The 69,437-nt window shown below is 40.6% G+C and overlaps 3 protein-coding genes and 1 long non-coding RNA gene across 6 annotated transcripts; 3 read left to right on the forward strand and 1 right to left on the reverse strand.

Annotated features, from left to right (window-relative positions):
- The first annotated feature begins 7,823 nt into the window (after positions 1-7,823).
- BTF3 (basic transcription factor 3) lies at positions 7,824-15,389 on the forward strand. Its single transcript, XM_030968807.1, has 6 exons — positions 7,824-7,941; positions 8,228-8,296; positions 11,499-11,612; positions 11,854-12,055; positions 14,493-14,549; positions 15,036-15,389. Exons 2-6 carry the CDS (start codon positions 8,228-8,230, stop codon positions 15,080-15,082), a joined length of 489 nt encoding a protein of 162 aa, XP_030824667.1. The 5' UTR covers positions 7,824-7,941; the 3' UTR covers positions 15,083-15,389.
- A 16,172-nt stretch (positions 15,390-31,561) lies between these two features.
- ANKRA2 (ankyrin repeat family A member 2) lies at positions 31,562-40,445 on the reverse strand. Of its 2 annotated transcripts, none has more exons than XM_030969198.1 (9): positions 40,274-40,445; positions 39,382-39,770; positions 37,263-37,421; positions 35,750-35,815; positions 34,311-34,408; positions 34,025-34,150; positions 33,566-33,632; positions 33,399-33,479; positions 31,562-31,889 (listed from the first exon to the last, which is right to left on the reverse strand). In XM_030969198.1, the coding sequence occupies exons 2-9, from the start codon at positions 39,668-39,670 to the stop codon at positions 31,834-31,836; spliced, it is 942 nt and encodes a 313-aa protein (XP_030825058.1). In that variant the 5' UTR covers positions 39,671-39,770; positions 40,274-40,445; the 3' UTR covers positions 31,562-31,833. The 2 variants fall into 2 exon arrangements, with proteins under 2 accessions (XP_030825058.1, XP_030825057.1); XM_030969197.1 differs by having other exon boundaries at positions 40,254-40,445.
- A 69-nt stretch (positions 40,446-40,514) lies between these two features.
- UTP15 (UTP15 small subunit processome component) lies at positions 40,515-52,696 on the forward strand. Of its 2 annotated transcripts, XM_030969100.1 has the most exons (12): positions 40,517-40,770; positions 41,107-41,199; positions 41,284-41,468; positions 42,593-42,771; positions 43,549-43,674; positions 44,319-44,454; positions 45,585-45,669; positions 47,667-47,816; positions 47,995-48,096; positions 48,294-48,427; positions 48,924-48,982; positions 49,491-52,696. In XM_030969100.1, exons 1-12 carry the CDS (start codon positions 40,681-40,683, stop codon positions 49,712-49,714), a joined length of 1,563 nt encoding a protein of 520 aa, XP_030824960.1. In that variant the 5' UTR covers positions 40,517-40,680; the 3' UTR covers positions 49,715-52,696. The 2 variants fall into 2 exon arrangements, with proteins under 2 accessions (XP_030824959.1, XP_030824960.1); XM_030969099.1 differs by having other exon boundaries at positions 40,515-40,770; positions 41,107-41,468.
- A 58-nt stretch (positions 52,697-52,754) lies between these two features.
- On the forward strand, positions 52,755-57,697 carry LOC115915216. The gene is made up of 3 exons (XR_004061493.1): positions 52,755-53,650; positions 54,999-55,282; positions 56,168-57,697. It is a non-coding gene; the product is annotated as an uncharacterized LOC115915216 (long non-coding RNA).
- The last annotated feature ends 11,740 nt before the right edge of the window (positions 57,698-69,437 follow it).

Here is a 69,437-nt window from a genome sequence, read left to right on the forward strand (position 1 = left end):
AGCCGGGGTCTGCCTTCGATCCTCCTCTAGCAGAACGCACGGGTGTTTCACTGAGCGTGTGACACCGGCGGCTCTTCGACAGCACCGAGCTCCCGCCAGCCTCGGCTGGGGTGCGGCTCTTTCTGGACGCGGCCGATCGGGGTGGCATCGCGGGGGTGGCATTTCCCTTGGTAAAATCCGGCCAGCGGCGGGGCCGCGGGCTTTGCCCTGTCCCCCACCTCGCGGTCAGTGCCGCTCCGCGCCGCTCCGCTCCGGGCATTGCTGTGCGCGGACGGGGGATGCCATCTACCGGCAAGGAGCGCCGGCGGTGGGACCGTGCGCGGGAAAGGGGGCCCGGCGTGACCTCCCTGTCCAAAGCAGCCCCCGAGAAAGGCAGGGTCGGGCAGGAATCCCCCGCTCAGCGATCGAGCGGGACCCCGAGACCCTAAAGAAGAATTTTGGAGCCACACCGCAAAAGGGCTGGAACTTCCTGGACCACCTTACCACCTCCGTGAAGGGGCTCTCCGCCCACACACCCAACCACCAAATGACCACCACTGACCCAGGATCTTGGGGGCTGTCTTCTACGGTTTCCTGCTAATTGTGAATGGTCTGATATATCGTGCATTTAAAACCACGGTTGCACAGAAGTCGGATGAGAAACACAGTTACTCAGCTAGGATTTATACTTTTTTTTTTGGTCATATTAAAATTATTCATAAATTTTAAATTATTATGAATTGCAATTTTTGTTATATATTATACACACAACTCCTGCATGTATATACAGAACATCCACATTTTACCAGTGCAACCCAGGCTTTTATTAAAAATCGAAGATTATGCTGGGCACTATGCAGGGCATTTTCAAGTGGCCACACAGTGGCCACACTGGCTGAGGTGCTTTGAGTTTTCTGGAGCTGCAGAACTGGACTTTTTCTTAATGTACAGAATTATATTTTGAATATTTCATATTTTCTGTGAATGTTGTGTCTTGGGTCAAAGATTGGATGGAATTCTGAGCTGCTTGTATCATAGAACAAATAAACACTCCAGCAACGACCTTGCAAAAGGATGGTGGTGTCCATGACAGAGACAATAACAGTGACAGTGACAGCTGTGGTCTTCTTTGCCCAGTATAACAGTGACCGCCATTTTATCTCCGCTTTTTTGGGTGCTTATTTTCCCCTACTCTTGCCACACAGTTTTGGGGAAGGTAACACTACTTTTAAACCTTCTGCGGAGGCCAGGATTACAATGTCTGTGTGATCACAATGCATTGGAGAGGGTTGGCAGTAGTCACCTGAAAAACTAAAGAAAATCTGGGATTCCAGCCATGTCTACTGCTGAAAAAGGGTTTATCACCCTTGGAGGTGATCTCCCCTCTACTCCCGTCAAACATTTTTTTCTTCTTGACCAAGTTGGTTTGGTTTATTTGTTTGGCTGGGTTGGATTTTGTCGGGGTTTTGTTTTGCTTGTTGGTTTGGGGTTTTTTTCTCCTTGTTCTATAACTCTTGTGGGCCATGTGCATTTGTTCTGACAAGTGAAAGTGACTACCTTTAAGGCCCTTTGGACTTTTAATTTCTGTAAAATGTGATTTAATGTCCTCATGATGTTCTGATCTTAAGAAGCATTTTTACTGGGTTAGACCAAGACCCATCTAGCAGCATAAACTGACTTCAACATCAGCTAAGACCAGATGTTCAGGGAAGAATATAGGAACAAGACAAGTGTGTAACATTAATTCCTAGCTGCCAGAAATCTAGGTTTCAAGCTGTTCGTTTGTTTGTTTAAAGCAGAGATAATATCTGAATTTAACAGCCTGCGAGAGAATTTATTCCATTAATTTGTCCAGTCGTTTTTTGAAATCATGTACATTTACACCACTAAACATATTCTGTGGCGAAATGCTCCTACGCTTTAACCATGAGTGGTAAGAAGTGTCTCTTTTAATTTGCTTTATGCAAGTCACCTTCTCATTTAAATGTGACGTGCCCTCATTTTTGTCATGGAAGAGACTCTGTAGATCCTATGACAAATGTTTTCATTGGTCACCTTTTTTACATGCTGAGGAGTTCTCCTTCAGAATCACTGGAGTAGCACAGAAGTAATTATGTATTCCTGACAATCTCTGTAATTCTCTCCACCTTTTTTCTTGTTCATCTCACCCCTATTATTTTCTTAATAGTCCTTCAAAACAGCATGAGATGCTTAAATTTGCTTTGCCAATTTTTAATTTCAACTTATTATTTCTACCCCTTAAAACCAGTAACTATTTCCAGTGCTGGTGGAAGGATATCAGATTTACAAAATTAAGCACTGGCTGCTGGAGCTGATATAGCAGAGTACTTTTCACATGAACAAATTATGCTTGTTTAGGTTACCTTTAATTCCATAACTTCACCAACTACTGAAAACCTTTCTACCATTTTCCACATAAGCCCTTTTTTTGTTGTTGTTGTAAACAAGCTTTAGCAAACTAGGAGGGAGATCCCATAATTAGTGTCTCAAATATTTGAGATATTTTCTATTTCATTCTGTACAGCTGGAAGTAAGCCCCAAAGGAATACAAACTCATTCATAAATTCAGTGAATATTGGCAGGTATATTCTTTGTCCACTTAGAAATCCTTGGGAATAAGCTGTATTGTGATCAAACACAAAGATCAGTTTTTCCATCTAGAACTTAGTGAGTAATGGGTTCCTGCCAGGACTTGAGCAGAAATAGCAGCTAGTTGTTACAGCAAGAGGAAGGCCCTTGCCTTGTTCAGCCTTTCCACCTCTTGCCATGCATGCTCACCACTCCTGCCGAGCACCAGCTGGACCAGGACGTCTAGAAAATCAAGTAAAATCCAGAATGAATAAAAATTTTGCAGCTGCCAAGGCATTAATCAAAGGTTGCATGATGGCACCTATACTTCTAAAGTGGGCCAAACTTAGTCCTGATTCATCCTGGGCTAAATGAGACACATTACACATTTACATGTGTGTGTTGGGTCATGTTGTCTCAACAATGTTTTGACTTGTGTTAATGTTTAAAGACAATACAAAGAGCACTATCTTAGCAGAGGTCAAAATATTTCTGTGATCATGGCGTGAAGGATTCAAGTCCTCTTGAAATCTGTGTATAGGATGTCTTTAGGAATAAACAGTTTGTCTAAGTCTCTAACATCCATGCATAAATTTAAGGTATCACCTTTTTCATGCATAGCCAATAAAGGATATAGTGACTTCTACATCTTATTTTCTAGCAAGGTATTTGCTGTTGACTAAGACTAACAGGCAAGCCTTTCTTGGTGAGCTTTTAGTAGTCTTATTAACTCAAATTCCCAAATATCCTGCAAAGCCTGTTTGAACCATGTGCAGTGAAGGCAGGGGATTCTTGATGTAGCCCTTCTCCAACTACCCCCCAGTAGGACTCTGCAGGGTGTTACAGAGAGAGGCATCCTGGAAGTTGTAAAAAGCCTGTGATATGGTTTGACGTCCAGGTATTTTGGGTTGCTGAGTTTAAAAACTACAGTCATGGTGAGAAAAGGACACTGTTTACTGGGCAGCAGCCTCTCTTCCTTGACACTAAGTCTATCACAGATCAACTCTGTGGCACATGATACAACATGGTAATACATGAGATGGAAACAGCACCAGACTTAGGTTGAATCTTTCTGGGCTCCTATCAAAGTTTATATATTTTACATCCCTTAAAAAGTTTCTAATTCTTCAGTGAGTCTAATGGTTAGATATCTGGAGATGGTTTCTTTTCCATTCATCTCTCTCTCTCAACATTTTTGGTTCTCGACTACATAATGCTGCTATTTTCCTCCATAAAATTGCTAACACACATGGGTATTTTCAAAATTACTTAGTACTTTTCCCCTTATGTGCTGCAGTTAAATAGAGCATTCTTCTCAACAAATGTTTCCAAATGAAATTTTAAATATCAGATTTCCTTCACTGCCTAAAGCCATGTTTTTTGTCTTGTTCCTGGTAATCAAGACAAATATTGCTTCACTATAGCCTGATCACTTTTGCTTAGGATCTGTGATTAGTTCCCTCAATATGATACTAGCACCTCTCCTCAACATGCCCTGTTATTACTTATGCAGCACTAGCCATGACTTTTAGGAGAGCTTTTCCACTGCCATTTTGAGAACAAATGTCATTCTTCTGCCTTTAAACTTCCATATAATTTAGGAAACAATTTTTCTAAGTAACCATTTTAATGATCTTTCTCCATTCCTATGCTGTTTTGGTGTAGCTAATGAACTTTCCTTTAGCCATGTATGTGCTTTGATGTTTTTGAGGTCATGACTTTCACCCTTTTTCAGAACTGAAAAGGTGTTTACTGAGCTCAGGATCCCTCTCAGTGGTACAACCCTTGGACCTGCCTCATTTCTCACAGAAGTTCTTCAGCTACTACTAAATCCAGGTTTAGGTTTATGTTTCCCACTATGGAATTACAAAAGAACAACTGAAGAAAAAAAGCCAATACTATTTTAGCATGCTGAAATACGTTTTCTCAGATGTAAGGTTTGTTTTTTGAAGGTCTCCTGTTTGATTCATGAAATGTAACCAAATCTTAGAGCCCCTTGAACTACAACTTTTGAATCACTTTAGCTGTGTCCTGATACAACTTAGTGATGTGGTTTTCATCATAGTTCATCTTCAAAAATCTCACATGAGGGTATATGAGATCATTTCTCTAGACCAGTTGATCCTAAAATGCCAGCCGTAACAGCATTTTCTACAGTTTCTATGTTAGAATAATCTTTCTGTGATTCAGTTTCACTTCAGTATTTTAGTTTAATAAAATATTTTGCTTGTTTGTAATCATCATTTGGCTTAGCAATTCTAGACTATTACACATATATGGATGGCAGAGTGTAAAAAATCTGCAGCAGATTTGTTACAAACTCAGGTTTGTTCTGTGTTTTTTCATCTTGGCTCTCTTCACTTTTTCTGCAGGTACATTGGCAGTTTCATCCTGCAATAAATTTATAAGCTTTCTTTTTAGTTCCTAAGAAACTCTGTCTTCCCAAACACCCTCTTCTCCTAAATCTGCTTTTGCCTCATCCTTCTGAATGACACACTGGGGTTGCTAGTTCAGGTAAATAATATGAGCTTCCCCCGCCATCTTTTCTTAGATACGGTGAACCAAATTTTTGGAGGTTCCTCCACCATCTTTTAGGGGATCTTGTTTGATCACCCCCTAATTTTCATCTATGATTCACCTGGTGGGAGGCACAGAGGCTGCTGCTCTTCAGCAGCACCTTTTGAATCATCATCCCCTTGAGAATTTCTACCCCCACCAGATGGAGTAATTTTGGGATTATCATTAATTTTCACTAATTACAAAGGCCTCGATTTTAACAAGATCAATATCTTTTGTACAAATTATCACTCAGTTCTGGTGTAGTGAAAAGATAATGTAAGAGCAAACTAAATTTACAGACACATAAAAAGTAGTGCCTTGGCAAAATCTTGGCTCTGGGGATTAGTAAAAAGGGAGACAATGTTAATCAATGAAGAAGGATAGATTAATTATTAACATAGTCTTACAGAAAAAAGACCAAAGAGAATAGTTAATTGAGGATATTCCAGAGAAGAATCACTATAAAAGGCATAAAAATACAGGGTGAGAAGGCAAGGTCAGCAGTATTTCTACTGGTCCCAGTAGGCTCATCAAGCTCAGTTGAGGTGGTGACTGGGACCATGGAGCAACAAGACTCCTCCTCTCTTGCACCACGCTGTGCAGCACTGATGAGAATGCCAGGCTTCTTCGCCCATAAATCTGCTCCTGCCCTCTGCTGTGCAGCCCAGCTCCTGCAAGGACTGCTTTGTCTTCCGCTGGAGCCAGACATGCGCGTTCCCCACGGCTGTGAGATTAGTCACACTCATCAGAGTAAACTCAAACACAGTGGCAAAGTTGTGGGAGACTGAAATTGTAGACTGTGAATGATCTCTGCCTCAGAAATTCAAACTGAGGAACAAGGTTTACATATTCTCAAAGGCAGCAGCAGCTGCGTGAGTTAGGGCCTGGGAGGTGTATGTGTTTGGCTCTCAGAATAGGAGCCCGAAAACACAAAGACTGGCAATACATAAAAAGGGTAGATTAAGGCCTCAGTGAGGAAAAACAGCTACAGGGGAACATCTCTGAGGGATCCAGTAAAGGCACACAGACGGTGTGTGCCCTTTGTGACCAGGAGCAAGCAGCCGCATGTGGATAGTTTATAAATTACAATAACATAACAGAAGAGGAAAAGCCACAGGGAAAAACACACGAAATAAAAATAACAAGGGCTGTTACACAGGCAGTGGTGACAGAAGAATCTCAGTAGTTTGGCTGGGCAGGGGCAGCTGGGGGCATCAGGGGTTGGTTCACTTAAGGGGCCCCACCACAGAGCTCTGCACTGGCCAGCTGGGAGGAAGGAGGCGAGTTCTTGGGGACAGCAGGGAGAAGCACAGCCATGGGCTTTGAGAGGGGGCCTGCACTAAAAAAAGGAGAAAGAAACATAATGCTCACATGTTTTCTAGCATGAAAAATAATAAACACATAATTAGTGAGGCCACATCTGGAGCACCACGTCCACTTCTGGACTCCTCATTACAAGAAAGACAAGGAACTACTGGAGAGGGTCCAGCCACACAAGCACAACTGCTGGGACACCTCTCTTATGATAGACTGTGGGAGCTGGGCCTGTTTAGTCTAGAGAGGACTAAGAAGGGATCTTGTCAATACATATAAATATCTCAAAGGCAGGTGTCAAGAGGATGGTGCCAGACTCTTCTCAGTTGTGCGCAGTGACAGGACAAGGAGCAATGGCCATAAGTAAAAACACAAGAAATTCTACCCCAACATGAGAGATATTGAGGGTGGCCAAGCACTGGAACAGGCTGCCCAGGGAATATGTGGAGTGTCTCTTTCTGGAACTGTTCAAAACTCACCTGGATATGTTCCTGTGTTACCTGCTCTGGGTGTTCCTGACTTAGCAGGGGCATTGCACTGGATGATCTCCAGAGGTCCCTTCCAATCCCAATGGTTCCATGACTCTGTGATGCCAGACCATGGATGTCAAGCCTGTGGAGGGGAACTTCCCTGGCAAGGCTGCAGGTAGCAGGGTGGGTAAGAGGGCAGGAAAGTGAGTAAGGCATGGTAATCTGAGGCATGGTCAGGGCAGGCATGGTGAGTGCTGGGTCCTGCCCTTTGCTGCAACAACCCCAGGCAGCACCAGAGGCTGGGGCAGAGTGGCTGAAAAGCTGCCCACAGGAAAAGCACCTGGGCGTGCTGATCCAAACATGAGCCAGCATGTGTCCAGGTGGCCAAGAAGGCCAATGGCATCCTGGTCTGGATCAGCAATAGTGTGGCCAGCAGGACCAGGACAGCGATTGTCCCTTTGTACTGGTGAGGCCGCGTGTCCAGTGCTGCGTCCAGTCCTTGGCCCTTCACCAGGAGGACATTGAGGTGCTGGCAGAAGACCAGAGGTGGCCAACAAAGCTGGTGAAGGGTCTGGACCACAAGTCTTACGGGGAACAGCTGAGGGAGCTGGGGATGTTTAGCCTAGAGGAGACTGAAGGGTGACTTTATCACTCTCTGCAACGACCTGAAAGGAGGTGCAGCAAGGGGAGGGTCGACATCAAGAGGAATTTCTTCACAGAAAAGGTGACAAGGTATTGGACCGAGTTCCCCAGGGAGATGCTAGAGTCACTATTCCTGAAGTTGTCTAAGGAAAGACTGGCCGTGGCCGTGCGCGCCAACTACGCCCCAGGTCTTTCCCAAGCCAACAGACCCCGGGATTCCACGGCTCCCCCCGAGGGGCGCCCCCTGCCGGGCCCAGCGCGGCGCACGCGCGGCCCGGCGCGCTGGTCCTTCCTTCCGGCCGCCATCTCGCTGTGCCCGCGTGCAGATCCCGGCCCCGCGTCCTGCCCGCCGCCTGCAGCCGCGCTCCGCGCCCCTCCGCTCGCCGAGGTACCGCGGGGGCGGCGGGGGGCGGCCGGGAGGGGAGCGTGACTCAGCCGGGGGCAGTGGGCGCCCGTGGTGGTTGGAGAAAGGGACGGCGGTTACGGGCCGGGCCCGGCGGGGAGGCTCGGCTGGGCTCGGCGGCTCTGCCCGCGATCGGAGAGCGCTCCGGCCCGCTGGCGGGGCGGGGCTGCCCCCGTGCCGCGTGTGGGTGTGTGTGAGGGGCGCCTGCAGAGCCCCCTGTGCCCATGTGCCCCCACTTGTGTTACCACACCCACTCTTGTTGTTCCCGCAGATGAAGGAGACCATCATGAACCAGGAGAAGCTGGCCAAGCTTCAGGCCCAAGTGCGCATTGGTGGCAAGGTAGGAGCCGCCTCCCCGCGCTGCCGTCGGGATTGCGTGTCCCTGCCCGTATGTCGGGCCTGGCACAAGGGGTCTCGGAAACGGGTGTGTGGAGCAGCCCTGAGTGCTCTCAGCTTCGCTGGACGACCTCAAGGGAATCTGTGCTCCTCTAGGGCCCTCTGAAGTCACTTTTGTAGGTGCAGTATGCAGTAGCTGAATCTCCAGGCGTTTCTCTCTGTGTATGTTTTGTTACAGCAGTTTTAATATTCTGTGTTAGGGTGAATGGGAATCTAATAATCAGCAAGGTCAAGTGCAGGGTACTGCATCTGGGTCAGAGCACCCCTGGTACCAGCACAGGCTGGGGATGAACAGATCCCAGCAGCCCTGCCCAGAAGGGCTTGGGGGTGCTGGTGGCTGAGAGGCTGCACATGAGCCAGCCATGGGCACTCCCAGCCCAGAGAGCCACACGTGTCCTGGGCTGCATCCAGAGCAGTGTGGGCAGCAGGGCCAGGGAGGGGTTTCTGCCCCTCTGCCCTGCTCTGCTGAGACCCCACCTGCAGGGCTGCATCAGCTCTGGGCTCCCAGCACAGGAAGGACATGGAGATGTTGGAGCAAGTCCAGAGAAGGGACAGCAAGTTGATCAGAGGGCTGGAGCTCCTCTCATGTTAGAACAGTCTGAGAGAATTTGGACTGGTTAGCCTGCAAAAGAGGAGGCATTGAGCCTAATTGTGGCCTCCTAGTACCTGAAGGGAGCCTACAGAAAAGATGCATCAAGACTATTTACAAGAGTATGTAGTAGCGTGTCAAGGGGAAATGGGTTTAACTTGAAAGTAGGTTTAGTCTGGATATTATGAAAAAATTCTTTACTATGAGGCTGTTCGGCACTGGAACAAGTTGCCTAGAGAGGCTGTGGATGCCACATCCCTGGGGCTGTTAAGGGCTATGTTGGATGGGACTTTTGAGTACCTTGGTCCAGTTAGAGTTGTCCCTGCCCATGGCAGAAAGGTTGGAAGTAGATGGTCGTTGTAGTCCTCTTGCAGCCATCTCATGCTAATTCTATGGGTTGTTTTAGAAAACATGTTGGATTTGAAGTGAGTATACCTTGCAGCAGGTGAGGTTGGGTGTAGTTTTCATAACAGACCTTGGAGATCTTATGTTACTGATTTGTCAGAAATACTTAGGGTGCTTGAGGCAGTTTTTTGCCTTTCTGCACAAAGTTGAAAATTCTATATATTGTCATACTTTTTTAATTGCAGACTAATATAATACGAAAAACTTTATCTTGTTATATCTGAATATAGGTGTTTGTGTTGTGTGTTTACTTATAATGTGAGAAAAGTATGTTTAATATGACAGTAAACAAGTATGTTAAAAAAAGTATGTTTAATATGACAGTAAACATTTTAATTTCAGTGTCAGTCTTAATTCAGGAATTTTTCAAGAATCTTTCATACCTGAGTGAGTATACACAATGTTCTAGATTACAAATTATTCAACAGAACTCTTGCTGACAGAATTTCCAGGAGCTTTCATTCCTGTGTTTGGGGTTTTTTTCCCTTTTCTTTTTGCCAATTGCTGGAGATTTGGGCAGCCTAAAACAGGGTTTATGTAGTAATTAACAACCTTGGTAATTTTTGCATATTCTTGGTATATGTTAATGGTTAATTAGAGAACTCCTGTATTATTTAGCTGGTTGTATGCATGTTAACCAGTGTGTGTTTATTGACTATAGAGGCTTTTGATGTCTGTCATGTGAGAGCATGCGTTCAGATTGCAGTTCTTGCAGCTTGCTGATCAATGTAGGGCTTTTATAGACATTAGGCAAAGCTTAGAATGGTAATTTAATTTTAAAATTGGCCTGTGAAATAGTTGGAATGCCTGAACCTGCCATATTATTATTTTTTATAATGGGAAATTATTCCTGATATCTTTATTGCATTGTTGCCATGTAAGTTGAGATGAGTGTGAAGGAGGTACATATTCCTCCATATTCCTTGATTCAAGATGTCATGTTCTGAAATTTACTGAGATTTTTGTTGTCGAAAGGGACTTAGCATATGCCTTATCTACCTCAATTCTTGGGTAGACAAGTCACTAAAATAAAGCAATTCTATTACTTTTAGCAGTTTCCAAACTGCTGTGTGTGCTAACCCAACAGTAGCAGGATGTGAATATCAAGTTTTATAGACAAAAACTTAAATGTTTGAGTGGTCATCTTCCAAGCGTTGGTTTCATATGAATTTGTCACTAATGTTCCTCATTGTTGGTAACAGAATTATGTTGGATTTGTTACTGTCCAGCCAACTTTTAAACTTCTGACAGTAAACTGAAAAGGAATTGCAGCTGTTTACACAGCTAGGCAGCAACACATTCTCTTCTTATTAGCATGTGGTAGATGAGCAGCCGGAGTGGGAGGACTTAGATTAGTAGTTACATTATGCCAAAAACAAGCTTAGTTTCACTTTTTTACAGACATTTTATGTCAGATTTTCCTGAACCCTTCTTCAAGTAATTGGAGAATGACATTTTCTGCTTTTTCATATAAATAGATGTATTCTAATGTGGAACTTCTACTTCCCTGGAGAAATCTAGAGCTTTGGATCTGTAGGACAACTTAACCTTTACTTGTTTGGTTTCTAAACAGGGTTGGTCTAGAACACCAGAAGTATTATTTAAAATGTATTTTTGAGATATTTTGGAGAAGTAGGCATTCTTCAAATATGTAAATCCATCAGATGGCTATTTAGAATAAAAATTGAGTATTTTGGCTTTTCTCTTATTCATTTGTTAATGATGTGTTCATAGCCTTATGACCTCTGATTTTTGCCAAAATTTGGCTATAATCTAAGGAAAAACTAATAGCTTTTGGAAATTGCTTGAAACTGTTCATTCTTCAGTTTTATGCCTTATGATGACTTGGGTTAACAAGGGTAGATTTGCAACTCCCCTTTTCCAAGATGTTGCAGTAAACTATGATGTTTGTGGAATAAATACTTTCTGATGGCATTGCTTCCTAAAACTTTATGCTTCTCCTACATGTGCAAATCTTGCCTTACTGCAAAGAGAAAAACTGCTGCAGTGCAGTTGAGCAGCAGGGTTTCATGCAGTGAAACACAGGTGCAGTATGTTGATTTGTAGAGATTGTAAAGTAGTTATACAGCCTTTAGGATTAGAGTTCGTGAGAACTACTTAAGCTTTATCTTGTAATTTTTTTTTTGCAAAGGGTACTGCCCGCAGAAAGAAGAAGGTTGTTCACAGAACAGCTACAGCAGATGATAAAAAACTTCAGTTTTCATTGAAGAAACTGGGAGTCAACAATATTTCTGGAATTGAAGAGGTAATTGCTTCAAAGGAAAAAAATATATATTTAAATAGAAAATAGAAATAGTATTATAGAAAATAGAAAATGTATTAAATAGAATATGCATTAAAATCAATTTTCTGGTAAGTAACATAGCTCCTAAACTTGCCTGTAAATGATCAATAGGTCTTCCTGAAGCTTTAAGAATTTTTATTTCCTGTTAAATTGAAAAATCCTGTTCAACTGCTTCAAATACTGGATTTTTTTTTTCTTGCAGGTAAACATGTTTACCAATCAAGGAACAGTCATTCACTTCAATAACCCAAAAGTTCAGGCATCTCTGGCTGCTAACACTTTCACTATCACCGGCCATGCTGAGACAAAGCAGCTGACAGAAATGCTGCCTAGCATCCTAAACCAGCTCGGAGCTGACAGTCTGACCAGCCTCAGGAGATTGGCAGAAGCCCTACCCAAGCAATGTAGGTTGAAACTTCAGTGTGTTTCATGCTGGCAGCTGACATGAAGCTTGTTTCTGTAGCAGCAGTGACATTCCCTGCGCTCTTGTTGTCTGCAGGCATGTTATAAAATCCTTGTAAAGAAACCACTTTCAAATCAATTTTATTTATAGCTCAAACCCCATGGCAAGCATGACTCAGTAAAGCGAAGTCACCTGTCTGTGTGTCTTGTAGCTGGGTTAGCACTGGAAAATTGTAGCCAGACTTGATTTTCTGGTACTTTCCTTCTCGATATGGCTGCCATATTTTGACATATCTTGTTCATTATAGCTGGGTGAATTAATTACTCTGTAAGTGTTAGGTTTTAGAGAAGGATAAACTTGAGTATATCTCTTGACACTTGGAATGGAAGTGTAAGTAATGGGGAGAGGGACATAACAGATATCTCGTGATTGCATTTCTCCCTCACAGGTGTGGTAAAAGTATTTCTCCATGGGCTTTTTGGTAACTAGGAAGAAATTACAGGGTATTTATAAGGAAGTACATTATAATTTCAGTATGTGTAAAACAGTATAGAGAACAGGACTGATACAAGCATTAAGCTAGATATACCAACTTTCTATTCCATACTTTAGATAGTGAAAAAGTATGAGCATTTGTTCCTTCTAAAACTGGGAAAAGTATAGTAAGGACTTAAATATGTAGTGTTTGATAAAGGTGCTGCTGCGACAGGATGAAAATCAGGAGTGAAAGACTTGTTGACACTGGGAACATTCCTCGTGTCCTGTGTGTACAGTCTTCCTACTTCCTGAAATATCTTAAGCCCATTTCTTTAAATATATGGAACAGCCTGAACATGATAAAAATGAGATAAAATCATTGTGTCTGATCTTTGGCAGTTGTAATTTGATTAATTTATTATTCTTCCTCTGCTTTGTTGCCAAAGCAGCCTCTATTTACATTCCTAAAATTGATGGTGCCCTCCTGGCAACTTACCAATGAAAAAAATTTTGCTAGAAGTGGTCCTCAAGATATGGAGTAAAATGTTCTTTATCATGATCCTCAGATCCTTTCTTCTAATATCACCTGTGTGATAGTAATTGAACTTGAAAAGAGTACTTGGAAGGATTTAGGATGATTGCTGAAGTTCTGTTTTCTGATAACAGTGAGAAGTCAGTTATAAGAGGCTATATACTAAGCTAAATTGTGGAGTTTTAGAAGGAGGGAAGCTTGTTTGAAGTGATTACTCTTTATGTTCTAATAGATGGCTATTTCTTTCCACTAAGAGTGGATGCCAGAACTAGTTGCACAAAACTTTCTATTCAGCATTGTCAGCTAGGTTTGGAAGCCTAACATCAATGAATGAAGCATCTGTGATGATTGCAGATGCTAAGGTAAACTTGGACTGGTCTTGGGGATGAGAGAAAATGCAGGTAATTTAGGACAAAATAACATGGTTTGCTTTTCAAATGTTTTTAATGTTAAGATGCACTTAAGATTTAACAACTTTCTGCTTCTTAAAAAAAACAAATGAAGGTCAGTGATGTCCTTGTCCCTAGAACAAAGTTTATTTATCAGTTCTGGTTCTCTAGAAATTAATGTACAGATCTAGTAAGAAACCATATTTTTCCTCACGCTTTTCTTAAAAACTGAGAAGGATTAATTAGAATAATGCTAAGGTAGTAGAGAGTAAGAGACATTGTGACAGTACAGCTAAGAATAGTTGTAGAGTAGTGGCACAGGCACCTGAGATACCTGTTAGTAGCATTATACTTCTACCCACTTCAGCAGATGCTCACTGGTCTGCTACAATGGAGCTGGTTAAATCTCACTACCTCTGTCAAATGCAATAGGAGTGGTTAAAGAAATTGCTGAGTCAGCAAACATGTGGACTAGAACACTAGGTCACCTAAAGAGTGTAAAATTGTGCATCCAGTTCCATATTCCTCTGACTTTGCCAGGGAACAGTAATACCTTTTAAGTACTTCTACTTGTGTCTGCCTGCAACTTGACAATTAACACCTCAGCTTTCTTTGGATGTGTGGGATAATAAGATCCTTTCTAGTCCTTAAAACTTGGTGATGTAAAATACATAGATTTAAGAGCCATGTGGTAGTCCATAAACTATCCTACTTCTAGGAAAAACTGGTAAAATCCATCTCCACTTGTATTTGGAAGTTATTGTTGTGGAGGTACTCAATATATACGTACAAGATGGTGACTAGTATGCTGTTTAGCATGCATCTTCTAATTTTACTACTGGGCTGTTTGAGCATTATCAGTAAAAAAGGGAATGCAAACTTCAGACATTAGATGAAGAGTTTTATTTACAAAACTGGATAAAGCATTGCCGCTTAGCCCAGAATCTTTGATAATGGTTTCAATAAACACAAAGCTAAACAATAACTCAAAATGCCTATGATGAGCTTGAATGAAGCTTTTGAACTACTTGCTCTTGCAGCTGTGGATGGAAAAGCACCACTTGCCACTGGTGAAGATGATGACGATGAAGTTCCAGGTGAGAACAAACATGAAGGGGAGGAGAAGGAAGTTAATTTTGCTGGGAGATCTTACACATAGCATAAGATCAGACCAGGGATAGTAAGAATGATGTCTAGTGACTTGTTGTCACAGAATTTCTGTGGGCAGATTATTTCATTAATTTCAGATACTATGAGAGACTTCGCAGTTTAAGCTAGCATTTTGGTCCTGTGTTGAAGTGGTAGCTGCTACTAAGATAATTATTTAATATTTCATGAGAAACTACCTTGTCAGAATCACTGCCTTGTTGTTACAGTGAAGTTAAATGCTTTTAGAATTGTGCTTTTTAATGAACTGTCCAAAATTTCTTTGGTTGAGCAATATTTGCTCTGTATTTTACAAGCTGAAAGTTTTTATGGTAAAAACTTGACATGAAGTAGGACTTCGGAAAAAAATTCAAACCCAAAATGTTCGGAAAAAGGGGAAGTGGGTCAAACTTTTAATTCCAACAATCTTTTTCTAGATCTTGTTGAAAACTTCGATGAAGCTTCGAAGAATGAGGCAAACTGAACTGTCACCTCCTGAATAAAATTAAAACTTGAAAAAGCTATATGGAGCTGCTATTTTATATTGTGACTGCCTTGATTTATTTCCTGATGAGATCTCAAGATCTGTGATATTTGGAAACTCCTTGAATCTACAGCTCCTTAGTTACTGCTTGTACACTATTATTTTTGTGGCCCAATTGAACAAAACTATGCTTTGAAATAAGTCAGATTGCTAACAAATTTCTGCCTAGACACATTTTTTGAGTAACTTCTACAAGCAAACACTTACCTTTAATGAACTTTGGCATACAATAAAATTATAAAGCAAAGTTTCTGGTGTGACTTTTTGTCAGACAATCAGGGACAAAAATATTAAACAACAGGTCCTAAATATTAAACAATCTTAAAATGTTTTGCTTTTCTGCAGAGCATCCTCCTTTTGCAGTGTTAAAAAGCTGGCTCCTGAAAAAAACTTTCCATGCATAATGAAACCTTTTGGACTTAATTGGTGAATTTCTGGCATTGCAGGTTAGAGCTACGTAGGCTATAAGTCAGTTTGTAACCTACTGGATTTAAGAAATAGAATTGTATTTTAGCAACAGTTAATGGTGGCTTAATCTAAAACAAAACTTGGAAGTCGAGGAAGAATTTTTACTTGCCAGCTGCTTGCTGCTGTTCTTCATGGCCTTGGGGAGCTACGTGTGAGTGTTAAATTTTTATCTTCAGTGAGTGTTTAATAGATATTTGCATGGTACAACTGTTTAATGGGTTAAACAATACCATTTTAATTTTACTTACCTGAAACCATCAGTTATATGGGGGAATGAAGTACGGAAAGGAGGAAAAGCATTAATAAAATTGATAATGGCTCTTAAGTGTATTTACCAGCTTCAGATCTATTAACTAATAATTTGAATGTTTCAGGAATGTGTTGTTTTTATTGCTTTTTGGGTTTTTTGTTGTGTTTCAGAGAAAAATATAACTTTTTAGGGCACAAGAAAGACATTTTTTATTCCAGTCTGACCTCTGTATAGCTGGAGTTTCCAAGGGTGAGAGCTAAATTTCATGTTTGTGAGTCATTGATATTAATGATAGATCAGAATCGTGCATGATTGAAGAGCACCCAGCTACTGGCCTCCTAAGGTTGTTTCTAGAGCAGATACTTCAAGAAGTGTAGATTCACCGTGACTTGCTGAGAATGAAATTCAAGGTAGGAGTTGCTGTACCCATAGCAAAGCTCTTCGTGTGCCTGGAAAAGGGTGGGTCTGTGTCTGACTTGCCAAGCATGTTTGTCATAGTGTACATTGGGAAACAGTGGATGAACTTGTTCAAGCCCTAGAACTCCTGTGGTTTGAGGTAAGACAGCAGACTAATGTGAGCATGGCATGGCTGAAGTTGGATGCAAGTGCTTTAGGTAACAATTTTAGAGCACTTGTCTTGGTTTAAAAGTACTTCAGCAGTGAACTGTGCTTGTACCATTGAATTAGCTTAAAAAGTGGATTCATTGAATTGCAGCAGTAAGGTAGAAAAACTAGGCCTGTGTGAGTTTGACTTTGAAATAAGGGTGGCAAATGTAATTGCTGTGAATAAGGGAAAAAACCAAATTCTGCAGAGCAACTTGCCAGACTTCCTGTGACTTGTTGAGTAAATAATTGACATGCTGGGTTTTTATGAGTGTGTTACCTGTTCTGTGATTCAGATATGCTAGTCCACATAAATTGTTCTAAGCCTTCGTAGCCCTTATGAAATACTTTCTACTGGTTTCTGTCTTATGAAGTAACTTTGGGCCTTGCTTAGATGTTACAGACAGTGTTAGCCTTTTTCCCTCTAACACATACATTTAGTACTTAAAAAATAAGATCCTCGCTAAAGCAGTGTCTTTGAAGTGCAATGTAAGTCTGTCTAATCTAGTGATCAACACCCATGTGACGTGCCTGTGGAAGTCTTTGTCTTTGTGCAAGGTGTGCTCCCAGTACTCTCCCAGTCAGGAAATACTGGCATAATCTGCATCTTCAGACTCAAACTGAGGATAAAGATATGAACAAACTATGTTCTTGACTATAGCAGAGTCTAAATGGAAGTAAAGTACCTATCTGGTAAGGTTATAATATTCTTCATGTGTAACTTAGTGTTCAGTCCTGGACTCAGTGGTGTGATTATTTTTCTCTCAGTAAGGAGTTTAGTTATGGTTTTCCTAATCTGTTTCTAATTACTAGAAACTGAGGATAGTTGTGCTGATGTTTCTCGTCAGATTGAACTTCTGGGTAACCATACTGTAATTATGCTATTACGGATTCATATCTAGTTTTACTCAAGGAAAATGGCTCTCCATTCCAAATACTTTGGACAATGGAGAAATGAAAACAAATGCCTGTGTTTCTACTGAGTTTTTTATTTTTAAAAGGCTAAAGGAATGTTCAAGTTCTGTCACATTAAGCTCTGAAATAGCTTAACTCAGTGCAGTGGTGGGTTCTAGTGAGGTTTTTCATAATGTTTGGAACAGATTTTTGGAAATATTTTCACATTAATCTTATGCTTTAAGGGCTTTGCAATGTTTTAAAATTAGTATATTCTAATATCAAAACCCAAACAACAGAAACCTTTTGGGAGATGGTGAAGCTGTGTGTTTTATTAGTGGTGTACATATGAAAAGCTTCTAACTATGGTTTTAAAGTAATACAGATTTTAAAGTTCTCAAAGTCACCTTGCATTATTATTACATGTTTGTTCTTATTATCAAAGGCTTATGAGTCTGTGGTTGTGTCTGTTAGAAAAGTAATAATTGAGAATTTAATGTAATTTGTAATGCATATTTAACATACATGACAAAGGAAGAACATGTTTAAAATGTTCACAGCTCAATACTTGAAATTTGAAATCAGTGCTTGTGTATCTTCTTATATTGGTTTGCCTGGAGTGTGGGGGAAGTTAAATGTAGTTGCCACCTCTGAAATTTTGTGCTGATACTGTGTTTTGTGGGTGAAACATCATACAGATAATTTACTTTTCCTCAAGTTGTCTACTGTATCTGCTGAAAACCTAACAGGCTATTCTCGCCTTTAAATGTGGGAATAGGTTTGAACAAGTTAGTAAACTGGAGAGTTAATATTCAACAGAGATATAGGGAAGTCCATGCTGATGATGACCAGATTACAGCCCCAAGTGACTGGCAAGTGACTGGCAAGATGATGGTATATGTAAAAAGGAGAGGTTTCTAAGCTGCGTATTTTAAAATATTAATAAGTACTCAGCTTGTCTTGCATTTAACTAATACATGCAATGTGGCTTCTAATTTTTCTGAGCTATTCTTTCTTAGTTTTCTATCATTTCATCCACATCTGTGAGAGTTGCTGAAAATGTTTTCTACTGGATATGATAGTTGTAAGATCCTGACCAGTAACAGAGATTGGACTCTGAGAGGAAGTCTTATTTTACAGAAAAAGGAGCTTATGGTGCAGCTGAGCCAAGCTTACTTAGCTTGGGTGTACTGTCTGTAGCATGAGGAAGTAACACAATTAGTTTGACTACGAGGTGAACTCACTGACTTTAAAGATGGATGAAGAGTGGATGTATATAGAAGCTCTGAGAATCAGGAGTATAACTATTTCTGTGTATTCTAATTGACTTTAAGCTGTGGTTTCTTCTAGGTAAGATGGTACCTACAGTTTCATCATGAAAGTTTTAACTGCTCTGCTAATACTCTGTCTTCATGTGTGGATTATCATTATAAAATAACGTTACTGAATAGAAGGAAGACATTTTATGTAATACTATTACTGTATTGTCTTACTGTAATCTGCTTTTTTTTAATAAGAGATTTAACGGATGTAATTTACATTGCATTTACATTGCACCTAAGGTATCCTGGTAGTAAAAAAAAGCCATTTGAACAATGTTTGTGTAATGCAGGGATTAGTAATACTTTAACAGATGAGTTACAGCCCTGTGTTTTGCATTGGTAGTGAATCCAAACAAATCAGAACAATTGTTGACCAATTAGTGTTGTAATGGTATAGGCTATAATCATTAGTGCCTATGTCTGTAACCTCTTGCATGGGTGGAAGGCAGAATTCTAGGATATCTTGCTGCTAATCAGATTGGTTGAAGCTCAGTTTGATAATGCAAAAGCTTTTGGTTGTGATACCCGTTAACCGAGATTTGAAACACGTCCTCACACAAGGATTTGATGTGTGCTGCAGGTTACTGGCAGATAAATGTGGAAGTATCTGCTGCACTTGAGATCCTTATTCTGCAATTCCATTGAACAATGCCTTTTTTTTTTCTTCTTTTCTGGAAAAATGTAGTAATGGGCTGTATCCTACTCCAAATTTTTAGGGCACACATGAAGTTAACATTCTCTATGTAAGTTGTACCTGAGTTAATAATGTCTGTAAGAATTATGCTGGAGTCTCAAAAATTTCAGCTCTGCATACCTGATAAGTATCCTGCTTCACAACTGACATGTAACTTGTGGCAAGTGTTTGCACCTGTGTGTTATCATTGGTTTAAAATGATGCAGTAAGATTAGCCAAGGTTTGAAGTTGTGGAAAGTATCAACTGAAACAGAGGGAGCTCGGGGTTTAAGCTGCCTCTTCGGGGACTGTGACTAGTCCTGCTATTCTTTCCTGTTACTTCCAGTAACTACATCAGGCAAATGCAGATGTAACTGAGTATAGTCAGAACTCTCAACAGTAGCATCTCTACAGTGAGCTGCTGTTTTGTGATGGATTTCTAGTAACTGTGTGTAAGCAAGACTACTGCCACCTTTGAGAATGCAACTGAGGTGTTCTGAGAGGGCTTCTTGCCCTATTGTGCCTGTAAAAAGAAAGATGGTTGGACGTGCCAAAATTTATGCTTGTGTGACATTGGTGTTTGACATAACGTCTGGGGTATAATACAGAGATTGTCACTAGTAGTCACAGTAGAGTAGAATGGTGTTAAAATGAATGGGGTGATGAATATGCTCCTTGTATCTTCAGTATAGTTGCCTCTGCAGAACTAGGAGGAATTAAAATTAATTTTCTTTAGATTATTATTCATTAGAGCCATGTAGGTGAGTAACATAGCCAGGATGTGCGGTGAGCAGACTTAAGCGGTTAGGAGCCATTTTTATAATACCTTTGCGTCTTAGACTCCTGCATTTGTGCTCGTTTCTAACATTGTTTGGCTTCACCTGTCCAGGTCAGTCATCTCATTTTGTTGCGTTAAATTTGTGGCATTCATCTGTCCCCAACAAGCATAAGCCTTATGTAAATATACGGTGAGGGTTATGTGAACATGTGTTTGAAGGATTCAAACCCAAACTAAGAATGAGGTGAAATGAAAAAATTGAACAATTGTGTCAGCAGAATGGCAGGTTTATTGGTCTGAGATGTCCATTACAAGTTTTTTTTCCAGGGAGAGTTGGTATTCAAAGCACCAGGGAGGAGTTAATTTGACAATTCCTTTTTTTCCCCTCCCAGCTGCTTTGCATCAGTTAGTGTTAGGAATCAGTAGTTACTACAGTTCTTTCTGGTTTAGGAAAGCTCCTAAACAGCGTGAAACCAGCATAGCCAGCTCATGTAGCTGGGGTTTGCCTTTAGCATATGTTGGGGGCAACATTTGGATAAACAATTCCCATGTACATCTGCAGCATTTCATGCTCCAGTAATTACTACCCGGGGGTGATGATCTTTAAGATTTTTTGGGGGGGGTGTGCTTGGGGGTGGGTATGTTTTTACTGTGTAGAAGCTAGCCTAGCTTACAGATCTCAGGATTCACTGAGTCATCATCTTCCACCAGCATACAAAATTCAGATTTGCTCAGATGTGACCTTGTGCACGTATACACTGGTGTCTGGGCTGACCTCTGTCAGGATCTGTATTCTAGATGGATTGTCATTCTGCTTAAGTGCATCAGCCCTTTACAACAGACCCTTTACTCACGTTATATTTGTTCCTCATATTTTAGCATTCTCCTATTTTAATAATTTGTACCTTGGAAATAGGTGATTATTTATTTCAAAACCTGTTTTTACTCCTGATTATGTCCCACCTTGGGAACTCTCTGTTTTCATCAGGATATACAGTATACAAGGCTTCAAGGATGCACAGAAACATTTTTCTGGGTTGCTGTGGACCTTCTGGAAACAGTTTTGTGTGAACAGAAAATCATAATGCTTCTAAACAAAAGCCTTTTTGGAGACAATGGTGGTGTTGTTATGCCTGTGATTTTACCATATATTTGGGATAGATTATACCACGGTTGCTGAGTAGATAAGCAAGCTATTTTTGTGATACATTTTCAGAAACAATTGTGTTGAATCCCTTGGATTGTAACATTTAAGACAGTCTAGATGCAGTCTGGTGGCTACAAAAGTGGGATGGAACCATCTATGTGGTTTAGCTAAAGCTTGTCTGTTTTTCCATGGTGCTAGAAGCCTGAATAAGTACTGGCACATCAAATATGCCTGCAGACTACACATCATTCAGTGTCCTTTAACTGACAACAATACACAAGGTTGAGTACAGGCATTGGATAGTATGATAGGTCCTTCTAAAATGCTTGGCAATGGTATATACTAGAATTGGTGTGACAGTGATGCTGTTCTGTGAGCTTCACTGTTTATGACATAGAAATGCTGATGTGCTAGAAAATTTTGTAGGCTGTGAAAAGCATGTGATGTGATTGTACTTGCTATGCTTTGATTTCAGTGCTAAAGTGCATGTTCAGTTGATTTACATAACAAATCAAAACAGTATCTCCCACAATGCAGGTCAGGATGTTTTTTCACAGGATTATTTAGGGATTACTTTGGTTTATTCTTGCAGGAAAAGGTTGAGCCATACAGTGCAGTCCCACAGCTGTAATCCACCTTGTTGCTGTGTCCAGTTTACATCTTCCTTTCTGTTGGGGTTTGCAACCTTCCCTGCTGATTTCTGCGTACATGGTTGGCCTCATCACTGCTCATCTGCAGAAGATGGACTGACATGCTTTACAGTCCTGTATGCCTGGAGAGTTGCTAGCTTAATTTGGTGACAAATAACCCTCAACAGAAAGATCTATTCAGATGTCATTCCTAGGACTATAATAATATATAACCCCTAACAATATCTTTGATCTTTAAAGTTCCAAGTGACTGGATTCCTAATTCACCCAGTTATACATTCATTGCCAGATGGAGCAGTGTACTTCCTGAAAGCATTATGTGCTGCACAGCAGGAGGTGCATGCAAGCGGAACTGCTATAACAGTACTAATGATGATCATTCTAGTGATGGGCAGTGTCTGCACTCCAGTGATTTATACTGTTGTTGTAAAGGAAAAAGGTTTGGTCCACAGTCTTCAGGAAAAACTACTGGAATGCCCCTAACATTAGCTTACTAGTTAAAAATGCAGAACGTATTTGAGTCTTTCATTTCAGTAAATCCAGTCTGTCTTTTTTTTTTTTCCCCCTATCCTTCATTCCTTCCAGAGAATACGGAGTTACATCTGGTTGATGCTAGGTGTAGGCTAGAGCTGTGAATGTAAACTGCTTAGCCAAAACAAGTCACCTAGAATTAAGATAAACTTTCACGGTTGCTGTACTTCTGACATTTTTTGTTCCAAATGTTATAAAACAGTTGCGGAAGATGAGTAATAGTTCTGGCATTAGTTTACATCTGTTTCCTCAGGCTGAGCTAAGCATCATCATCAAGGTTTAAAGAAGCAAGATTCAAGATTACTTAAAGGAAGATTGTAGGACCAAGGCACGATGAAGTTGCTCTGGAAATGCAAAACTGGCGCATGCTGTAAATAAAAGTTTGTCTTGTGTTGTTTCTCAGCTAAGAGTAAGGTCCAGTGGCTGATTTTCATCTTGGAGCTGTGCAACATTATTTCTTACTGCAGGAATACTGGTGGGTTAACAGCTTGGGGGGGAAGAAAAAGTGTCATGGGGCACTTCATCATGGCCCTGGGACAGAGTTTTCCTCTAGTGCCACAGTGAGGAGCCAAAATCATCTCCTGTGGATCATGGAAAAGGTGAAGAGCAGAGGCCCATCTTCCATCACTTGGCTTCCTGCTGTGGGCACCTGCTCCCTGTGTGGCATAAGGAAGTGTATGATACAGACTTTTTTTTTTTTAATGCCAAGGAAAAGCCCACAGGAGGGCTGAAGGGAGATTATGCTCTACCCTGGGAAGGTCTGGCAGGAGGTTGCTGCTTTCTGTAACTGTCTCAGAAATACAAGTGGGGAATTCAAAGTACAAGACAGATGAACAAAGAAGGCAACAGAGTGGAACTAGTAACAGCCCCAGGGAAAACCAGAGCAGACAGGGAAGAGTGTTACAAAGTGCTCATCAAATTTACATGCAAATAGTAATGCTAACATTGTACATGATTGACCAGAATACCCTGCAAAGTCAAACGGGAATGAATAAGACAAAGACTTTGTGCAGTTCTGAAGCATTTGGCTGTTACTACTACATGAAACTGCTGGCAGTCTGCTTTGTGAGCAGAGTTCATGACATCTGTGTTTACATGTTGCACGTTGAATTTGGCAAAAAATAGTTAATCAGGAAAAGCAATTTATTTTATAGAGATCTTAATACTATGAAAGAGTGCATACTGTCATTCAAGTTCAAATTTAAAAGATGAAAAATTTCTGTAAGAAATTACATTGGCTAGAGCTTTTGGTAAAAACTTTGGATAAAATCAGCTTGTAATTAAGATTCTGACTGCAGAATTTTCAAACTCCTCTGTCCTGTGACAAGGAAACACTTTGGACCCACAGGTGTGGTTCCAAGGTAAGTCTGTCTTAGTGTCTTCTCACTGCCATCAGAGGCTACAGAAATCATTGACTAGAATGAAATCAGAAGACTGACCTTTCAAAACACTTAACCAGTGCTGAAGTTCCCACCACTTACAATTTTTGCCACTATAAACAAAGGAAAATGAATACTGAGAAGTATTTACCCAAGAAAAACAAAAATTCATTGTTGTGCCTCAGAGAAATACGAAGTATGTGGAGTGAAGCATGCTGTTAATATTGCATAATCACCAGTTGTCTATGCCTTTTACATAGGGATTTTTTTCCTGTGAGTAAGGCTTTTTCTTTGCATAGATTTTTTTTTTCCGCTGTTTGCTAACTCTTGACTAAATTTTCCTCAGGGTGTCTGGATCATAGCTTATGAAATAGTGCTGGTTGGTCCCTGCAAGGTCCTCAGAAGAGCCATGGAAAACTTCAATTCCATGTTCCCTTAGCAGCATAATGTTACATAGTAGAAAGGGCATATGATGCAGGAAACAGCTTCTTAAAAACTATCATCTTCACCTTTGTACTCGCTCTTGTGGGAGGTGTTGTGATGACTATCTGACAATTGCTTGAAATTCTGCAGCAAAAAGATGGAAGAAATTTAAATTGCATTGCCTTAATCTACATTCTTCTTATATGTCTTCATATGTAATTAAAAAATGCATTTTTCTGGGATATGTTTTGAGGCAGTAGCTAAGAATTAGTCAGTTTTATTTCCTATATGTTATCTCATTGCTGACTGAAATTCAAGACAAAATACAGAGCAGATATTGAAGGTTCATTATTTGGAACAAGTGCTTTCCTGTAACACAAATAATACAGGAAAAGGAAAATCTGTTCTTTAAGCATACTGATGTAGTTTTGTCTATACACGAGATGTCTTGCAATTTAAGAAAAAATGGCTCAGGCTATGGTATCTCAAGGAAACACAATTTGCCCTTTATTTACATTACTTTTCAACAAATGTGGGAATTCAGGATTTGATTTTACACAGAACATTAAATCTCAGTATTTTTAATATGCAACTTTACAGTAATTGGCACTTCATCTTATTTTACTTTAAAATTACTTACAAGATACATTTTTCTGGATTTTTGATTATGAAACATTTTTTCTCTCTTACTTCCAAGGCATGTCAGATTCTTTCATCTGATTTAATCATGCCTGAGGCAATAAAACTTACGTAAACGCTACGTAAGAATACAGGTGTCAAAGCCTGGGGGACAGATAATGGAGCAAAGATTTCACCAACACCTGCAAGGTCAGTTACATTTTTTTTCTTCACTTCCCCTAAGGCTGATTCCATTGCAGATTTCAGTGTCTTGAAAGAAATGCATCTCTGCACTGGCTCTTCGCACCACCTTTCAGAGGTTAATTCTGATACAGAGTACACCTTCCATGTACCACAGATGTTTTGGTACATGGAAACATGTCAGAAGAGTCAGAGGGTTTAATCCATGGAGGTTTGGAATTTTTTTCTACATTTTCCCCTTTTGTATATTCAATCACTTTGTTATTTCAAGGTTAGCATTTTTAATTCATTATTTCTCTGGCTCTGACTCACAGAGCTTGGCTGGATTGTTCTCCAGCCTTATAGTGCCTTTCGTCAGAATCACAGTGCATATTCTTTAAATAGTGCTCATTTTCTTTGTGTATGGATTTACTTTCGAATAGAAAAAAATTAGCACAGTAGAGACACTATACAAGAAATATAGGAACTTGGAGGTTGGGCTCACTACCCACGGACTGGGGAAGAAAGGCAGGGATTAATGGTGTATGGATGTCAGTAGATGCCAGACCTCTAGTGGGCACAATGGAGAAATGCTTGGAAGCATGAACATTATATGGGGGAAAATTTTATGTGCTGTTGGGGGAGAGCTGCTGAAAAGTCTCTTTCAAAAGCTTATCTGTTATTTGTACAAAACTGTTATGTCCCATCATTCATTGTAGCTTTGAGTAAGTGCAGAAGTCCCAGAAAATCAGTTAACATTGTCTGATTTTTTTCAACTAATTTCAAAATCTTAACTGCTGTTTTGACTGAACAGCTGTACTAGGACATGCCCCAGAATGGAGACAAGAGGCTGGAGAGCCGCCCTGCAGAAAGAGATGTGAGGGTTTGGATTGGAGACAAGTTGAACATGGTCATCAGTGCTCTAGCAGCCAGGAGGGCCACCCTGGGGGCATCAGGCACAACATGGCCAGCTGCGCAAGGGAGGGGATTGTGCTCTGCACTGCATTGGGGCAGCCTCACCCCGAGCGCTGGGGGCAATTCTGGGTGCCAAAGTAAAAGTGAGGTATAAAACTATTGGGGAGTGTCCGAAGGAAGGCCATGAGGATGGTGAAGGGTCTTGAGAGGAAAGCGGTATGAAGAGCAGCTGATATCACTTGGTCTGTTAATTCTGGAGGAGTCTGAGGTGACCTTATGGCAGCCTACAGCTTCCTCATAAGACGAAGTGGAGAGGCAAGCACTGATCTTCCCTCTGGTAACTAGAGTTTGGACATTAGGAGGTGGATTGAAACTGCATCAGGGAAAAGTTCAGACTGAACATGAGGGAAAGGCTCTTTATTAAGAGTGGTTGATCACTGAACAGGTTCCTAGGAAAATGGTCTCCAAGCCTGTCAGTATTCAAGGAGTGTCTGGGTGATGCTTAGTGATATGCTTTAGTCTGAGGTAGTCACAGAATATCTCAAGTTGGAGGGGACCCATAGGGATTGTGCTGCAAGGAGCAGGGAATGTGACTCAATGATCTGTATTGTCCCTTTCAACTTGAAATATTCTATGATCCAAAGAACTACAATGGCTGAAGAAGGCTGTAGTGCAGGAGGTTGTGGCTTTTCATTGCATACAGCTGATACCTGCTTCCAGCCACTGCATGAAGGATATTTAGGAGCTCGGAGTTCTGTACTAGCAATTAGAGTTTCTTGTAATGAGGAAATTTCAATCTACAATGTGTTGGCCTAGTTGTTCCGGGATTAACAGTGGAAGGCAGGAGGAAAGAAGTCAGGTACTGTCAGTGTTCCCACAGAAACCACACACTGCTCATTAAGACTCTCTTCCCCCTATGGCAAACTAGAGAGAATTGGAGGCATGCCAAGCTGTGTGATCAGCAAGACTCACATACTCCATGCAGCTTTGGTGGCATGCCATGTAGGAGGGACTTCCCCTTTGAACATCCATCCCAGCACTGGCAGTCAGGGTGCCAGAAGACTGTGAACATCAGTTTAACCAATGGACATCTGAATTGCAACAATCAAGTCTTGTCACTGGGTTCATCGTGATAATACCTTTCTACTCTTATAATTTCTTTCTCATTATTTTCCTTACATATTTTCTTAAGTGTTACTTTTATGCTTTTATATTATTACCATGGATAACAACAACCAAAATGGCTATATACATCCTCTCCATTGCAACCAAATTGTTCTAAGGCAAACTCTACACACACACGCATATGCACATATATATAAAACCACCAATCATTCAGTGTGTTTTCACTCTGTTATAGATACATATTATAATACTGGCTTTTTGCAAATACTAAAATGGATTCTATATGTGTGGTGTTAAAGTAACTTTGTTATATAGTTTTTATTTCTGTTGTTAATTAAGCCTAGACATAGTAGTGAAATCAATTATATAAGTATGCTTGCGTTAAAATGCCTGCTTGGATGGGATAACATCCAATGAACATAGGAAGAGGACACCTGCTACAGATAGGCCAACAATCAGCACTCACCATCTGAAGACAGGTGAACCAAGGCCCAAAACCTGGAGGTGATAAGAATGGACTAAAACCACAACCAAGGAATATGCATGCTCTAAAAAGGTGGATCCAAGAAGATTTGCTAAATAGTTTTTGGAACGTGTAAACTAGTTTGGGGAAAAGTTTACTATGCATAAGGGTCTATGAATATGCAACAGGCTGATGTAAGGGAAAAGGTATTTAAGGGGTGTCTCTGAAGATAAGTGTGCTCTTGGGCCGAGATGCACCCAGCTGTAATAACCTTTGCTCTATGGTCCTTGTCTCCTATTATCCTTTATTAAACTTTTTAAATTTTCACAGGAGAGTGAACATGTTTTTCACACTGAGCATAGTCTATAGGGATTTGAGTAATGACCAGATAGATCCTTTTGGGTGGAGTAGAGTGTGTGAAAAACATGTTCACTCTCCTGTGAAAATTTAAACAGTTTAATAAAGGATAATAGGAGACAAGGACCATAGAGCAAAGGTTATTACGCCTAGGTGCATTTTGGCACTCAGCCAAGAGCACACCATCATCTTCTGAGATACCCTTTAAAACCCCTACATCAGCCTGTTGCATATTCATAGACCCTTATGCATATCCATAAACTAGTTTACATTTTCCAGGTTTTACATGGCCCTTCCTCGGGTCTGCCTTTTTAGAGCAAACATGTTTCTTGGCTGTGGTTTTGGCTCCTTCTCTTTTACCACTTCCACTCTGGGCCTTGGTCCTCACTCTATTCAGATGGCGAGTGCTGATAGTTGGCATATCTGTAGCAGATGTCCTCATCTTACGTTCATTGGATGTTATCCCATCTGAGCAGGCATGTTAACACAAGGATAGCTATTTCACTACTAGGTCTAAGCTTAATTAAACAGCAGAAATAAAAACTATATCCTTATAACAGTTACTTTAACATCACACATATAAAAATATAAAATCCATTTTAATATTTGCAAAAAACCAATATTATAATATGTATCTATAACATTCAGCACAGTTAATTCTCTCAGGTACTGGATACCTTTTTCCATAGCATTCCACCTCCTTGGGTGCACTTCTAGATCATGCTTGATCTAGTACCTTTCCTTCATGCTTGACAAGAGTCGCCTGCAGGGTCTGTGTTTCTGTCCTCTTCCCAATCCTCTTGTGCCCACATCCCAGGGTCAGGGATCCCAGCTGGCCAGCTTTACTACTGTCTGGTTTCACATCGTGGGCTGCAATACCCCAGCACTGGGCCAGGCAGGTCACCAGGGACTCTCCTGACTGCTGGCTGACATTTTCTTGTGCATCCCACAGCTCACCGAGGGATAGAAATGGGGTGATTGATTATCTCTGGCCCTGCCTCTTCCTCCTGTTAAGAGAGCCCTGCTTCCTCCTTATTCCTTCCTGTGTGAACTGATTTGATCTTGCATTTCTTCTTCTGTATAGAGGCGATTGCTACTGTCACCTCAACTGTGAGAAAAAACAAAACTATCTGACAACGATTTTGGTGTTAAATAATCAAGGCATTACTTTACTTCTGGCCAGAATGTTGTTCTGGCCAAGATGTGCAACAGAAATAATTATATCCACACATAGTCTGGGTGTGCAGAGAATGTAATTTCATGACACGTGAATTTTACCAGATTTTTCACAAACTTTATACAGTAAAAATGAAAAAAATCGTTGGTTCAATGTTCACTGGTTCCAAGTGATGTAGTTCTTAGTATTTGGTTTCTCATTCCTTACAAATCTCTTTGCCTCCGATGCTAATTAGGTCCTCATCCTTATCTCTGCTTTCACTGACCAGGTGTCTCCGACCATGCCAGGGATGTTTGGAATGGATGTTCCGTTAACGGCCCTTGATGGCTGTTGCTGGCTGTTATCTTTTCTGTCTTTTCTGTGCTGCTCCCAGTCTGTTGAGATGTTGAGCTCATCAGGCCTCAACTAGTGGAGCAATGGCCTGAAAATAAACTTCAGATCCCTTCCTCCGGGGCAAAGGTGAACAAACTAGTCCTGACTAAAATTATAAAAGAAAAAAATTTATATATTTTGCAACACTACCAGCAGAGGTTGTTCAGCTGAAGTCTGAGTGGCCACGGTGCCTGGTGCTCTGCTTTCTTGCCTCTCCCCTGAGCGTGCTGTTTAGGGTCAAGCAGTGTCCAGGAAAGAGTAGCCAGGGCCCAGCACATTGCATAACTTCGTGCCTCTCTGGAACTGCTACACCAGTTTTCCTTCACATATTATGCGACTTTATCAGGATCTCATAGTTGTTCAGGAGTGAGAGGAAAGATGTGTGCTAATGTCTTTACAAATAATTTAATGGGTGAAGGTATGAGTGTCTTTGAAATGGGTCTTACCATCTCTACTAAATTCAAGGCAGCAGGTTTGTTGTAGAGACCGGACAGCTTGGCTTCTGAGACAGACAAGAGTCTGCACAAGCCTGAACTTCTGAACTTTGGGGTAAAAAAGACAGGTTCAAGGGGGCACATGGGGTTGGCAGTTTGGGAAGGCTGTACCTTCCTAGTACCTCAGCCAGTGGGGAAATGAAGAGGGAAACATGCAGTCCGGAGTTTGGGATAAAAGGAGGCTGCACCTTCTGAAACCGAGAGAGAAATCCCCATGGGCATGTGCCCCAGAGGACTCTCCTCCTTTATTTGAATAAAGTTAAAGGATTCCTCTGTCTCCTTTTCGGACATAAAACTCTGGCGTTTGTGGATTTTCCTGACACGAGTGAACTTCCAAACCACTGAAGCACAATAATCCTTCGAAAGTTGGCCCATTTTTTCCCACATTCCATGCCACTCATGACTATCTACCCTCAGGGCAGATGTTTGAATAACCTCCCTAGAAATATCTAAACACGATGTAAATCGCACTGAGGAGACCTGCCAGACTTAGCAACAAGAACATGCTCTTCTTAACCATCCAAAGGGAATTCAGAATTCTCAAAAGTTCCTTTAACAGGAGTGAAAATATGGGGAAAATCGTCCTGTCCAATTCTCCCCTGCCAGACTGGACATGACTATTAATAGAGTCCCAAAGTGTAGTGCCTGAGGTAAGGGTAGGAGAGCAGCACTGAATGCATATCCCAAATGACCCTCGCTGCCCTTGATGTTATCATGCCATGAACTGATGTCACACAGTACAGAAACAGAACAATCCTAATCCCTCTCCCTCCTCTGAAAAATACCATCAGGAGGAGCACATAGAGGAATATACAAAGGGTTAGGCACAACACCCACACCAACAGACAAAGCTACACTCTGACCAGTGGCTCCCTATCTAATACAGCAAATGCTTAGATCAATTTTTTTCCAGTTATTCCTGATTTTATCTGTAATCTCAATCCTTCCTGGCCCATAGTAGGTGCCAAACAAGACTGCTGTGGTTTAGGAATGGTACTGCCCAGTTTAGTGCTCCCACTGTGACGCTTCAAACACACTGCCACTTGCTTGCTTGCCCATCCCCTCTCTGCTTTCCCCTGGGGTGAGATGGAAAGGGGAATTCGAGGCAAAAAAGGTAAAGATCACAGATTGAAATAAGAAAAATTTACTGGAAACAGCAATGAGGTAAGAAAACAAGCAATAACAGCAACAATGTACAAAAGACAGAGCGATTCACATGCAAAATTGCTTACTGCAGAGCTCCACCGATCCCACTGCAACCAGTCCACCATGACTGGAAGGAACTCCTCCACCCTGGAAGGGACAGCCTCCTTCTCTTAGCAATGAGGTGAGGTGATACAGAGTAAGTTCTCCATGCCAGCCCCCTCCTCTCTATTGCAAAAATGAACCCTGTTCTGGCTCCAGCCAGAATAAATATAAACTGGGGGGTCTCAAAAACTTCACACAGTGAACATTTTGGTATTATTAACAATACAAGTATCTATCTTTTGTGGTGATATCCCTCAATATCTAAACACATTTCTTCCTGTGAATATGTATCAATGATGTGATGAAGTAGGACACTTGGAATAGTGTCACCCACTGCACTCAGTGTAAACATTTAGATGGTCAAAACTGGGCTTATTTACAAATAATTTCATGCATGACAACTGACTCTTCTAAAATTATATAAAATATATTTAAGAAAAGGATGACATTGCACATTTGTATTAACAACAGTGAAAGAAGAGGAAGAACACTAAAAAGCTTAACTAAAGCCAGGAAATAGTTGCACTGAGGTAAAGTTACAAAACAACCAACTCTTGTCACTGATTAGAGCTAAACAGTTCAAATCTCCAAGCCAAGATGTGGCACCTGCAGAAGAGCCAATCACTATTCCTTGATATTTTGAAGTAGCTTTAATAAATGAGACTCAATAACCTGCTGAACTAAAGCAGAGAAAGAGATGAGGTTAGTATTTATTTTTTCTCTTTTTTCAGAGTTATACTGTTTTTTCTAGCAGATATATGCTTGTCCTGTGCAATCATTTAATAAAAGCCAGACATGTATAAATTCACTCTGTGAATAAGTCAGCATTCTTTCAGAAAGTAAAAGCCTTATATAATGCAAAAACAATACCCCCAGATAGGCAAACAATGTTTTTGGGGATCATCATCAGCTCTTTGGTTTGAATAGACTGATAGCACATGGAAAGCAAATTTTTAGCCTACAAACAGAAAATAGGCAGAAGCATTTATGAGAAACTTCTGTGAAACACTTGGAGACTGAGCTCTTGAAGCAGTCTTCTATGTAAACTCCTGTAAGTTGTGCTGTGCTCGTTTCAGCTGGGGTAGAGTTGATTTTCTTCTCAGTGGCTAGCATGAGGCTGTGGTTTGGGTTTGTGCTGAACACAGGGTTGATAATACAGAGATGTTTCTGTTATTGCTGAGCAGGGCTTGCACAGAGCCAAGGCCTTTTCTGCTTTTGGTACAGCCACACTGGGGAGGGGACTGGGGGTGCTTGGCAGGCTGGGAGGAGACAGAGCCAGGGCAGGTGACCCAAACTGACCAAAGGGCTATTCCAGACCATGTGGCACCAAGCTCAGTGTATAAAGTGGGGGAAAGAAACAGGAAAGGGGGGGACATTTGTGGTGATGTCATTTGTCTTCCATTTTGCACGATGGGGCCTGGCTGTCCTGTAGATGGCTGAGCACCTGCCAGTGCATGGGAAGCACTGAATTGATTCCTTGGTTTGTTTTGCTTGTGTGCACAGCCTTTGCTTTCCCTATTACACTTTTTCTCTCCCTGATCTCTCTGGTGGGGAAGTGAGTGAGTGGCTGTGTGGGGCTTGGCTGCTACCTGGGGTTAAACCATGACACTGGCTCATTCATAAGCACAAGGCAGTGCTTGGAGAAGCTACACATACAGCGCTCAGCTTACTTTTTGATTCCATTCATTTCTGTAACGGCAGACATTTCACAGCTTTCAAAATGACAGGGAAAAAACCAATAAGGAGTCCCTTTGCTTCTGGTTTCCATAACCAAGCCAGATATTATAATTTACTGATTACTGTCTGCCTCAAGACAAACTAGAGCTAGAGCTGATGTGACTGAAGAAGGTTTAGCAAACTACATAACATCATTCCAGTCATGTAGGGTGACGGGTTCAGGAGGGTTGCAGGCCTTATCTTAGTCATGGCTGCATCAGCCCTAAACACCATTATTTGTGTCCAGTGATATAGAGCCAGGTCAGGGACATTTTCTTACTAAGTATCTGACTTTCTGAAACAAGAATGGAAGCTCCTACCCATTTTGGCCTGATGCATTTAGAATTATTAAGACTTGTAGGACAGGTAACATGTTAAGAGCTGCAAAACATCTACTGGGCCATTACAGCAGCTACATAAATGAGGAGCTGCAAAAATTAATTTTTTAAAGGGTTTACATTTGCAATACTCACCACTCCGATAGCCCAAGGCTACAGCCAAATCCATGGAATTATAGCCAGCATCTGTTTCAATGGTTGGATCAGCACCATTTTCTATGTCAAACAGGGATAGAATCTTACATTTCTGACAGTGAGAACCGATCGTACATTATTAATGATAATTTGGACAGTCTGCTTACCAAGAAGAATTTTAACACATTTCACATGGTTCCCATGTACTGCATATAGCAAGGGTGTGCCTCCATTCTGCAAAAGCAGAGAAATGCCTCAGACACCTAATGATTAAGCAGTCTGCAACTGTAATTCCTTAATACACAGATATGCTTCTATGTACCAGTAAGAGACTTCCTAGGTTTTATAAAAATGATGTTCAGTTTTAGATCTTCACAACTTCCATCATTTTTGTATACTGTTCAAACATGAAGATCACACTTGTACAAGAAGTCAGCATTGGTCTCATTCTCTTTCTACCATGAAGTCAGAGCTAGTAGCATCACTTTCTCCTATCCTATGAAAGTTTTGAAACTCTCACGTATTTCAGAAGAGGTAGAACAATTTTTAAACTCAAGCCAGTGCTATGTCCTGCTTCAATTTTCTGACCAAAGCACCCTCTGACTAAATTCAAGCTAGAATCTTACCCAGTCATACTCATTGACATCAACTCCACAGTCAAGCAGCATTTTGACAATATCAGTGTATCCTTTACTGCAGGCCAGTGAGAGGGCACTTTCTCGCCCCTTGCCCAGAATCTGAGGATCTGCACCCTGAAATAAAGTATCAATTTAAAAAAAAGAAGCAAATTTGAGGTTTTACATAGACCTTAACTTTAAAACTTTTAAGCTTGTAGCAGCATTGACAAACTTAGGAATGCAAAGCAAACTAAAGAGTAAATGAATTCAAAATCAATTGTGATTTTTTCCTTACATTCTGGAGGAGAAATTCCACTACTGCTATCTGCCCATGAGCTGCAGCCCACATCAGAGGGGTAAATCCTTCTTCATCCTTATGATTGATTAAATTTTCTGTTCAGAGAAAAATATATAACTTAGTAATCCTTTTCTCACTGCACTGTATCAGCTGGTGAAATGTGTTGATGGTAACATTTATTCGCCAGGAAGCAGTGTGACCTAAATGTCATCTCAACTTTAAAAACAAAATTCTGTCCCAGTGGTGGTGGTAATATCTCTCTCCAAGAAAGAAAAACACATCCAACTGACCATAGAAAAATTTCAGCCTTTAGTTTAATAATTTAAAATTCAAGTTTTTAAGCTCTATAAATCAAATTCTGTTTTTACTCAGAAAATTACAAGTTGTCTGTAATCTGGGCTTCACCTTTGTAAAGAAGATAAAGGATGTTTGAAAAATAAAGAGGTACATCCTGTATTGTACTGTAGACTGTGTTTTTTCAATAGAGTGAGCCACACAATTTTGTAAAGAATGAACTTGTACAGCAATATAGGTAAAACAACTCCATTCCCCACAAAGTTTGTGTAATCAATAAGGTGGTCTGTGAAAACGATTAAGGTCTACATTGAGTGCAGTTGGAAGAAGAAAAGAACTTAACAACTGGCTGACAAATATTTCAGCTGGATTTTATTTTAATATCTAAGTACTTTATAAATCCCATACTTATCATAGCACCAAAATAAGCATTTTTAACTGCTACCAACACTCCAGAATCGATTTGCTTTTTATATACATGGCTCATTACAAAGTATTTAGACTCAGTGACTCACTACCTGTTTTCCAGTAAACATTTCAATAAGGATGCACTGAAAGCATCGGTGATTACTATTAGTGCAGTAAGAATATACTATTAATGTTACTAAATTCATAAATATGTTAGGAAAAGCTGAAGTTTTGCACATGTACTATGGACACACAAATGCCACACTATTCAGAATGTGTAGTACTATTACACTGCAGGTGTGAGGTGTGGCTTACATTAGCAACATGCAGGTCTTTATGCTGATTGATTAAATAGAATTGGAAAGCCACCATTAACAGAAGTATGTTTTAAATGACAAAGATAAATTAAAAATAAAATGAAATAAGCTGCTGTGACAGAACGAACATGTTTCTTTTTTAGTACCATGGATTACCTATATACCCCTAGAGAACAGGGAGAGGAAGGGATTTACCTACTGCTATTAACATTATGTTTTAATTTAAAATGCAAATGATACACTGAGTGAGTAATAGATTGATACAAAATATTAGTCCACATATGCAGAGAACAATACCTCAAATGTCCTCCAACTTGTACCAGAACTGAGGACTTTGTAGCTTTGGTGAAAAGGTCAAACACAACAGCAAATAAATGGCCCAAAGAAAAAAAGAAGGCATTTAACCTCCTGTCTCACCTTGTTCAATACGTGTGGCCAGATATAACATTTCTCCCTGAGCAGCCAGCTGATGAACAGATAAAGCTGCAAAAAAGGAAGCAAAAGCCATATTATATACACCAGTTTTCATTCTGCTCTATTTAGAGCTGAGCATAACATGTCTATTGGCTTCAGCAGTACAGAAATTGGAATCGAGAGTGTAGATGATTTTACCTTGGGCTCTGACCTTAAATCACAATTAAACACTGAAAATTTTCTGAAGAGTTTCATAGATTTAGGTAATTTTTAAAGCAATGGAGCAGTTATTCTTGAAAGCAAGGATACTTCCCACATTGACTCTTTACAAAGTAACATGCTGTCTTCACTGCTGTTTGGTCAGCAACCCAAGATTACTTTAAGACCCATTTATTAAGTGAAAATAAACATATTTTGATAGATTAAGGAAGTTTAATTTAAAAATCACACTTGAATCACTAGAAGATCTATCCTACTAGTCAACAAAGGAAGCCTCTAGTGTCTCCCACTCCCTACAATGTGGAATAGATCAGACATTACAAAATTACACATAACTTGATATACAGAGGAGAAAACAAAGATTGAGGGATTTCTTTTGTTACTGCAGAGATTATGCAGAAATAACCTCTGATCCCACAGAAAACTGCATGGGTGCATGGTTTTGATAACTGCAACTTGGAGCAGTCCTGAAAGGTAATCAGGAGACTAAATGTAATAAACTATCCACATGATGTAGTAACAAAATTAGCTAATGATTACATTAACTGTAAGTGTTCACTGTCCTCCTCCAAGTCACCACATGAAAGTTGAGTTTGTTCAGGAAGATGGCGTATTTTGTTCAGTGGCCTACTGCAGCTCCTGATTAATTTTTTCCATTCAAGTGGCATTTTTCTTTAAAAAAAGTGACTTGTGATTTAGAGAAAATAATTTACTATGAAGTAAATTACAGCAAATTAATTTAAAAAGGCAATGCTTGACAATTCAGAAAAAACCCCACCAGAAATAATGCTTCCTTGATTTTCAAGATCTGCGACAATCATGATGCAGTATTCTATATTTACATTACATCTTAAGTATCCTGCAGCATTTACCAATCATCTAATTTTAAGATACACAAGTTCTGAAAATATGGGCATGAAGTACATTAACTTACAACTTAGAATGTAATTTTTGATTTAAAAAGTATAGGTAAGGCATTTTCTGGTTTTTTAACTTCTGGAAAATAAACTTCCGTCATGAATTCCATACAACAGGTGGATGACTATTTTATGGCTGGACCCATGTGAAATTATCCATGTGAAATTACATGGACATGTGCAACTTAAATAAATGAGAGGGGAAATGAGTCTCCATCTTCTTTTCTGAGGAGGACAGGATGGAAGGAAAGACTATCTCAGTGTTTTTTTCCTACCTTTAACTTAATTGCAACACCAAAGAAAAAACTGCATAAATTTGTCAAGCATCCAACATATAGTTCACAAAACAATTATTAAGAGAAAGGCAGAAAGATACTTACAGTTTACAAGTAGAGGTGTTGTAGAAACTTCATTTCCCCTGTGTTTGTTAGTTAGTGTAGTTGATTGTTTAATTGGTGAGAAATGCTTAGTAGTTGACGGAGTATAAACATGTCTTACTTGGATACCAGGGGAAGGAGAAGTGTGGCTGTTGCATTCAGCTACATTGAACAAAAAACAGAGAGGATTTCAGTACTAATAAGAGCATTAAAAGCAAGTCATAGAACCTAAGTCAAACTGGTAAAGCACCAGTATCACAAGACCTTTAAAATCCATCCAAAAATTTTTCACATGTGCTTTTCCCACTGTGTATTGTGAAAGCTGAATAAAGGGCTGCATTAATTTCTAGCATAAAACAATTATGCTACTTCATAAGTTCAGTATGACATAATGTCACCCAGAGACAAGTTAGTATCTAAATGAGGGAAGCCTTTGTCTTGATTTTTCAACATGCCCAGCATGGATTTATTATGTAAGAAGGCTCTACTTAACTTGTCATCTTCTCATAAACACTCTCCAAGGCAATAACATGATGCAGCTCTGGTCAGATCTGCACTCAGGTACCTGCTCAGCCTTTGCCCGCTCCCTAACCAGTCCACCGCACGAGTGGAGACAACCTTCATTAACTTCACCAGGGCTCTTCCCACTCCTGGATAAAATTTTAACAGCATTATGAATGCTTGATGAATACTTATCCAGGAGAAAGACAGGATCCACACTTACGTACATAAAATGCAACAGCAGGTCACTGCTTAGAGTTCAGGAAGTCATTCACTACTGATGTGTTCCTTCATACTAACTTTTCTTGCTTTCCCCTAGAAGCTAATAGCATTTTATTACAGAATATATTTATATGTTGTCTTGGCTTCTAATTCTCAAAAGCAGCTTTTGGTTTTGAGATTAGATACTTAAAAGACATACTGAAGGATTAAACTCCATATTGGCTTAACTGATTTGACACTAGTAATTAATGACTAGAAGCTAAGTAACACACACACTGAAAACACCATAGAGAATTTTGTGATCATAAATGCAAGCACAAATTCAGGGAGACTAATTAAAAGAAGTAGAGTGTAACAGGAAACAAAATTATGTTTTGTTTGCCAATCAAACAGCTACAACTGACTGTAATGAATTAAGAGTCCTACCACAGACTTTGACCTGTGGTCCCTGGATTTGCAGGACTACTTCTAAGAGACTTAAAATGTTACCTAAGAAAAACTACCCTAGTGCTGATGGGTGTAAATCTACCACTCAGACCTGCAGCTCTGCTACTGAGCACTTGGGGCAAAATCAAAAATGTTTGAAAACTACAGTGGCTGAAATGCAGCCAAAGAACACAAGTCAGTGAAACCATCAAAATTCAGAGGAGGCCTGTGTTTGCATTTGTCACAGGCAATAGGTCACATGGACTTCAGGAAAAGATGCAAGACTAACGGTCTGAAATATGACAGCAAGTGCTAGAAACCACAACAGGTAAGGGGAAGTAGATGGCAGTCCTAATTTTGCTCTGTATCGATATCCTGAGCTGTGAAAAAGCATGGATCAGTTGTGATGAAGCTGCCCAGCAGTGGCAGGATTAGCTGCAGGGATCCTGCCCTGGAGCAGCATTTGCTTTCCAGCAGCAGTGAAGCTACAGTGGCAAGCCCATGGCTAGGATGAGAGGCTCTGTACAGCCACAGTGACAAAACACCCCTGGCTTGTGCTGTCTTTCATCACCCTCACGAAAAGATACAACGTGCTGCTGAAAGCTACTGAAGTGCTCATAAAGTGCTTTCAGCAGTGTTCTGTGAAGAAGCATACTGCTGTAGGACATGCCATACAGAAGCAGCTTGTTTTCCTAATGAGCATCAGCTCTTACTAGCTTAAAAGACTTTTTGTGCCCCTGATTTTGCAGTTGATATATGTATTCGAAATGTAGTATAAAAATTAATCTTGGAGAAAATGTTTATATTAATAATCCATTAAGCATATAATAAAAACGTTAGAGGAACACATCTCAGAAAACTGATCAATACACATATAGCACAGAAGCTCTTTTTTTAGAAAGCATAATAACTTAGCAGGATGACACAGTACACAGGTAATTACACAGGTAATATTTTGTACCATAAATTCAACCTTTAAATAAGACAGATGCGACTTCAAGGTCAGAGTTGACTTGATCTTGAATATTTTTACTGTCCTCCTCATTCAAAGACTTCACAAATCGTGAGCAGACATTCATATCAAATCTATTGGGCAAAATGAATTTCATCCCCATGGTGACACTCTGAGCCGGGCCCTCCTCTGTGCTGGTGTCAAGCTGATGCTCCACTTTAATGTCTGGCATGGGTGGAAGGCTGTAGCTGGTGGTACATTCTTCCACAATTAACTGGGCCCCGACATCTAAGTTTGTTGAAGATGCCATGATCTCAGTCCTGTACAAGCTTCATGCAAAATGATGCTTCATTGTTTCCAGCCAGGAGCAATCTTGGCCAGCCAAGCCAAATTTTCTGGACAACCTGCAACTGAACAGACATAACACTGGTTAAGAACATTCTGGTAAAACAGTGCATAAAAACACATCAAACTTTATTTAAGCATATGGCATTTAGTTTTGTCATTCAAAACACCGGTGAAATATCATTCTTGTTGCTGTCACAAGTAAGTGACCAAAAGCTCCATTTATGTTTCAGCACCTGGATGTTTAAACCAAACTCTGTTATTAAGCCAGTAGGAGTTTCATCCGTGTGAAATGATGCTTCAGAATTTTTGCCTAATTGCAACAAAAAACCCACACAACAACCAGATTTATACCAACCCAAGAACAAGCTATAATATATATATATATATAAACTACTTCCCAGAAACATTGGACTTGAGGGAAAAGTTAAAGCGACTTTAACCTCCCATACGTCTTTTGCAACCTGAGTAAAATAAACTGCTTCTACCACATACGTAGGAAAAAAACCCCAAATCCCGTTAAACCGATAAAGGCAACCCCAGAATACCCGTGGCTTGTTCGCAGTACCGCGGGAAGTCTGGGGCGGGGCCGCGATTCGCGCGGCTCCCGGCACGTCTGGAGGCGTCCCCTGTCCCTGGAGGCAGCCCGTGAGGACAGGCCGATGACAACCCCCACACCGCAGGGTCCGGGCCCGGCCTCGCCTCGGCTTTCAGCCGCAGCCACTGCCACTGCCGGAAGTGCAGCCTCGCCGCCCCGCCGATTGGCCGACGAGAGGCGTGCTCTGATGACGCACTGCCGGTGCTGCCTCCATCTCGCCTCGCGGCAAGCGCGGCGTGTCGCGTGCGCCCCGAGCCCGCCGGCGCTTCGCGGGCCTCTGCCGCTTCCCCGGGCCTCTGCCGCTTCCCCGGGCCTCTGCCGCTTCCCCGGGCCCCGGGCCTCTCCTGCTGAGCTCCGGCCCGGCCCGGCCCCGCGGCATGGCCGCGTACAAGCCAGTGGTGGTCCAGGCGTGCCCCAAGCTCGGGGAGAGGATCACGCAGGACACGCTGTACTGGCGGGGATACAAGGTAGGAGGAAGCGGCCCAACAGTCGCAGTTACTGCTCCGGAATGTCTTCTTTTACTACTTTGGTGCCGCGATTTTTTTATTTTTTAAACACGTATGAGTTAGTTTTTAGGTTCAGAACACATAATTAATGGGTAAGTTGTAATACGTGAATTGGAAAAAAATTAAAAGAGCAGGAGTGGCCTGTCAGAAGTGAAACTCATTATCATTGCACCTAAAAACGTTTTGATTCTTATGGAGTTTTAAATTCTTTGTAGGAAAAATAGCTTTTATTTTACTGTTTTCATACTTGATGGTGTGCTTATGTGTGTTTAACGATCTTTATCACAACTGTTTCAGACACCTGTTCAGATAAAGGAATTCGGTGCAGTAAATAAAATTGACTTTTCCCCGGTCCCACCATATAACTATGCTGTCACAGCATCCTCGAGGGTAAGTGGCCTTTCTGAGGCTTTTATGCTGTTCTTCTTCAGCTGGCATGACGCCAGGAGATGTAATTCCCTCTTGTTCTGGCAGATCCACATCTACGGCCAGTACTCCCAGGAGCCCATCAAGACGTTCTCTCGCTTCCGGGACGCAGCGTACTGTGCCACCTACAGGGACGACGGGCGCCTGCTGGCCGCCGGCAGCGAGGACGGCAGCATCTGCCTCTTCGACGTCAGCGGCAAAGCACCGCTCAGGCAGTTCGAGGGTCATACCAAGTAAGGCAGGACTGGTTTGTTTTGTTTGCATTCTGAAGCTTCTGTGCTGCGTTTGCACACCTCAGGCTCATCACACACCGGGTGGTTTCTTAAAGATCGCCTTGTTCCACCCCTCCCACCACAGGGCAGGAACGCCTGCTGCTAGCCCAGGTTGCTCAGAGCCCCATCCAGCCTAGCCTTGAACGCTGCCAGGGAAGGGGCATCCCCATCTTCTCTGGGCAACCCATTCGAGTGCCTCGCCAATATTCAGTATTTACATTAAATTATAGTTGTATGTCTACTTCATGTGCTGCTGAAAGTCTGAGTAGAACTGAGTTACATCGCTTTCAACTGTTTCATGGAGATCTTACTGAAAAGTAGATTTAAATGAAATTTAAAATGGGAGTGAGTTTTTAAAACAGTCTAAATATGAATCAAGTATGTAGAAAAGTAAATACATTTTCTCTTGCACACAGGTGTCTCTTAATATATTGTGTAGATACTGTCTTGTGAGTATGTTGCATTGATAAGCGCATCTTACTTGATGCTGGTAGGAAAAGAGTTCTAAAATATGTCTAAACAAAAACAATGAAGAAAAACTCCAGGAAAAGCAGGAATTGCTTAAAAAACTCCAAAAACAAAACTAAAAAAGTGCATAATGGTAGCATGGGGTGAGGAAGAAATTAAGAGTTCTGATGTATCAGTGAGGAGAAGACAGGCTTCAACAGACTTCTATGCTGTGAAAAATCGATGTGTGTTTTATCTACGTAGAACAAGAAGAATCCCCCTTTCAGTGGGAAATACCCAGACTGACCTTGAGAGTGTTTCTGTTTGCAAATTGTGTGTTCCAATGGCTAGGAACTTCATACCTGTGCTCACCTGCATTTGCATACCTGTGTGTTCTGCCAACACCCGTTGGGATATTACAGTGATAACAATGACTTCAGTAATGATTTTAAAGGGCAAGAAGATTGTTCGAAGCTGCCATACCTGAAATTTGCTGTTATAAAGTGAGGTTTTGTAAGTTCTGATATTAAACACTGCACGTCTAGGTTAGAGTACTTTAATAAACTCTTCATACAAACTAACTCTTCTTGAAACATGAATATATTTTAACTGTGGGTGTTGTGGACTTTGTTTTCTAGGCCAGTTCATCTAGTGGGATTCCTGTCTGATAAATACCGAATATTTTCCGGTGGTGATGATTATTCATCAAAATTGTGGGATATTCCAAGTGCCACAGAAATCATCTCTTACAGTGAACATACTGACTATGTGAGATGTGGCTGTGCAAGTAAAGTGAATGCAGATGTCTTCATAACAGGTTTGATTTTGTTTTTTATTTATACTTCTTTTGGATTGAATTGAAGAAAAATGTTGAAAGATAGTTTTTGATACAGTAGGGTCATATTTATTGTATTTCAGTCATGAAGGATCAGTCTGCCTGTGCAATACCTACTTTATTGTTTCCTTTTTTTGCTTGCTTTTTAAGCTTGACACTGTTGTTCTATAGGAAACTGCAGGAACTGAGTTTTAATATCTTTATGGTTTAGTCTATTAGGGTTAACAGAACTTGTGAAAGAAACTACTGTGAATGTATCCTTTGGCAGGGAGTGACTGAAATGTTGTGCCAAGTTTCTGGAGCAGGACTCTAGTGTGTACAGCCCATAACTGGCACACTCAAAAATGTGAGGTCATGTGGAGTTACTTGGAACTACCTGCATTCGGTTTTCCTAGCAATAGCTTTGTATCAGTCTGTGGAAAACTGTGAAAAAAAAATAGTATTCCTTTTTTCATGAGGCATAAGAAGCTAGGTTTCATCAGGTTGCTTGATATTTATTATTATATATACACTTCATTCATGGAAGTGAAATGAAATGAAAACAAATTACTTTTACAGGCTGACATGTAGCTAGGACTAGAATTAAAAAATTTGTTGCCCCAAGGCTGTAGCCTAACCAAGGTAAGTCACAAGGTGTTTTTACATGTATAATTTAAAACTACTGCTATTAGGCAGCAACTCCTTTAGATGATAGGACACAGCTGTTTTAGTTCTTGAACTAGTTGAAATTATGAAACTGATTTATGCTGATGTTTGCAGGTTCCTATGATCACACTGTGAAACTGTTTGATGCACGAACAAAGAGTAGTGTCATGACGATAGAACACGGCCATCCTGTGGAGAGTGTGCTTCTCTTTCCATCTGGTGGACTTCTGGTATCTGCAGGTAATTCTATAAGAGCAAATAAATATCTTTTCTGTGGTCCTCATTTGATGAATACTTGCTTTTTGTGTGCTGTTTTAGTTTGATAAAGAAGTGGTAAGTGATGTAATAATTGGATTTCTCAAATATCTTCTGTAGGAATCTGCGTTTATGTGGCGGGTGCAAGTAGGGGTCTTTCCTTTTTGTCTTTGTTTTAATATTCTTGTAGTTTCCACTTCCCCCCTGCCCCCAAAATAATTTGTAATAACAGAATGCAGACTCTAATTGGCCCACTTCTTAAGTGAAGGAATTAACATACTTAGCTGTTGAAAGGATGGGACTGTCTTTCTCATCATGTTGACAAGCTTTTTTAGTTTCTTGTTGCTATTCCATCAGAGGTACCATAACCCCATAGTTTAAAGATTTTTTTTTTTATTTGGTAATGAGTATGATTGAGAATGGTTGAATCATTCAGGTCCATTCAGAATGGACTAAAAAAAGAGCAGGCTTGTGCCAGAAGATAGAATGGAAGAGGATGGTGAGTAGGTACAGAAAAATGTTAAGAGGTAAAGGTACTTGTGAAGGAAATACTGCATCACTCTGTGAAAACTTCTTCAGAGAAGCATAAATATGTACATATGTATGTTTTGTGTGCTTCCTCTTCACAGGAGGTCGATATGTCAAAGTGTGGGATGTACTAAAAGGTGGACAGTTATTAGTTTCACTTAAAAATCACCATAAGACTGTGACTTGTTTGTGCCTGAACAGCTCTGGACAAAGGTTATTATCAGGATCCCTGGACAGGTTGGTATATTTTGTGGCTTCATTATGGTTGCATTCTTTAGGACTTTTTTTCTTTGAAAGGTATTATTTCACATCACTGTTAACCTGTGTTGGGCTTTATTTGAGAGTATGTTTTGGGGCCGAGGTACCTACTGTGAAGCTGTCCCTGCTTTTGCAGGGGCCTTGATCTAAAGGGCCTTTTAAAGGTTCCTTCCAATTCAAACTGTTCTATGATTCTAAGATAGAATTTAACCTTTTCCTCTTACTAATCTGAATATCAATAAGGATTGTGTGTGCCATTTGGGAATGCATATGGGGAACTTCTGAATAAGGGTTCAGTTTTTTAAATGTCTAAACTGACCTTTCCAGTCTTTGGAAGTTAACTATTTTTAAGTTTAATACAGTTTAAATATGAAAGTGTACTTTCACTTTTTAAAAGCCTGGGTTTTGTGTCTCTGCTTTTGCTTTTTGTACCCAAGAGTGCTTGTGAATGTGACCTCTTTGCTTTTTTTGTTTGGTTTCAGTTGATGAGTACTGATAGTTGGTGTCTTGTGTCCGAGACCTTAGACATTAGAAATTCAAAGTGATGTGAAATTACACTGGATGTGTTTTCCTCCTCTCTCCTGTATTTCCTAGGCTACCTCAGGCTTTACAATTACATAACACTAGCTTTTGTCCTTCTAAGATAATATTTTCTATTCTGTTTTGTTAAATATTTCATGCTTCCAACCAAATCCTTAAGGGGCAGCTGGATACAAGATTATTTACAGATTTACTCCCAGATATGCTAGTAGATCTTGTATTTAAAATTTAAGAACAAATTTGAAGAGATGCTGTCTTAGTGTTTTCCTAATATGCATTTCTGAATTCAAACAATCACTATGCCCGCCTTCAATTTCTTCTTCTGTTCTTGCCCCATTTTCACCTTTTTTGAGGTAAGAACACTCCTGACTTGACTTGTGGACACCTTTTAACAGAACATTACTGTTGCAGGAGTAATACCTAAGAAGCTCAGTGGTAGTCTGAGGAATGCATTGTATTAATTCTCAGTTTCCTTGAATGATCTGTAGAAGATGAGAGTGATGAAGTTCTGTAAAGTGACTACAGTAAATCTCTACTAACAGCTTTTTTATCTTCGCTCTTCCATGTAGGCATGTGAAGATTTACAGTACTACATCCTACAAAGTGGTCCACAGCTTCAACTATGCAACATCAATCCTCAGTCTTGCGTTGTCGGTAAGCACATTAGAAGTCTTCCTAGACTAGAAGTGAATTCCTGATACCTTTTAAGTCACTGAAGTAAATAATTGTTGCTTTCACGGCTACTGGGTGTTCCAGAAGAATGCTGTACATGCAAAGTAGGGTTGAATATGTTTCTCCTGAGTAACAAACACAAAGAGTTTTTAAGCATAATAGATTCAAATACCACGTTACCTGACTAGATCAGTGCAATGTCTTGTGTTTATTAATGACACTGTACTTCATAGGGAAAATACTCACTTTAGAAGGGAGGTCCTTTGACTTTAAGACGATTGTGCTCACCTTTTGCCTTTCAGGAATGCTGTGAGTCCTTTCACATGGCAGCAATAAAGAGAAGTAGGTTAATTTGTTGAGGAATTCAGAATAGGATGTAAACTTGCTTTAAAAGTTGGTGTCAGGTTGGTCTGAGGAAGAAAGAAGAAGGTTGTGAGCAGAAACAAATTTGTTTGTCAAGGCATGTCTTGGAAGCAGACAGCAGAGACTCTTACTTCTCAGAAGCACTTGATTTCCAGTGGATAAGTTATGTGCTGGCCAGAAATTTGGAGGCTAGCACTAGTTTTTAAGCAATACTGTTGTCATGTAGTACCCATTATGTAGCTTCTGAGGGACATGTGAATGGGCCTGTGGGGGATCTTTACTACCTTTGCTACTTTACTATTGTCCTGCTCTGTTGGAATGTAGGGGAAGGTATGTGTGGGGAGTGTCTTCATTTCCTACTGTATTACTTAGGGAGCTGAGCTAAAATAAACTAGGATTTTTTTCTTTTGAAGTGAAGAATCCATAGTCTTTTAAGACCCTGTGGCATCTTCAAAATATGCAATACCTGTAGTTTAGCATCTCTAGACCATGTATAATACATCTTTTGAAGCATAATCTTGTGTTCTGTTGACTAAGCTGTTTGAATTTTAAATGGTCATATGAGAACATTGTAATGCCTTTACTGAGTCAAATCAGAGGTTGGTCTAGTTCCAAATGCTGCTTCCAGCTGTAGCCAGCCATAAGGAAGTGCATATAGAAAACTAAATGCAGGGCAAGTGTGTTTATATTCTCACAAATTCCATTTTCATGATGAGAAATGAATTCATCAAAGTGTAGTTTCAGTGTAATTCAATTAATTACTATTGCATAAGCCTGTTCAGTCTCTCCTTGAGCTTGATTAAACTTGAAACCTTGCCTAGATTCCTTGATAAGGAGTTCCACATTTCTGATACTTGTGTGAAGGATTGCTCCCTATTGTTCCACTTGAATCTTCATAACCTTCAATTGATGCCCTTAAATGAGCCATTCATCAGCTGATCTCCATCTATTCCTGTCATAATTCTGTAGGCTTTTATTATATCATATAATCGTAGAATGGCTTGGGTTGGAAGGGATATTAAAAGGTCATCTAGATTCAGCCCCCCTGCCCTGGGCAAGGACACTGCTAGACCAGGTTGCTCAAAGCCCCATCCAGTCTGGCCTTGAACACTTCAAGGGATGGGGCATCCACAATTTTTCTGGGTGAAATTTATACCTGCTTAGTTATATAAGTGAAATTACATATACCAATGACTGGTGTTTTGAACAACTTTCAGTTATTTCTCAAAATCCTGCTGTTCCATGATAGCTTTGCTTTCTCATAGGTTCTGTTCATGCCTGCTGTATGGTACCTAATAGCCAAAGGTAGTTGTATGCTGTTGGAAAAAACAAAACCTTATAGTCACAGAAGGGTGTTAATGCATAATTGAGCTTGATTCACTACTTAGTCTATAATGTTGCTTATGAGCATAGCCTGGGAGCTGTCCCTGCCTTGAACAAAGTATTCAATCATGGAACCTCAAAGAGGTGCATTCTACATTAAGTCATCTATGATACTGTGATTGGAACCTTGTAATGAAACATAAACCTATAAAAATGTGTATGATAGAGCACATATATGCATGATAGAGCACAGATAAACACTGGGTCCTAACTCTGTGATTTCTTTGTGCTAGCCTGAAGATGAAACCATAGTTGTAGGCATGACCAATGGGGTGCTAAATGTTAAACACAGAAAACCAGAAGAAAAGAATGAAAATTCTCAAAAGAAGAGACAACCAGCATATAGAACGTATGTGAAAGGAAGAAGTTACATGCCAAAGCAGGTATGATGTGGTAAGAAAATACGTGCTGAAACATTTTTGAAAAATTGGTTTATTTGAATGTGCTAAATTGGAGAAAGGGAAGGGAGGGAATATATGAAATTATTCATGGTGATGTATCTAATCCATTATTTGAGTGTGTGTGTATTTGTCTTACTGTGAACTAATTTTTTAATTCTAGGAAGATTTCTGTGTCAGTAAACCTGTAAAACGTGTTTTGAGAAAATACGATAAGCTGCTGAGGAGCTTTCAGTCTTCCAAGGCTCTTGATGCGGTACTGGAGGTGCGGCATTGGTTTTTCTACTTGTCAGAGTTTTGTGCTGTCCACTGATGTTTATTTTCCCTGTATGTCATACTAGTTTTATTTTAGCGTATAACTAGAAAGGAGTCTAAGTTGGGTTCTGTTTTGGTTTTGCTGACACCAGTGTTGTGTGTAAAGATGTTGCTTTGGTACTAAACTCTTCTTATATATGTGTCCAGCCACCCATCATGCTTCATACCCCTGAAGTCACGGTTGCAGTCATGCAGGAACTGCATCGCAGAGGAACACTGAGAAGTGCACTTGCAGGCCGAGATGAGAAGCAAGTTAATCTCCTGCTTACCTTTGTGGCAAGGTATTATTTTAACATGAGCTCCCTCTGACTATTTTGACACTTCTGTTTCCTAATAACTCGCCACAGTTTCAACAGATTACTGGTAGAACACTGGTACTCCTGAAATTTCACATGCCTTTTCCATTGTGATACCAAGGTTTTGGGATAGGTTTGGAACAGTTTGCCTGTTAGCACAGAATGGTTTTGCTGATGAGCTATTCTACTTCTTTGCCAGACACTCTACCCTTAGTCTGTTATTTTCTGTCTCCATGATGAAAATTTGTGTTTTTATGTACTTAAGGCTTTTTGACACTCCTCCAGCCCCCGCTGGCTTCCTGAAAGGAAGAGGGTAAATACCACATATGTGGGTTTTTTTGACTTGCATCTCTGACTGCTGTTCCGTGATGTCTCTTCATCAAGAAAAATTTGTCTCTGTGCCTGTGTGAGAAAGCTGCTTGTTGGTGGTGGAGTACAGTTGACAAAACTAGTAAAATAGGAATGTCTTCTAATTTTGCAGGCGTGTGATTGAGCCTAGATTTACTCCTGTGCTGGTTATTGTTGCTGATATGATCACTGGTAAGACAATACAAAAAAGATTCTCAAAGCCATATAGCTAGCTTGCAAATAAGATTGAAAGTGCTACATTTTTAAGAAACCAAACCTTCATGGCTCTGTTTATATCTGTGGGCTGAGTGTCAAGAGAATGATCCAAAAAAGAGATATTTCCAGATAACTTTGACCATAGTCAGGATTTGATTTGCACAGGCTGCAGGGAAGCTCCTTGTGGTCTCTAAGTACCTTTGAGACTTCATGTTTCTGGGTTTACATAGTACAAATAGCTTCCTCTTATTTAGTGATGTAAAAATAGTATTTGAGGTCATAAAAGCTTCTGTTTCTGTGATTTTGGCATACTGCTGCTGTAAGTACATACAGCTTATGCTTTCAGAACAGACAACATTAAAGTTGTCTTATTTTTTAGAATGTTGGACTTCTGCTAGAATCCTTAAATGTATCTCTAACTAGCTAATATAATTTTTGCCTTTTTATACATCTATGGATTCCTAACTGATATTTTTCTTTATAGACATTTATCAGCCTGTGGTTGGGCAGTCAGCAATAGTTGATAAACAGTTCTTGAAACTCCAGCAAGCTATTGGAAAAGAAATTGACTATCAAGAAGAGCTACTAGAAGTTTTGGGAATGATGGATACACTGTTTGCTACTTTTACTAAGAAAAGAGATACGTGTCTAGAAGAGAACAAAAGTAATGGTGTCACGGAGATCATTGAAACAAATAGGAATTACTGACACCCATCTCAACAAATTGTCACAATTGTGAACTTGAAAGACATGACCTGTTCTGGTAATTTCTTACAATAGTGACTTTCAAAATAAGCCTATGTTGAAGTTCTGTCTTTTAAACTGTGTTGCTGAATAGGCTTGATTACTGAAGATAGAGAAAGAGGACATTTTCAAAATTGCCCATGCAATATTTTTCAAACAGTTTAGTTTTAAAGTTTTGTTTCAGAGTTACATAACTTCTTACATTTACATGGGGATTTACATGGCCTCGTTTTTGGTAGCAGCAGGGCTGCATGGGTGGCTTCTGTGAGAAGCTGCCAGAAGCTTCCCTCATGTTTGGCAGAACCAATCCCTGGTTGCTCCAAAGATGGACATGCTGCAGGCCAAAGCTGGGTCAACTAGAAATGGGGATAACAAAGTTATTGTGCAGTTGTAATTGTGGCCAGAGAAGAGCAGAGTGGGAACATGTGAGAAGAACAACCCTGTGGACACCGAGGTCAGTGAAGAAGGAGGGGCAGGAGATGTTCCCGATGCTGAGATTCCCCTCCAGCCCATGGTGACACAGCCCTGCCCCTGCAGCCCATGGAGATCCATGGGGAATGCAGAGATCCACCTGCAGCCCATGGAGGAGCCTGTGCTGGAGCAGGTGGATGCCTGGAGGAGGCTGTGACCCCGTGGGAGACCCATGGAGAGAGGGGCCCTGCTCCCAGGCTGGAGCAGCCTGCCCTTGGAGGACTGCAGCCGTGGAAGCGTGACCACAGCAGTGTGGGGAGGACTGTTGCCTGTGGGATGACCCACACTGGAGGAGTTCATGGAGATCTGTCTCCATGGGAGGGGAGCCCACAGTGCAGGAGGGGAAGGACTTCTCCCTGAGCAGTGGGAGAAGCCTCAGGTCATGGACTGACCATAACCCCCATTCCCTGTCTTCCTGTGCCACTGGGGGAGGAGGTAGAGCTGGGAAGGAGGGAGGGGGTGAGGGGAAGATGTTTTTAAGGGTTTATTTTACTTCTCATTGTCCTGCTCTAATTTTGTTTAGTAATAATTAATATATCTTAGTTGAGCCTGTTTTGCCCGTCATGGTATTCGATGAGTGATCTCTCCCACTCCTTATTTCAACCCATGCATCCTTTGTTATATTTTCTCTGCCCGGTCCAGCTGCAGAGGATTGAGTGAGGGGCTTTGGTGGCTGCCTGGTGTGTGGCCAGCACCAGCCCACTACAGTTGTGTGTCCAGTACTGTCAGCAGTCAACAATTTTCAGTTTTTATTTACCAGAAAATAATTGGTTGTGTAATTTTAATGTGTCACTGTCTTTATTTAAGGTTAATATCCGATCTCACATCCTTGAAAATACAAAGAAAACAGCATACACATTTGATAACACTTCACTACATTGTTTTTTCTCTCCCTGCTTCATCTCCATTTAAGAGTTTCACGAATTCACAGCACACAGCAGAATGATTCAAGAAGTGCATGCTTAGGTATATTGAAAAAGTTTAGTTTACTTTTTTAATGATGCGTATGTATTTATGAGTTACAGTTTTTCTAGAAAATAGGTAATACTTCTAAATGGGAATTAATTTGAATTAAATTCATGTAATGAGTAAAGTACCAATGAGAAAATATCAAGTTAAATATCAAAACTCAATTTTGTGTAATTCTGCCACTTTCAATGTGCAGTAGATGGAATTTGAGTCTATTGTTTGAATGCTAGGGTAATGGTTTATTTTAACTTCAGGCAGGGCTGGATCAGTATGAATGCAATGGAAAGAGGTGTGCCAAAGGCTGTTGAGTACATGTAGTATGACATTAGGGTAGAACTTTGTTCTTAACCTGTTCTATGGCTTGAATTCTCCTATAGGCCTGGAATTTGGTATGTAATAGGAATTTCTTGCAAAATTAATTTGCTCATGTAAGACATTGAAAGGCAGATATAAGTGGTAGAAATAGCTAGAAAAATTTTGCAAGTTCTACCTAAAATCTTAACAATTGTGACTGAAAAACATGGAATGCTGTTAGGTCTGCCCTTAAATTGGGATGTGAACAATGTATGTTCCTGACTACTATTGTTACTGGTTTTGAATAGTTAGAATGATAACAGGTAATGATGAGGAGCAAACTTCAAACTTCTAGTTTGCTTACTTAGCTAATATTTATTTTTTATTTTGTTTGTGTTAATAGACCTGGAACTTCTTCTGTCTTTTAGGAAATCAGTGTACTTCTTTTAATTGTGTGACTTAATCAGGCAATAGCACTTAGATTTCACACAGAATTAATTTTCGGAGTGGAGATGCAGGGGATGCTTATCTTGGAGCCTCCTTATTCTGTGAACTAGTACTGCTTGGAGTTGAAGGAGCACATTTCTCTTGGCAGCTTAGTTTTTTTTCTATGGCTTGAAAGCCACTAACCTTGACATAAAACATACTCTTAGTTCTTACTGACAGTATTCATGTCTATCGTATGTATCCATTTCAGTGCTTTAAGGTTTGATGTGTGGCTAGAAGAAGCATAGGAAAATGTTAGATTAAAATAGAGATTAGTTGGATCTAAAGTAGAGAGAGATGGATTTGATGGTTGGACTCTTAAGTGGATGAGAATTTGGTTGGTTGTTTGCATCCAGAGGGTAATGGTCAAGGGCTCAATGTCCAGTTGGAGATCAGAGATATGTCAGCAATGTCCCTTAGGAATCCATATTGGAACCAGTACAATTCAGTGTCTTCATCAGTCGCATGGACAGTGGGATCCTCGGCAGGTTTGCAGATGACACCAAGTCAAGTGATGCAGCTGACACACATGAAAGGTGGGATGCTGTTCAGAGGGACCTGGACAGACTTGAAGAGGGGCCCATGTGAACCTTATGAGGTTCAATAAGACCAAGTGCAAGGTGCTGCACGTGGGTCAGAGCAGCCCTGGTACCAGCACAGGCTGGGGATGAACAGATCCCAGGAGCCCTGCCCAGAAGGGCTTGGGGGTGCTGGTGGCTGAGAGGCTGCACATGAGCCAGCCATGGGCACTCCCAGCCCAGAGAGCCACACGTGTCCTGGGCTGCATCCAGAGCAGTGTGGGCAGCAGGGCCAGGGAGGGGATTCTGCCCCTCTGCTCTGCTCTGCTGAGACCCCACCTGCAGTGCTGCACCAGCTCAGAGCTCCCAGCACAGGAAGGACATGGAGATGTTGGAGTAGTCCAGAGGGGGGCCATGAAGATGATCAGGAAACTGTAGCACCTCACCTATGACGACAGGCTGAGAGAACTGGGTTACTCAGCCTGGGGAAGAGACAGCTCCAGGGGGACATTATCGTGGCTTTTTTTGGCACTTTGAGGGAGCTGATAAGAAAGATGAGGACAGAATTTTTAAGTAGGCCCTGTTGTGATAGGACAAGGGGTAATGGTTAAAATGTAAAGGGTAGATGTAGACTAGACATATGGAAGTTTTTTACAATGGGGTTGGTGAAATGTTGGAACAGGCTGCCCAGAACTGGTAATTGCTCCATGCTTGTAAGCATTCAGTGTCAGGCTGGATGAGGCTTTGAGCAACCTGATCTAGTTGAAGGAGTGCTCTGCTTATTGCAAGGTATTTGACAAGATGATCTTAAAAGGTCCCTTCCAACCCAATTTGTTCTATATATCTGTATGTCATGGCAATTTGATGCATTACAATGTTTGCTATTCATGTTTTCTTTCAAGTGAGTTTGCCAAGGTAGATGTGGAGACAAATGTGAGATATTCTCTACACAAATCAAAATGGAATGAAAATATGATAACATAAATGCCATTTAAGATCTTGATGTCTAAGAAGACTAATAAAATGAAATTTGGAAGACTTTGGAAGACATTTGGAATGACTGATGAGTTGTTTTAAGCTCCACTGGATTTCCTGCCTCTGCATTGAAATTTAATATTTGTTCAGGTGGCAAACTTGCCAGACATATCTGTTCATTGTGAATGTAAGTTTTTGTTCTGAAAAATAATTATTTTTTCCCATTTAATAAGATTTTTTTACATTATGCAAGTTCTTCAATACCGACATAACTAAGTTACAGAGGAGCTAGAACAAGATACTGTTATTACCAGTGTAGAGCCTGTTGTTCATTTTCTGGTTTTATTTAATTACAATATTAATATAAGGCTTTATTTTTTTTTCCTTTTGAAGTAGGCTGCAACTTGAATAAAATAGGAAAAAAAGTTCGAGATAAGAGTTTGTAGTGGTCTCTTGTGCTGGTGAATGTTTGAAATGCTTTACAGCAGTGCCAAGCATACATACGTTTGTACAACAAGTTAGAAAGTAATTATTTATATGAAAACATAGTTATTTTTCCAGCAGTTATTTTTCCATCTTATGCTCCAGAATCTAGTATTTTTAACTATTAAGATGGAATGTAATAAATTGGAATACTTCAAATGGTTAATCGTGCATTGTATTGGAGGGGATGTAGTGCTGGATGTCCTGTTTTGGGAAAGGATATTAATCGGTTTATATGGGGAAGAGAGCAGTTATTGCACATGGCATCATCCTTGACTTGTAGGTAATTTGGAAATAACCAGGTTGAGTTGTCTTGAAATATAGTTAATAAATGACCTTGCCACAGCACAGTTACAGACAAAAAGCATGTCTGTTATTATTCTTTTAATGTACTTTTAATATAGAACATATTTGCAGCTCTTTGTTGCAAAGAATACCTCCTTACCCTGAATATTCTCGTGGCTCAGGAGCAGTGTGTAATCAGAAAAGAGGCTTTTCTAAAGAAATGCAACCAGAATTAGACTGGTATTTAAAAAGAATAGTGAATTAAAACTTCCCTGTCCTGTGCTCAGGCATCTGAATTACATGAGAGAAATAGATGAGCTGGTTGGTCATTCTTCTACTTTTATCAAGGTTTCAACTGAACATTCCCTAACAAAGACAGTGATATCTTCCCTGGACTAATTCTGCCAATAAGTGAAACTTTTATTGCTAGATCACGTATACATTCTAATTTCTTGAGGGTACTTCAACAGATAGGCTTGAAGACCATGCTGCTAGAATTTACTAAATTGTATTGTTTGAGTTGTTCAAGGCTGAGTAACTAATGATGTGAAAACTTTTGGTATTTTAGAAAATACTAAAATACTTATTGTCTAACATTATGATTAAGCTATGTAGAGTGTTTAAAAGATTAGAAAGTGAAGCAAACTTATAAAAATGAAAATCAGAGATAACTGGTCCATTACTTGATGGGCTCAGTTACCTCACAAATAGGGATGTAGACAGAGCAGAGGCATTTAATGCCTTCTTCACTTCTATCTTCAACACAGGTCATAGGCTGTGGATCCACAGAGGTCTCTCCAAGAAGGCCATGACTAGAGAGACAGTGAACTCCCCAGATGACTCTGAACTTGTCTGAGGCTTCTTCAGCTAGATGTGCATAAATTTATGGGCCCCAAAATTTATGGGCCCCAAAGAGATTCATCCCAGAGTACTGAAAGAAGTGGCTGATGTTGTTGCAGGATCTCTCTCCCATACTACTCAACTACCTTGGCAGTCTGGAAAGGTCCCAATCTACTTCAAGTGGCAAATAGTGTCTCAGTTCTCAAGCAAGGTGAGAAGGAATGTTGGTAATTATTGTCTCACTGCAGTGCTTGGTAAAATTATGGATAATGTAATCCAGGAGTGACTGAAAAACAATGGAGTGACAATGCAGTCATTGATCAGCAAGGGCTTATGAGGGGAAGGTCCTCCTTGACATATTTTATTTCCCTTTATGTCAAGCTCCACCATCTAATTAATGATGGAAAGCCAGTGGATGTGGACTATAGTATTGTAAGTTCACTTGGGGAAGATTCTCCAAGCTGTGGCACTTGGGGATCAGCGTGGAGTTAGAAGAGGAAGAAGAGTAGGAAGAGTAGTAGTAAGAAAGTACTAAGTAGTAGTAATACTTAGCTCAAGAAAATGACTCACTGCCTCTTTGCCAATGATACTTTCCATTTTGTAACATTACTTTGTATGTGTGTGTTGAAAGCTAAACATTCATCTAAACATTCAGATTATTATTAATTAAGGTAGTAGTTGTCAAATAAGATTCTTTCCCTTCAGCTGTTTTCAATAGCCAGTATATTCAAGCAGAAACCATTTGGGACATTGTGAAAAACTGAGTAACGCTACCCAGTGACATAGAAGCCCTAGGCAACAGTAATTTGACTGATGCTTGGATGTTCTATGAATCAGAAGACAGTCTCTGCAGTGTATATTTTTTTTCCTTTGTTACTTGAATGTGAGTTATAAAAACTTACTTGTCCTAAGTTTTGCTGGATACATAGTCCAACGCATACGAAAAGCTTGCCTAAGTCCTTATTTCCATGATAGAAATTCAGGAGGAGGTTTCCTCTGGAAATGAGGCCTGATAGTATCTTATAATAATATTACATTGTTACATTGGAAACTATGTAAATTAACTTTTAGATAATAATTCTTGTATTTTTTTCAGTTGTCAGCATTTGCCATTGACATCCTAGGTCTACAGCTGCTGCAGATGTGCCTATGTTTGTATTCTTTCCAAGGATAACATGCAGGTGGATAGCCTGCTATATTCAGTGGTGAGTGAATGTAGCAACTGAAGTAAAGCAATCCTTATGTATGCTTCCAGTAAAGTATGCTGAGGCTGGATGTAGAGGAAAGGTGCTATAAGATAGTTGCAAGCCATCCCTAACCTGGCTGCACCCCATCAACCTGTACCTCTTTTCCTTCTGGCAAGTTTAACTTTCCAAAGGCCTGATCATCCCATAAATCAGTAGGTTCTCTCTGTAATTTTGGAGTTGTGGACTTTTGTCCCTGCTTCCTTGCACAGATGATTTTTTATGTGATCAGCCACAAAAAGCAAAAACAATGAAAAGTTTTGAAGTTTAGAAATGAACGCATACCTATGTAAAGCCATTAAATTCTTGCTGAAAGACATGGGATGGTAATGGGGTTTTACTGGCTTCTTTCTCTCCTTTAGGGTTTTTGAGAAGTAACTCACTTTTCCACAGAAATGAGAGGGGAACACATCTTTAAAGCAAAAATATTGATATGAACGAGTCAGTTGAGTCAGGCACGTTCCCCTCCTCCTGCAGGTGAAAACACAAAACACTTTACTTCAATGGCAACCTTTCTCCTTTTTTGGTTATGTGTTCAACATTGCTTCTTTATTGGTTCCCAACAGCACTTAACAGGTGCAATGAACAGATCAAATAAACCGTACCTAAACCATAGGTAACAAGTAGAAAACAGAATTAACACTTTTCCTTCATTTACCCCACAGTTCTTTTGGACTGAAGCAAAATCCTCTTTCATCTCTCACAGGGAGGTATTCTGCTCTGTTACAGCAGTCTGATTTGCTTAATATTAGTCTAACACTGCTGTTAAAAAGAAAGTATACTGTCCATCTACAGCAGACAGGTTATAAATTAAATTGCAGTGGAGCAAGAGGAAACTTGCTCAGTCTCTACCTCCAGTCTGGTACTCATAACCCCACATCTTCAGTGCTTCACTGTGCTTAACCAGTGTAACAGGTGGGCAGAAAAGCCTTAGGGAGTCAACATCAGCTGCTTTTAAGAGCAGGTGAAGTTCATATAATGTATACGTGGCAGCTGAGAAGCTAAGGTGAGGCGTGGTTTGTCGGGGTCCATGCACTGTGCAACACGAAACACGCGTGGAAGGGCCGGGTAGCAGGCTGATCAACCAGCCCCTTGCGGTGATGACCGCGGCAGGGCGGCCCGGGCAGCGGAGCGGAGCAGAGCGCTGCAGCAGCGCGCGGGAGCGCGGGGCTGTCCCGCCCCGCCGTGGGCGCGCACCGTGCGCTGCGCCCGGAGAGGGCAGCGCTCCGCTCCTGAGGGCGCCGGGGGCTTCCCCCGCTCGTGGCCGGGGCGCCGTCGGGATCCCCGCAGGGCTCCCGCCGTTCGTTGCCTGTCCCGTGGAGCTGCGGCGGCTGCCCCGGGCTCTGCTCCCCGGGAGCCTCCCAGCGCCGCGGGCTGTCACAAAGCGCCTTTGTTACCGCGCGCTGCCGGGGCGGGCCCGGGCGCGTCCCGCAGCGCTCCCGCGGCGGCTCGGCAGCGCCCCCTCCCTCCTGCCTCCCTCCCTCCCTCCTGCCTCCCTCCGTCCGTGCCCGGCGGCGGCGGCGCCTGCCCGCCCCGCCACACTGCGCGTAGGTAAGGCGGCCGCTGCCGCGCAGGGCGAGCGCGTTCCGCACCTGCTGCCCGCGGCGCCGAGGCCGCTGCGCCGGCGGGGAAGCGGTGCATGGTCCGAGCCTGCGGCGGCGCGCAGCGTCCCGCTCCGCGGAGCTGCGGCGATATTCCGCCGGCTGGGACCGCGCCCCGGCGCCGCCGTGCGCCTGGGCGGGCTCCACTGGTGTCCCCGCAAAGCCTTTGCGTGCCCTGTCAGTGGCCTTCAGAGCCCCAAAAGGCGGAGAAGGATTTCAGTAGGGCTTTGTTGTAGCTTTGTTGTTCTTGTTCTTAAATACATGCTGTTGTTTCTTTTCCTGTTTTAAGTTCACTCTTTGTCTTAAAAGCTACTCTCTTTTTTTTTTCTCCCTCAGTTTTTGCCTCACTGGGGACAAGGTATTCGGTCAATCATAAAGATGCTTGCCTTTCTCGTACAGAGCAAAAGTTTTTAACTGCGTTACTCGTAACTTTTTTAATAGCCAAGAATGTTAAGGAAATGAAAGCTTTTCTAATGGTAAAATTCTGAGAAACACCTTTCGAAGCTGTTCTTGTTGGGGCACTGCTGTGTGCGGCTTAGAGTCTGGTCTTATACAAAAATGGATGAAGTTCTTCTCATAAATCTTTTAAGGCGCACAGATGTGGCAGAAAATCTACCAGATGTTTTATTTTACAGAAGTAATTTGCTCTTTACTGGACATTGTGGAAATAGGATATCAGGGGGCATTTTACTAAGTGGGATTTTTCCACATAAGTAAAGATGGAACTGTATTCTGTATACTCAGTATGAAAAACTGACAGGACAACATCTGTTGGAAATATTGAACTACTTAAATGCTTTTGTTTTTCCACAATGGGTATGAATATTAACTGAAACAATGAAAGTGATTGTGTAGGTGTATCTTGGTAATAGGCTTATCTGGCCTTCTCAGTTAACTTGCAAATTAGACATTTATGCCAATGATTTACAGAATTTTCAAAAACTTACAGATTTTCCTAACAAGTAGTTGAGTTGTGTCTTTCAAGCTTAGAATCATTAAGCAGATACCACCAAACTACATTAATAGTTAAAAGATGTCTATAAGTTGCACTTCTGAAGGGAAGCTGTTGCTTTGATTATTAGAATTATGTTTAATGAATTTTGATATAAAAGTTTTTTTCTGGTTCTTAGTGTAGAGCTTGTAGCACAGTTCTAGGTGTCCATGAAGGCTGAATACCAATTACAAAAATATCTTTAAATACACAGAATATGCGCTTGTTTTGTTAATTATAGCAGTTTGGTGGATGGCCAAGCCTGAGGGATGATGAAGTGTTGCAAGATAGCGCTGGAGCCCTCATTTGAACGCATTTGTAGAACCAAAAGTTTCTGGTCCATTTCTTTGCTACCTTGTCATTCAGCTGTACAACTGTACTGCACGAACTCTTTCAAGGATTTGCTGTTGCTCTGGTCCCATGGGTTCACAGTGCCCAAACTAGGGAGCAGTAAATGGTAAAAAAGCCATTAAAAATTTCATAATTAGAAAGCTACTGGCTTTGTCAAAACAGGTGTTAAAAGGAGTGAGGTAAGACAGGTGTCTCACAACATTATCAAACATATTTTATTTGTTTCAGTAACCTTAGTAATACGTTTGATTTTATTTTTGTCTTTTGGTAATGTATAACCCACTTTTCACATTTTAAGGTCTAGGGCCCCATTTTCTTTTTAGTTGAAATGAAAATGCTACATTAAGAAGGTTAATACAGGAATACATAAAGAATGTATTTTGCCAACCTCAACAGCAGGCTTCTGTCAGAAAAGAATTTTTTTTGTTTTGTGTTTTAAAATCCAAGACTGTTCTTTAAAGGTGAAGAAGTGTGGTCGTTTTTTGGAGACTCTTGAATTCCTTTCTAAGGATCACAAAATGGCTGTGCTTTTAACAAAATAATTTGTGTATATATTTTGGTATTTCAATAGTCCTGAATGGGGTGATTTTTTTTAATAAGAATAAATGAAAGGAAAAAAAACTAGCTTCTGTTTGTCTCAAATTGTTGAGAAGAGCGACATTTTAAAAGGTGGTTAGCTGCACTTCTGTTCAGTTGCCTTCAAGGGCAGCTAATGTCTGGTGAAGTAATCAGCACTAGTGTGAACTGCTTCATGATAAATGTGATAGGCAAAGGCTTATTGCACCTCTCAGTTTGAACAGTGTTAGAAGTCAGTAAGTTAATGTGCTTGTGACGCTATGAGCTGAGGGTTCTGCTTTGTCCCCTCCTTATCCTCCAATCCTCTAGATGTTCAGGAGACCCTAATGGAAAAATGGATGATCATGTAAAAAACCTTGTCTGTAAAGTTAAATCTTTGACTTTGGGAATGTAGTATTTATTATGCATGTATTTTCAGCTTGCTAGTTTTTTTTCCTTTCATTTATTTTGTCCAAGATCTTTTAGTCAGGTTCAGAAAAAAGACCTGTACTTAAAAGACTGTTTTGTGCCGCATTTGACCTGGTGGCTGTGCAGTGTAGTTCCTGGTGCTGGGGAAGCTGTGAGTGAGCCTTTGGTGTACTAACATTACATAACTCAGATGGAATCTATAAATTCAGGAACACAATTTAGTTCCGTTGCTGTGCTTTTATAGTGGGAGCTGTGGGATGAGTGCTAGTAATGGACACTGGCTTGTCTGTGAGCACCATACTGAAATCTCAAAGGTTTTGATGAGTATTAAGATCTGAGAAATATAAACAGACTATTTGCATAGTCAAAAAAAAAATGGTGGTAATGGTTAGTTAGACAATCAACAAGCAGAAGAGAGCTCAGTAGAAGACTTGTGATCTGCATGCGCTGCTAGACTTCTACAACACATTTTGCTAAGACAAATATGTTGGATTTTAAAGCATTACAGATGATGCTCTGAGGATTCCTGCTTGCCTTCCAGCGGCCTCTGGGTGGGATGTGTCTTTGCTTTATTGTTGTTTTGGTTGAGCACAAATACAGATTTAATGTGTCTTGATATAGTGGTAATAAGACTAATTCTCAGCGTTTTATAGACATGGGTTTCAGTGTGACCATCACGAAAAAGAAGTATAGTTAAAAAGGAAGAATTGAACTCCAGGACACCTCTGCAGCATAATTTAGGGTTTATTTACGTAGTATATTTTTGGCATTAGGTCAGTTGCTTTGCTGTTACGAAGCAGCAGGTCTGTGGCATGGAGGTAGGGGATTGTGATTTGAAAGGAGAATGTAGCAAACAGAGTACAAGCAAAGACCTTACGTTTTGTTACCTTTGAATTGATATATGGGAGTATGAAATTAATGTTTTATACCACTGCTCACACTTCGCATCTGTCTGTAAGGTGCAGTATTTTTGCACAAACTGATCTGGTGCAGCTTAAAGAGCTGTGGAGGCTTGCTGGAACAGCCACAGAGCACAGAGAAGTTCAGTGAAGTTTGTACAAGTGACTGCTGGATTGCAGAGCAGCATCAAATCCAGCGTCCCCTCTTCACCTTTTCTGTCACTTTCTTCCATGGTGGTATGCTTTATTTACAGGGAAGAGGAGAGAGTCGAGTTGCTGGTTGTGAGCTGGGTTGCTATAGGATCAGGAAGTGCCATTCTGTGTTTAGGAAAATGCTGTATAGACTATAGAAAATGCTGTAAGTGCTAGGACAGCCAGTAGTAGTCATAGTGTTGGCTGGAGGGTCAGCTTGTCAACTGGTAGAAATGCCTTTCTGCTGATAGTTAAATTATGCTTCCCCTTATCTAATTTCTTGGTATGTACAGAGTAAAAATGTTTGATAACTGACAGCTTACAATGCAGTTAAGTAAATAATGGATGTTTTTATTTTCCATTCGTTTATTTTCTGATTGTAGTCCTTCTGACATATCTTGATAACTGGGGAACCCGTTCTGCAAAATGCTAAAATTTATAATGTTGAAAAAATTTGAATATATTATGGTCCCATAATTGACAACCAGTAAATAAAATATTGGGTGAAGAATATCAGAATTACATATTCCAGCTATGAATGAAACCTCTGCTGCAAGTCTTTCTAGTTTGCACCACATGACAAGATATGATTGTATTAAATTAACTGCTAAACTGGATGCTGAGAAGGTTTTTTTTTGTGTGTATAGATGAATTCTGCTACTGCTGTCATTGGCGGTGTGGGCAGTGCCTGAAACCAGACCTGTTTGTTAGATGCCCGTCGTGCTGGTTTCTGTGTCAGAGGCACAGATGTCAGAGGAAGGGATCAGGTGTTGCTCTGTGAAATTATGTGCATTCATGATGTCGGGAGCTTGACCCTGCCCTTGCTGTGTGGGGTAGGACTCTGCCTTAGCACTGGAGAGGATTTGTCTGCGTGGCACCTTGTGTGCTTTGGGGGCCCTGCCTTTTGTGGATGTGGACAGTTCTTTGCTGTACAGAGGAGGTGAATGGTGAGTAGTAAGCTGCATGTGTGGTGTCTCTTTCAGTCCCTCGATCTGAAATGGAGATTGCACAAGTGCTGTGCTGTTGCCAGAGCTGAGTATTTCCTCCCTACGTGCATCCTCTTCTTCCTGCCTCTCCCAGTCACTTCCAGCAGCCAGGCTGAGTTACTGTAAGCCCCAGACAGAGGAAAGACGTGAGCCATTCACATGGAACTTTTTCTAAACAACCAGCATTCTTAAGAGTGTGAGAAAAGCAAAAGAAGCGTCTTAGTGCTGTGTGTTGATATTTATTGATTCTTCTGCAGGAAGTAACAAGTACTATTAGATACTCCTTTGCATCCAGGAATCCATTGTAAGCTGGTTTGTCAGGCAAGTACACAGGGAAAGTACTGATACTCTTTCAGCATGGTTCTAGTCAGTGCTGTATGAAAAACCTTGGTTGGTTCTGGTGAGCTTATTCATCCATTCAGGATTCTTGTTGAACTAAGTATTTAGTATTTCCGATTGCTTGGGCTCCCAGGGGATCCACAGTGTGATGCAAGCAAAGGGTGGAGGGAAGCCAGGATGGCACCACAAGTGATTTGTGTTTATATTTGCCAATACAAAACAAGTTTGTTGTGCTGGTGATGAAATTTTTATCCTCCAAAGGAAGAGCTAAGTTACGTTTTCTTGCTCACACTTTCTGTAGAGGAGGTAGACTAGAGGTAGACTACCTGCCTGTCTCATCCTTGCAGAGGAGGTAGATGTTGAGATACATCTCTTAAGGCTTTGGAGGTCAGAATAATCATTTGACAAAAGCATCCAAAAGTAGTTCTTACTCCCTTGGCATGGTATAATGACTGGAATGTGGTCATGTTTTCTTACAGTGGAGATGGTGGATTTTAGTTTGGATGTGTTCCTTTCAAGGTTGAGAACCATTGTAGGTGGAGGAGTTTTATACATTGGAATAGAGCAATGGTGTCAGAGGGCTGACTGATGTGTCTCTTGTTTCAGACAGCCATGAAGTGATGCCCACTTCAGAAGAGCAGCAGTAATTGTGAGGCCTGGGATAGATACTACTGATGTGTGTCATCTATTCTGTCAGCTAACACTTGTGGAAGGCTCTACCTTAAACTACTCCTTGTGGAACTAAGGTTACTGTTTCTTAACTTCTCTTGTAACCCTGTTTTCTTCTGTACCAACAGGGCTGTTCTTCCAGTGCTGGTGCTCTTAAGGTTGGGCTCAGGATGCTGTTGCTGGATTAGTGTTCGCCTTGATATCTTTTTCTTACAGTATGAAAGGTTTGGATGTTTTTTGGCTGAATCTTTGTGACCAGTGCTTTCGTAAGGGATTTTGCCTTGTTTTATAAATGCATGAATGTGTGGATTTGTGAATGTACTTGAACTGATGGGCACCCAATGATGAAAATTAACAAATTTGAGGTTTAGATGGTAATCTTTGGCTTCAACTGAAGCCATGCATTTATTTTTTGCATTTGTAGGCAGGGAACTTCTCAAATCCTATCTGACTCATACAATGCTGTATGTATACATTAGCATGCAATGAGCTGCACAACTGTGTTGTTCTTGGAAACTGTTCGGCTGTAAAAACAAGGCCGCATCTGAGCTGAGACAGCCCTCCCTTAAGACAGGCTTCTTTTGTTGTAGCCTGTTTCAGCATAGTTGTGCACAGTTGTTGAGCCCACCTTGCTGCTTGTAAAGGTGTTGCTTCTGGTATGCTTTTCCCATTTGAAAGGAATACTACTTTCAAACTATGAATTTTGAGGGTGTAGCGAATCTCAAATATAATTATGGAAATCAGAGTTGCTGTGATGGCTGTTGCTGTATTAGATCTGGGGATGACTTGTCTCAGTAGTTTGCTGTTTATGGTAGTTAAGGCAATTTATCTTGGGGATGGCTTCTATGAAATTAAAAAATCAACTTCTGTGAAGTTAAAAATCAACACCAGACACTTGGCATATTGGTAGGCAGTAAAAGTTGCTACAATGCTGTTCAATACTTCTAGGGATAAATGCTGAAATTCCTGCTACTTAATTGGCTGCAGCTAGGAGTGTCTCAGCAGCTGGGCTCAGCCTGACCTGTTTTGTTCACTGTTTCTATTATCTGAAATGCATGCGACATGTTAACTAATACCAGCCACCCCTCCTCCAGCCTTACGTAGGCATTATGTGACTCTGGTGAAAACCAGTGTTTTCTCATTCTGGGGAGATTTGGGGCAATTGATAATATCTTAATATCTTTTCCCCCACCTTGGCCCCCCCAGTTCTGGAAGATGTTGACCTAGTTTGCAGACATGAATTGTACATTATATCAAGGCCTCATCATGGGTGTGTAATAATTCCACTGGTTTATTCTGTTTGTAGATGCTGTGACAATGGAGTTAAGCTGCTCTGAAGTACCTCTTTATGCAAGTCCTGCAACACTAGGCTTCTGCCTGGAGAATTGCTTTCGTTTGGGTAATAGCTCATTCAAAATCAGGATGAATGAAACTAAAGTCCATTCTCTGGTTTTCTGAGACTGGAGGCTGTTGAATGTTGCTGTCTGATGAGACACACGTGAAAGTGATAGTTTCCAGTAATGCAATTCAGCTCTCTGAAGAAAGTTTTAAATTATTTCCCCTTCGTGATAATTATTTTATTCTCCTTCAGTATTCTCAATTGCAATTTTCAAAAGCAGTTTTACTGCCTGTGAAGAGACACCTCTCATTCGCTTTCCCACAATTTTTGGTTGTATTTTTCCTTACAAAATTCTAAACTACCATTCTCTCAGTTTCCACAAAGCAGGAAATTTTGTGTTATGTAAAAAAATAAGTTGAGACTTATAATGAAATGGATTTTTTTTTCTGCAAAACCTGAAATAATTGCTTAAAATAGATGAACTACAAGTTAAAAAACGAGTAGTAACATGAGTGAGGACATACATTAGATAACATAAATTTTTTTTGTGCCTTCAGGGGGATGTGATTGTGAGTATTAAAACTTGGGAACTCTTAACAGTTGTTATTAAAAAAGTTACTGTGTTTTTTATACCTGTTCTGCTTTGCAATGAGGGTAGCAGCGGTACATGGATGATGCCTAGCGGAAAAAGAAGAGAACACTAAATGGTTTTCGAAAGGGTGGTAAAAGATGAAACAAAGACAGAAACAAGACAATTATCTGCTTATTGTCGTGAGATGGGGATGGGAAAGGTGGAGTAAAAATAATCTGTACCCTGGAGTATTTAAGGAACATATGATTGGTAATGCACCAGCATGAGTTTTCATTGTATTTGTCAGCTTCAGACTTGGAACCTCAGGCTTGCAAAAATTAGATGCAGTATCTTTAAAGACATCAGGAGAAAAGTATTTTTGAGGCCTGCTCATGTGATGTTTATTGTGTGGTGCAAGGCTTTAAAAACAAATTTTTACAGGAAAAGTAATGAGGGACATGGTGATATCTGATCTGACTGATCTGGTATCTTCCCATAATAAGGTAACTGACCACTTTGCAAAGGGCAATGCAGTGGTTTTAATCCAGGTTGTTGAAAATGAAACATTTGGTACTGCGTCTTGCAGGAAATTCTTATGGATGATAAAGAAGGGGAAGATTAATATAAAGAGATAAAGATATATGAGTACTACAAGAGTTCTTAGGGTAGAGAGGTCCTTTAGTGTCATACTTAAGGCTACTTTAGTACTTTGATTATAACCCTATGAGTCAGATGTAGGTTTGCAAAATATATATAAATTTATTGACATCATAGTTTTGGGAGATGGTGATTAGTACTGAGAAGGGTTCAGTAATTATGTGGGAAGACTGAATTTTCCCACCTGTTATTTGTGCCAGTGAGAAGTGCAAAGAATGGTACAAAACTGTGCATTTGAAGACTAATAATGGTACATCTCTTATGAACAAGGGACTCACCAGGGGTAGGCTTGGAATGTTTTAGTCACTTGTAGTGTGTTGGATGAGAGAATGTGATTTCAGTTGAGAACATTCACCCCAAGCTTTGCTCAAGTGAGAGTCTGTACGAGATCTAAGCTTTGCTGGTTGTTGTCCTCTGCTTTAGTAACTTTCCAGTTGTGGTCTTCAACCTCTCACCAACCCAGATGGACAAATCCCAGAGGGGGCTCATAACTTACTAGAAACCCAGTGAGAGCAGTTTGAATTGTCACCAACTCATTTTCTTGTGGGGGCAGCAGATGGAGATGGTGTCTTTCTTGTGGGTCCTCAGTGTCCTAACATGCCTGAGGTTAGTGGAGAAAAATGGACTACCAGGAACTTGCAGTGGGAGCACCTGGGATGAGTTTCCCAGAACCTGGGATTGTAGTAATTTTTTAACAGTCTCCTATATGTATTTCTGTGTGTATGCATGGGAAAGATGGAAAGTTTTTTTTCAACCCGCATCTGAAACTTGGAGAAATCTTAGCAGATCTTACACTGACCATTTGAGGTTGATGTAGTTAATCTAATGAGTTGGTGCCTGAAAGTGTTGCAGCTTCACAGTCTTGCACATCACAGTATTGTTCATAATTGAAGTGCCTTTGCAGTGTGTTTGGGAAAATAAAAGAGTTCTGAGTGTCCTGAAAAAGTCTTTGAGTAAGGGCAGTTATCGTCTTTAGTTAGATCCAGTTATTCCATAAGTTCTGGAAACGCCTTCCAACTGCTTCTGCTTTATTTTAGTGACTTTGTTGGATAACACAATCAAATCAGCACTTAAGTTAAACATGAAGGCCCTTTCTGATTATTCAGTTCATCAGTTTTCATTAAGCAGTTCTTTGACAAGCTGAGCTTGTCTAAATGCTGTTCCATCTCCATTGCCTGAATGCTGCTTCCATGTTCCATAAGCAGGGATAGAGAAAACATCTCTGGAAAACTGAGGAAACATGACAAATACTTGCCCTGCTGTGAATTTAGGTATCTGTCTGATGTATTCCAGTCCCTTCTAAAGGGCCACAGTGGAACTCCAGAATACCATGTCATGGCAATTGCACACTGTTCACATGCAACTTCAAATATGTCAGCATATGGTTCTAACACATTGTTTTCCACAAGAAAAGTAGAAGAGATCAAAAGGTAGGAAGTAATCTCTTCTTTCCAGCTTCTGTGAAATCATAGGTTTTGTTCATTGAGGGAGGGAGAAATCTTCTGTATGCTGGGTCCAAAATTAGGATTCTTTTCATACTGTATGTAAACATGCTTAGCATCCATATCCACTGGATTTTACCCTCTTCTTTGTGGCAAGGATGCCTGTTTTGAGAGGTTTGTGTTTCATGTCACATTATCTGAGAATAACTGCAGTTTTGTGTTTATAATACACATTTTAAAGATTATATGTAGGATATTTTGTTGATTCACTGTATGTGAGCAGCTGTTAACACATCTGGAGCATGTGTCCATACAGTGCAGCTGCTTCAGACTGTCGCACTTCAGCATGAAGTGTGACACTGAATTACTGAATTTCTTGGCAAATCTAAAATAGTATGTGTAATCTTGTTGGCCTGGTGATGGCTGTTCTGTTTTGTTACCTAAGAGAGAGAACTTTCCAAAAGCTCAAGGATCTTGCCGATTTGATATAATTCTTGTGAAATATCATTTAAGAATACTCTATGCAATTCCTCTATTTTGAAAATGCATTATTTAATACACTTCTTCTGTATTTCATTTTGGTGACAGCAGTACATTAAAATTTAATTACAGCACACATCGGTGCCATGATTTAACAAAAAATTGGTAATGAAACAGAAAATCAAGTATTTGAAGCACATTTCCTCAGTTAATTTGAGGAGCCTGTTTCTGCCTTCTAGACAGCAAATTATTGCTAACCACTCTATAAAGTTACTCTTTATAAGCCAATCTAGTTTTCAGGATTGAGTAGCCAAGAATACACTGACAGTTTGTAGTTAATCTTTTTTCAATGCTAATAATACATCATTTAAGTAAATAGAACTTGAATGTAAGTAACTTTTGCCCTCTTAAATTATGCTTTTTAAAAATTGATACAAATAAAATTATATTTAGCTAATTCTCTCTGAAGAGGAACAGCAAGCTGAGTTTTTAATTTCATTGTGTACTTAAGACAGCATGTGGAATAAAACCTCACTATCTTCTGGAAGACACTGGTCTCACTGTAGATGGAAAAAAGGCTATTCATGAAAGATGAAAGATAAAAGCAAAACATTTGATGAAGCACTCTTCAGATATTGAAGAATTTATGTGCAGCAGTTGTTCCTCCTATTGTAAGCAGCTTTTAGTGTGGAGAAACAAATCTCCCTCATGGAAAAGCATTCCTTCTTATATAATGGTAGGTAACTGGGTTTGGTTAGTTTTAAATAAATGTTATTGATTACCAACTTTGATCTTTGATATTGGCAAAGAAATACCTTACTGCCATGGGGCAAACATACTGTGGATGTAGTGAGCTCCCAAGAGCAGTAAATAAGTGTTCTCAGAAGTTTGTACATTATTTTCTGCTGGGAGCCTTAGGAATGTTTCCCATGGGAGCAGGAGAGATAAATAAAAAAATGCTGAGCCACAGGGTGTATTCCCAGCAGTTTTGTGGAGACACCAAATGGACCTCATCTCCCCAGGAGATGGTGCTGAAAGTTATGTATCTGTCTTTCCAAAGGAACTTCTTCTGGATATTAATTCTCTGTGAAGAGGCAGAAGCACAGGCTCCTGCCTTCAAGACTCAAGATCTCCTGGAAATTAGAACTTCCATTTGCTCTTGTGCTGCAAGGTGCTTACTATTCTCAAAATGTACACTCCTAAGGTATCGCATGCTCCTATGTAACCACTGGAGCTGGCTTAAAGTCCTCAAGGTCTAAGCTTAATTAACTTCTCTTGTGTTCTGCTGTACAAAGTCTCCCTCTTAAGGTGTCCCTGCTCCAATGTTTTTACTTGGGGACAGTTTTGTTTCTGACACTGTTACATCTTCCTGGGTGAAGCATAGGTGCCAAGGAGAGAGAGGTGCTTAATACTGATGTATGGAAGTATTCCTACAGGGAAGTTTTGGAGTGATTCTCTGGTTGGGGTGGGAAGGGCAGAGAGTAGGATGTGGCACCAGGCTGCTTGCAGCTACAATGTGTGAGGGCCTGGAGACTCTCAGACTTTGGGTAAGCTCAGTGATGGTCTTAGCCTGGACTGGGTCTGCAGAGTGCCAAACTCTATTCCAGCATGATTTTGTGTG

Source organism: Camarhynchus parvulus, chromosome Z, assembly GCF_901933205.1.
Source record: "Camarhynchus parvulus chromosome Z, STF_HiC, whole genome shotgun sequence".
NCBI classification, from domain to species: Eukaryota; Metazoa; Chordata; class Aves; order Passeriformes; family Thraupidae; genus Camarhynchus; species Camarhynchus parvulus.

Coding starts and splice junctions, on each gene's coding strand:
- ANKRA2 (XM_030969198.1), bottom strand. CDS start 39,670: ATGGCATCTTCAACAAACTTAGATGTCGGGGCCCAGTTAATTGTGGAA. Junction 34,151..34,310: donor TGGAATTTCTCCTCCAGAAT/GTAAGGAAAAAA, acceptor ACTTTATTTCAG/GGTGCAGATCCTCAGATTCT. Junction 33,633..34,024: donor ATGTCAATGAGTATGACTGG/GTAAGATTCTAG, acceptor CTGCTTTTGCAG/AATGGAGGCACACCCTTGCT.
- BTF3 (XM_030968807.1), top strand. CDS start 8,228: ATGAAGGAGACCATCATGAACCAGGAGAAGCTGGCCAAGCTTCAGGCC. Junction 11,613..11,853: donor ATATTTCTGGAATTGAAGAG/GTAATTGCTTCA, acceptor TTTTTCTTGCAG/GTAAACATGTTTACCAATCA. Junction 12,056..14,492: donor AGAAGCCCTACCCAAGCAAT/GTAGGTTGAAAC, acceptor TTGCTCTTGCAG/CTGTGGATGGAAAAGCACCA.
- UTP15 (XM_030969099.1), top strand. CDS start 40,681: ATGGCCGCGTACAAGCCAGTGGTGGTCCAGGCGTGCCCCAAGCTCGGG. Junction 42,772..43,548: donor TGCAGATGTCTTCATAACAG/GTTTGATTTTGT, acceptor TGATGTTTGCAG/GTTCCTATGATCACACTGTG. Junction 48,097..48,293: donor CTCTTGATGCGGTACTGGAG/GTGCGGCATTGG, acceptor ATATGTGTCCAG/CCACCCATCATGCTTCATAC.